Here is a 72,089-nt window from a genome sequence, read left to right on the forward strand (position 1 = left end):
GACAGGCGGCGTCCGTACAGGACCAGCCGATCTCAGGTTCCGACGTCTGGGCGGAGGAGTAATCTGCGCGGGACGCGACACGCGCAAGTAGGAGGTGGTGGGCCCTGTCTGGCTAGTGCAAACTAGCAACCGCTGTACGCCACCTGCAGTAGGATGGCTCGTGGCCTTGTTGCTCTTAACTGGAGCCATTCGAATTACAGATTCGATCCTGTCAGGGGGGGGAGACCTAAGCGGCACTCTGTCCGCAGTGCAAGAACCTGCTAGGCCCCTTTCCCACTAAGGGTGGAAGCCCAGCAGTTACGCCCGACCGGTCGCCGAAGCCTAGCCCGGTTAGCCGATCGCAACAAGCGTTGCGGAGCCCGCCGGGGACCGTCGGTTTGGTTCGCTAATTTCGTTGGCCCTGATAAGGGCCGGACGAAAATTTGCGTAGCCCTCAGAAGGGCCGGGCAATAGTAGAAGAGTGGAGGGCGGAAAGCAAATTAGCCCGAAGGCCCTGCCTTTGGGCAGTCACTCCGGCACGAAGGCACAGAGTCTCTCCCTAGCAGGAAGCCTGCCTAGGGGCCGAGGACGGCTAGGGGTCTCCTCGAGAGAGGACCCAATCCCCGACCGGGATCCGCCTGGCCTAGGGAAGTTAGTGCGCACAGCCCTCCGTAGGCTGCGCGGCTTTCTTCGCGCTGAGCGCCGGTGCGGCAATGGAACCAATAGGCTGCTCTTTAAGAAGTGCCGATTACGTAGGTGTCCGCCGCCTGGCCGACAGAAGTACGATGCTCGGCGCCTCGAGCCTCCCTGGCCGAGAGCTGCTTGGCTGCTGCGCTCGCTTGCTGCTGTAGAACTGAGGAATCTGGTTGGTTGTCCGCTGTAGCTGCTTTCGCCGGTGCGCCAATCAGAAGTTCTCAGGACACGTCTTGCTCCTTTCACGTCCAAGAAAGAATATTCTCTCCTCTCTCTCGACGGCGGGTCATTTTTTGGTTTATATACTAAAACCCGCGGACCAATCACATTACGGAAGGGGCGTGGCTTCTCAACGGGCGAAGACATAAATACCCCTCTTGGGGGCAGCGGGGGCGACTGTATTGCGTCAACTTGGGTTGCGAGGACTAAGGAGTAAGCGATGGCACGTACGAAGCAAACTGCGCGTAAGTCCACGGGAGGCAAGGCTCCACGAAAGCAGCTGGCAACGAAGGCCGCTAGGAAGAGCGCACCGGCTACTGGAGGCGTGAAGAAACCCCATCGATACCGCCCTGGTACAGTTGCTCTTCGCGAGATCCGTCGTTACCAGAAGAGCACCGAGCTCCTCATCCGCAAGCTGCCTTTCCAGCGCTTGGTGCGTGAAATCGCTCAGGATTTCAAAACCGACCTCCGTTTCCAGAGCTCAGCCGTAATGGCCTTGCAGGAGGCAAGCGAGGCATACCTCGTCGGTCTCTTCGAGGATACCAACCTTTGCGCCATCCACGCCAAGCGCGTGACCATTATGCCCAAGGATATTCAGCTGGCTAGGCGCATCCGCGGCGAGAGGGCTTGAATTAACAAAGGTACTCCTGCCCGCAAAAAGGCCCTTTTCAGGGCCACTAGTTATTTCTCGGAAGAGCCGGTTGTACCGTACTCCAGGTCTCGTTCCTACTACCCTCAGTTCAAGGTCACCTCAATAATATAAATGGTTTCTCCCTTTCCATTCCTCACCGTATCAGCATTTTCCCACAGCCTGTTTGACAAATATCGCAATGTATCCTATAGGTTAATAAACAATTTTTTAATAGAACGATGGATAACAAAGTTTCTTAGGAAAATTAAAAAAAAATTTCACAGTTCTATAATATTGCACATTATATATATTTACCAAATTAAGGGTTAACGCCGCCGGGACGAGTGATCCTCCGTCCGACCGATCACAAGCGCCAAGGCTCAAAGTGGTCCAGAAAGCAAATCTAGCTGGACTAAAAATGTGACATATTTCCATGAAACTTCGCACTATAGTCACTACTGTATAAGAGGAGAAACTACCCCTTTATAGACGATGCGTTTTGACAAAAATTAGTGACTTGTCTCATATATAATATATTGTTTTAATGAAACTTTACACAGTACTTACATGTAGCTCGTTTATACTATATTGGATACAAAATGTGATTATGATTGTATAAGAGTAGCTACTTGTCTCCTATCTAACATTTTTTACTTTCACGAAACTATAACTGTGACTCATTATTTTCGATAGTACAGACGTGGTCTGCTTAGGAAAGGACAAGCGGAAGACTGTGACCTTTGTGACCTCGGGTGGGTATTACGATAACATTTATAACCGTCACCCTGATAAGCATCCGAGCAGCTTATTTCAAAAAGGAGTTTGAATACAAACAATTCCTTCAATCTACTACGATTATTACAATAACTGATTTCATTAATCTCCTCTCTTCTTTAGCAAAATATAAATTACCTTCAATTGGTCGATTCAGCAAACTTGTTCATAAAACTTATCGCTATTGCGTCACGTTTCGCAATTTTTCTAAAGTAAAAACAAAAACACGAACAAACGCCTACTCCTTTAACCTCATCGCTCTCTTATCTCTAGAATCCCGGGGGGTTGAGAACCTGAATTCTCTGTGGTGTGAAACAAAGCAACCCGCAGGAGCAATGACACGTTCAATTGTCCTAATAATAGAAAAAAAATTACACGTCATTTAGTGTATTCAGAACATTTTTACAGGACCGTGTAGGATATTCACTCTCCTGTCGAATAGTTTCGGCGGCTGGTAGGCGATACGCATTAATTAAAATAATACTTGCGTACCTTGTTCAGGACAGTGACTGTGCTACTTTCTTTCTTTCTTTCTTTCTTTCTTTCTTTCTTTCTTTCTTTCTTTCTTTCCTTTATTTGTAGCTTATTGATGACACCAGATGCCATAACGGAAATGCCGTGATGGTATGTTTGTTTAATATTCAAAATCAAGTGACAGACGCTATTTGACTTTGCGGTGGAGGGGATAGGGACCTGATCTCGGATGTTCCGAGAGATGCCGGCGCACAGTTGTCCAGAACGCAAAACTATGTAAGAAAATCAACTTCATCATAACCGAAGTTTAAGTAATATCTAGGCTTAAACAAAAGCTAGGCATTGTGCACAACAGCATACAAAACATCAATATCAGTAAGAGGTGGGACAAAACATGAGTTTTTTTTTTAAAGTCACGCTCTTCAGTTGATTTTTGTTCGTGGGGTCAGTGGCTGTTTTATACTGTTAAACCTTCCCTTATGGAGGTCATAGGACAAGATGTGTACTTTCATTTAATACGCGAAAAGCAATCTATAATACGTTAGCATTCATTTAATTGGCACGTTTACTGAGATTTGTGCAACTAGTTTTTTTTTTTTTTTTTTTTTTTTACGACATATTTAACAGGCTGTGCATTACAAGTAAACCTGAGTTAACTTTCAATTCTTCTACCCACACATTAATCAAATATTAAACTCTATACGGCTTAAAATTTAGCTGCTACATCCTGCAAACTTAGATGTTATATTCATCTCTTGGTGGCGCTTTACGAATTCGACAGCAGCCACTTTTCAGAGTCTGGATGAAGGAGCTTAATTTCTCCAAGAAAAATTCAACACTTCTTGAACATATAATGAACAACTAAATTATGGAGTATATCCATGAATCTAGCATTTTGTTACCAACTGCGAAAAATATGGCAGGCTAGTCATCTTTTAGGAGCATAATTTCTATTAAAACATTAAAAATTATCAGAAAAACTAATTTTTCCCTAATTCCCTAATTACACGAGCATAATTCGTTTTTGCATAGATGCGTATAAAATTTCATGGAAATATGTTACATAGGGGAGAAATTATTAACTCTGTATAAATGTAGCCTCTAAACACAAGAAGTAGATTCCCATATAAAAACCATTATCTGAATTTATGCTACCTGTAACTATACTGTGTGAAATATAATGTAAATATTTCAGTTAAGATAGAAATTATTAATTTAGTCTATAAAGCACTTCCGATACAACTCTTCACACAATAATAATAATAATAATAATAATAATAATAATAATAATAATAATAATAATAATAATAATAATAATTCTGAGCTTCAGTGCAAGAACTCTTTAACCCTCACACAGCTTGTTCTGAGAAAAATCAGTATTAAAGAAATTTATACACATTAAACAAATTGTAATGCTATATGTTGTCATGTCTCTTCTATCCCTCACGTGGAAACTTAGGCTTACACAGCAGCAAGAATAAGATAACAACGTTATTATCATCTGTCCTTTTATGGCTATACAGTTTTTGCAGTGAACTACAGAATTATTAACTATTATTATTACAGACCTGTTATTTTTTTCACTTTTTTCACACACACACACACACACACACACACACACACACACACACACACACATCTATTATACTAAACATAAACCCACAAGAGAAAACAATACTTGTATTAACTGTAAACATTTTTCTTCCTTTCTTTATTTTTAGCAGAATCCTCCATTTCACCCTTTATCTCACTAGATGCGCTTCCCGCAGACATTCTTCATTATATGTTTCACACACCACTTCGTAACACTTGCAGCGGTTGACTTTTGTTTTCTTGTCTTTTTCTCTAGGGTATATTGTACATAGTGCTCGGTATCGGTGCTCGTTCACGTGATATTTTACCTTTGTTTTTCTTGCTAACTCCTGCCAATTTTTCTGATATTTCCCGTAGTTGATTGGTCAAGTACTGCGGATTGATTCCCGGTTATAACAAACACACCTACACTACATTCCAATGATTTCTGACTCGTTACTGCACATTTTAGAAACACTGTACGAAAGCACACACAGTCTCTCGTAAATCAACAGGTTACAACAGAGACTTACACTTGCAAACGCGTGGGGATTTCAGAAAATTTCTTACTATTTCAGTACCTTTAACTGTACAACAGATTTTGTTTTCTCGAAAAAGAAAGGTCAACGTTACTATTGACAAAAGACAGAAACGTACGATTACAATACCTTTATTTTAAACAATCTTAGAGGTGGTCTGGGAATTCCTAAACTCACCACGCGACTACTTAACCCTAGACAGGTAATCATCACTGTACTCATGTTAAAGGTAAGCATTCGTAATTTTTACTACTCACATTTTAATTAACTGAAATCAACTCAATATCACACATTTAACAACTTTTACACATTTCGTAGCCATTAGTGTTCATTTAATTTTAAGTTTGTCATAAAGTCTTTACGTTCATGTTATTGTCCTATTTACAATTAGTGCAAACAACAGCGCGATGTTCTCTGCAGAACCCCTTTTTGCAAAGTCCACAAAATGTTGTCATCATTCTCCTCTTCTTTGCAGGACATTTATAGCAAACAGTACGTTCACCATCTGGCTGCATTACCTGGCATTGTTGTTGCACAGCAATGTTCAGATGTTCTTCAATTGTTGCCCGCAGAGATCGGTGTAAAGTAGGACGTGCAAAGCGGTGCTGCATCCACGGTTTTGTCAGCTCTTCACACAATTGGAAAATGAATTGTTTTCTTGATATTGTTTTCTGAGTTCTTCTAACTATAAATTATCCATGAATTTATACTTGCAATATTTAGCATGTTGTAAAATATTGCTAGTGGCCAGCGCCTCGTCTTTCTATTGCAGGAAAGATTGTGGCACATTTGACATAGTGTATCTACACCACCTTTAGTCCCATTGTAAATAATAATAATAATAATAATAATAATAATAATAATAATAATAATAATAATAATAATAATAATAATAAAGGCTTTACATATAACGTGTTGCTTACTGTTGTCATTGCAGTCCACGTCGGTGGGGGTGGGGGGGTTTCTTTCTCCTCCTCCTTCCTCTAGAAAGAGCAGTTACCAGGGTCTAAGGAAGTGAATGCCCTTTTCTTTCTGGGCTCATCCCTACATTTGTCTTAGCTCCTTAGGGAAAACCACGGAAAACCCTCAGGCTTGCGAATAGACTGAATGAATGAGAGGAGAAACTTTAAAGGTACGTGAAAACACGTCCATGCAAGGGAGTTGGGACTGTGAAAAATTGAATATGTGAAATCCAAGACTGTATTTGCCAGGCGAGCAAAGAAGAAGAAGAAGAAGAAAGGCTTACGTATGACGTGTGGCTTACTGTTGTCATTGCAGTCCGCGTCGGCCAGCGGTGGGAGGGGGGGGGTCAATATACCTGCACATATCAGTTCAAATTATAAAAACCTCTTAATGCTACTGCGGTACTATTCCATTGCCGAACACAATATGAAGAAATTAGCAGATCCCTGAACTGAACTCTTATTACTCTGAAATTACCGCGCAGTACAATTATAGCTATGACGCATTGCAAGCGTTAGTCACCATATCGATTTGCTAAGCAAATTTTATCCCTTTAGAGCATGTCCCCCCCCCCCTCCTCCTCCATATCAGCCAACAACATACTGGATGAAGAAGACTCCTGCAAAAGGGACGAATTAAGATTTAATTTTATTTTAATGATAGACTAACATTGCAAAGTTCCAAAATAATTTTTTGCATTCCTTCATTACACTAGTCGTACAAAATTGCGGTCGTATCTCGTACTATCTATACTAATAATAAATCTGTAGCCGAAATTTTTCTGGTAAGTTTCGATTTTCCAAAAGTAATTGGTCCTAACATATATAATTAACCACCCTGAAACCGAAAATCGCATTTTTGAAAATTTTGTTTGTATGTCTGTCTGTATGTTTGTTACCTTTTCACGCGATAATGGCTGAACCGATTTATATGAAAACTGGAATATAAATTAAGTTTGTTGTAACTTAGATTTTAGGCTATATGGCATTCGAAATACTTTATTTAAAAGGGGGGTTATAAGGGGGCCTTAATTAAATAAATCGAAATATCTCGCTTATTATTGATATTTGAGAAAAAATGTTACATAACAGATGTTCCTTTAAAAATGATTTCCGTTAAGTTTTATTTTTTTACAACATTTTGATAGGACTGATATTTAATGAGATAAATGAGTTTTAAAATTAAAATAACGCTATCTAAGACGGTGCAATGAATTAAGAACAAATGACTTCGTCTATAAGGGGCCTTGGACAACAACAATCGAAACAGGGGCCTTGGACATCAACAAACAATCGAAAGCTATTAAACATAGCCTACAGGGAATGTTTCTGTGTTTGTATGAAGTAATATCACAAGCTCGTAAATTAACTGATTTGTATAATTAGTTATTATTTCACCATTGGAAACTGTAGTTTCTCTAGATGGACATAATGCTATAATGTTATTACAGTAACGTCTGAGTAAATCGAGGACAGGTAAGATTAAAATAGCTTCTTATGCACAGAAAATTTGATAGGCTATTTTGTACATTCGTTTTCTGTATTTCTTAAAATAATATTTATGTACACGCATTTTAATCTCAGAGAATTAACGAACAACGAGAGTGTATTGATTTAGTATGCAGTAATAGTACTTTAGCTTGGCAATCCATTATTTTAATAATTCATATTTTAACTATGCTCAATTGAATCGTGTTAAAATACATAAAATATATATGCAATAAATGCAGTGCTAAAAAAAAATTGGGTAATATGCGAAGCAGATTATCTTGCGCTGTTGTAAAAGTTGTTCCATGGATCAGTCGTCCTATTTTAATTATGTAATTACTTTATATTTATTTCTAACAGGTGGAGCGGAGCGAACGGGTACGGCTAGCTAACAATAAGTGAGAACTTACAATACAACAACGACAACAACAACAACAGCTGATAATCTGAAAGGGAACATAGTAATTTGGGGTGAATTAAAATGCAGCTTCCATTCGTTTAAAATTTCTTTAAATTTTAACTAAATATTAATGTAGATATTACCTCTAAAGGTAAATGGGGGCATGTTTCACAACGCTAACAAATTACAAATTAACAATATACAATTAACAACGGAAATATTACATATGCTTGTTAACTGTGTTTCACAATGCAATCTTATTCACTTGTATGTTTTAACGAACTTTACAAAATCGGCGAAACAAACTTACAAATACGCATAATTGGTTGAACAAAATCGCCAACGACAGTTTACAAAAATCACTAAGGATCAGAGGTAAAGTAGCTGTAATTTTAGAACTATCGATGGACATGTTTATATTTTTTTATATATATTTTATTTAGATTTTGCTACATCGGCGACAACGGAGTTTCGCGGCATGCAATTGGTCGAGCATACCAATGCATTAATTAGCCTACGACTTAACTGACGAAAGTTAGCGCGAAATTCATTCAAATAATTGATAAATAATGGATTTGACCCACGTAGTTATATGCAGTTGATAGAGCAGCTAACATGTCCATCCATTAAAATCAACTTCGCTCTCTGCTGGTCCATCAGTATATTTTATTGTTTCATCCATAACCTCGCCAACATTAGGGAACCCAGCAGGAGGAGCATAAAAATCCTTTGCCCGAGTAAGCACATTCGGTGATCAATAACCCGCCTCGAGTTTTTTCAATCTTGTAACAACATCAACTACCATGTGTGAACTTTTGCACACTGTAATCTTATAAATTCCGTTCTTATCTGCTAACGCAGGGAACTGAGAGCTACTATGCAACCAATGCAGTTCTCGCTTTGTGGTTAGGGCACCACTTTTCCCTTTCAGATGTTGCATGTGATGTCCCATATCTTGTAGGAGAGATTACAGCGAAATGGGATTCGGAACGACTTCAGAATACTGCGTAAGTAATGCCGACATTGCATTATTAAGTGATTGGTTTTCGGTGCAAAGTTTTTCTTCTTTAAGTGCGAGTATTTATTAAATACGTTCCTCGTATATAAGAACTAACGCGGTATTCTGAAGTATAGCGCGGGATTCATTCGAAACCTTTCATTAATATTCGTACAATGATACGAACGTGGCCGGAAAATTCTACGTTAGGCCTAAATGCAAAATCTTCGTCTGAGTCGCTAGAACTACTCAATAACATCACAACTGCTTCAGTGTAATTCTTAATGGTACCCTGTTACTATAAAATTGATTTTATACATATGTGTTTATTTTTTTCATTCACAATTAGAAGCTATTTCAACAGGGCTACTGTAGAAAATGTGCTAACTTCACTAGTAAAGTTTAGTTTACACGTTTGTAAAATTACTCCTTCGTTGTGAAACAAACATATCACTTGTAAAGAGCGCAAAATTTCATTCGTAAAGATTTGATTTCCTTTGTACAGTCCACCTTTACAAACAAAGATTGTGAAACAGAAGTTTACAAACAGAGTTCACAATTTCCAAAGATTGTAAACTTTGTGAAACACCCCACTGGTGAATCAGCACGCCGAGCTCGATCGAAATACAACCAGTTACTATTATTTCCCTATCGTTTTTTGACATTTGATTCCGCGTCCTACCTCTTTCATTCGTTACTAACCAACAACGCCAATAGCAGAAGGTAACGCAAAAACAGTCACCGGTTCCCCGATGCATGGCTTTCTCTCTCAATGTCAACTGAGAGTTAAAAATATTCATTATAATATGCACTTTCCACTCACTCCTCAGAATGTCTTCTTTATTTTTATTTATTTATTTTTTAAGATATGTGAGCTACGTACTGTATGTCTGATGTTTTGCCATCGTACATTCAAATATTTATATTCACTGTACAGTACAGCGAACTGTTTATACTTACTGTACATGCTATAACTACTTCTCCCAACTCCGCTATTGCTATATTTCCTAAACTAAACGCTGATATTGAAATAACGCCTGGTCTGATAATGCAGTCTGTTTAAATTTCTACCGACCAAGTTCTGCCCTTCATCATGGGAAAACAACGAGCTTCTTTAAAGGATACAACTACTAGGACAGAGATATTTTCATTATGGAATTTGTACTACCCACTGAAATGTAGTAACTAATGGGATTTTAATTAGCCATATATGTACAGTATATTACATTCTTTACCTAAAATGTCTCTAACTTCTAGGGAGAGCGCGAGGTACGTTCACAATCCCCTGAATACATATTCCCTTCTTCGAGAAAACGCAGAGAAGTGAACCGTCTCATATGAATATGCTACCAGTCATAAGTTTCAATACGGAGCTGCAAGTACTTAAGAATTATCAATTACTCTACAATTATGCAGCGGCGTCATCATCCAAGCTATAGCTGGAATAGGGAAGGGAACATAATATCCCATAAGTCTTATTAGAACACGCTGGAAATAGTGACGTAAAAAAAAAAATCGCCAACGGCACGTGGTGTTCCCAAGCGGTCACCCATCCAAGTACTGACCACGCCCAATGTTGCTTGACTTCGGTGATCGGACGAGAACCGGTATTTTCAACATGGTATGGCCGTTGCCGATGAAACTGCGTAATCTGTAGGCACTTGAGGACGATGGGATTGGGGTGCACTCGATAAAACCTGCACTCGCTCACACACACACGTAAACTGCCTGCTTAGACTCTGTACCTAAATTACCAAGCTCGTTGGATGTCATTGGGATAGATGATAAATCTATCTATCAACGGCAGTTTGGTTACGTTTCAACGTCACACACTGCTGGATTGACACGGGATTAATAAAACAGCTAGTCGGCATTCTAAGTTAAGCCACAGGTGGATTGTTGTTCAACAGCGGAGCCTCCTTTCAACCACATGGTTGTGGAACTGTAGTCGGATTTTCGACATCATTTTCATGCCATACTACGGAACTTCACACAAACTTCAATTCACTTCTTGCACCGGCGGCTACTACGAATGGACTGAAGCTCGCTACTGACTAGGGGGGGGGGGACATTTGTCTCTTGATGGATTACGTGACAGATATATAAAGTATCAGTCGTATGTTATGAACCCGAGTTTCAATAAAGATAGATTACCCGTATGTCCACAGATTCTCAGTAGTGGCCTGCGGAAGGATTATGCCCGCGGTCGACAAGTTACCTTCTAAGTTGTTTTCCCTCAACAATTAATGCTGCCAAGTGAGTAGGAATGACACCGCGCTCTCATATAAGTCGTACGAAACTATTAAGGAAACGAATTTGCCTCGTGGATCCAAGTCTCCCATGGACTGCCTATAATGTATTATCTATCCTAGAAGTGTTATCGGGGTGATTATTTAAATTTTCACTCGGTGGGAACCGCTGTTGTTCTTCATTCATCTACTCTGTTATGAATAACTTGTGGCCCTTAAAAGGGCCGGTTGCTGATTCCCTAGCAAGCACTCCCGCTTACTTGGAACTAGTGTATTTTGTGACGGCCTTGGTCCCTTCACTGACGGCGTGCTTGGCCAGCTCACCGGGTAGCAGGAGACGGACGGCTGTCTGGATCTCCCGACTGGTGATGGTCGACCGCTTGTTGTAATGCGCGAGCCGCGAAGCTTCCGCGGCGATGCGCTCGAAGATGTCGTTAACGAAGCTGTTCATGATGCTCATAGCCTTTGAACTGATTCCCGTGTCTGGGTGAACTTGTTTCAGAACCTTGTAGATGTAAATGGCGTAGCTCTCCTTCCTCTTGCGCTTCTTCTTCTTATCGCCCTTCGAAATATTCTTCTGGGCCTTGCCGGCCTTCTTGGCAGCCTTTCCGGAAGCTTTGGGGGGCATGGTGCTCGTCTGATGATGAGCCCGGAGGGAGAAAAATATTTAAGTCGCAGGGACAATGCCGTACTGCCTTCCCAGTGCGAGCCAATAGAAACAGCGCAAACGTTTGTGACTTTACGATTGGTCCGCTGTCGATTATTGACGTTGGCGTAAAAGTGAAGGTTACCGTGGGCGAGGCGTCGTTCTTGTAGTTAAACAGCTGCAAGTAGGAGTAGCATCATGTCGGGTCGTGGAAAGGGAGGCAAGGTGAAGGGAAAGTCAAAGTCTCGATCCAGCCGTGCTGGGTTGCAGTTCCCGGTAGGCCGTATCCACCGTCTTTTGCGTAAGGGCAATTACGCAGAGCGAGTTGGTGCCGGTGCGCCAGTCTACCTGGCCGCGGTGATGGAGTACCTGGCGGCCGAAGTTCTCGAGTTGGCTGGCAACGCAGCTCGTGACAACAAGAAGACTAGGATCATTCCTCGTCACTTACAGCTCGCCATTCGCAACGACGAGGAGCTGAACAAACTCCTGTCCGGCGTCACCATCGCCCAGGGTGGTGTGTTGCCCAACATCCAGGCGGTTCTCCTCCCGAAGAAAACCGAGAAGAAGGCTTAAGCCCCTTCTCCGTAAAACGGCCCTTTTAAGGGCCCCACTAACCTCACAAAAGTCAGAAATAGCCAGTATTGTTAATCCTCTCTCACGGCTTCGTAATGTAATTTCATTACGCGTGTCAACTTTCTCTCTCTCTCTATACCGGTGGGCTGATTTAATATCATCATTCTGTAATTTTGTGCTCTGAACGATGTCGTTGTCCCAGGTTCGCACTGAAGTACTTGAAACCGTTGTACATTTACTAGGCTATTGTGTGATAACACATTATACTGATGCATATAGAAAGGTTTCATTATTATTATATAATTTAACACAATACGAATTAAATTAGATGATGATGCCAAAGTACATAGTTGGCTTCGAAATTTATGTAATATATTTCTATCATATTAGAGTAATGGAGATTATCGTGAAAATAATCACAAGTCCCCTTCTTTGGTGCCCATCGTGGTTTTAGACATATACGTTTGAATATACTAGTTTACTTTACTACATACTACGAATGAAACTAATTTTGAATAAGAAATCGATAACTGGTGAACAACTTACGGCGTTATAATAGAGTTCCTAATGCGTTTGTTTGTTGGTGCACATATTGGCCGCACGCGCAGGAACCCCAATACTGAGATGATGACATGACCTTCTCGTAGGAATCGAAGGCTTTGACAATTTGCGTTCGAATTTCCCCTCTCTCTGTCGTTTCGTTCGAACCGAAATGACGCAAGCTATACGTGGAAGTTGTCTGACAGGACGAAGTCCTGTGTTCTGACATGCGATGTGTACCTCTTCTCCCCAGTGTTTACCACACTGGATTCCTATGACCTAAAAGTTGGCATTGCAAAAACGTGGTGATGTGATGTTCAGTATGTGTCAATCCCCTCGGTTCCTTGTTACGGTCTGGTGAGCATTGCCTACCTGCGTTGTCATATTACCCACCAATTCTTCGGACAGTGATTATTGACTTACAGAAGTTTACAGTAACAGGTAACATAATCCGAGGAGCAAGGCTTCACAGAGGAATCCGGTCTTTCCACTTGATATACCAAGCGTTGGGGTCAGACCCATTTGAAAAACGGAGAGGCATTTCTTACAACGTCTTTTGCTGATACTGAAGTGCCCCTACGAAATAAGTTCTGTTTTCCGCACTGGCCTGTTGAGCTAGTGGTCACACAGTAAAGGTGAATTAAATTAATCTCGACAACTACTGCCCTTTTTAGACGGATTTTATGGCCCTGAAAAGGGCCGTTTTGCCGACGGATTCGGCAGCAGACGTGTGTAGGCAGTCTAACCGCCGAACCCGTAGAGAGTCCTCCCCTGCCTCTTCAAGGCGTATACCACGTCCATGGCCGTGACTGTCTTCCGCTTCGCGTGCTCGGTGTATGTTACAGCGTCACGGATTACGTTCTCCAGAAAGACCTTGAGAACACCTCTCGTCTCCTCGTAGATGAGGCCGGAGATACGCTTTACGCCTCCACGTCGGGCGAGACGACGAATGGCCGGCTTCGTGATGCCCTGAATATTATCTCGGAGAACCTTCCTGTGGCGCTTCGCTCCACCTTTGCCAAGACCCTTGCCTCCCTTGCCGCGTCCAGTCATGTTGCTCGTGTGACGAAGGTTAAAAGTGATCTCGACGGCGGGTCATTTTTTGGTTTATATACTAAAACCCGCGGACCAATCACATTACGGAAGGGGCGTGGCTTCTCAACGGGCGAAGACATAAATACCCCTCTTGGGGGCAGCGGGGGCGACTGTATTGCGTCAACTTGGGTTGCGAGGACTAAGGAGTAAGCGATGGCACGTACGAAGCAAACTGCGCGTAAGTCCACGGGAGGCAAGGCTCCACGAAAGCAGCTGGCAACGAAGGCCGCTAGGAAGAGCGCACCGGCTACTGGAGGCGTGAAGAAACCCCATCGATACCGCCCTGGTACAGTTGCTCTTCGCGAGATCCGTCGTTACCAGAAGAGCACCGAGCTCCTCATCCGCAAGCTGCCTTTCCAGCGCTTGGTGCGTGAAATCGCTCAGGATTTCAAAACCGACCTCCGTTTCCAGAGCTCAGCCGTAATGGCCTTGCAGGAGGCAAGCGAGGCATACCTCGTCGGTCTCTTCGAGGATACCAACCTTTGCGCCATCCACGCCAAGCGCGTGACCATTATGCCCAAGGATATTCAGCTGGCTAGGCGCATCCGCGGCGAGAGGGCTTGAATTAACAAAGGTACTCCTGCCCGCAAAAAGGCCCTTTTCAGGGCCACTAGTTATTTCTCGGAAGAGCCGGTTGTACCGTACTCCAGGTCTCGTTCCTACTACCCTCAGTTCAAGGTCACCTCAATAATATAAATGGTTTCTCCCTTTCCATTCCTCACCGTATCAGCATTTTCCCACAGCCTGTTTGACAAATATCGCAATGTATCCTATAGGTTAATAAACAATTTTTTAATAGAACGATGGATAACAAAGTTTCTTAGGAAAATTAAAAAAAAATTTCACAGTTCTATAATATTGCACATTATATATATTTACCAAATTAAGGGTTAACGCCGCCGGGACGAGTGATCCTCCGTCCGACCGATCACAAGCGCCAAGGCTCAAAGTGGTCCAGAAAGCAAATCTAGCTGGACTAAAAATGTGACATATTTCCATGAAACTTCGCACTATAGTCACTACTGTATAAGAGGAGAAACTACCCCTTTATAGACGATGCGTTTTGACAAAAATTAGTGACTTGTCTCATATATAATATATTGTTTTAATGAAACTTTACACAGTACTTACATGTAGCTCGTTTATACTATATTGGATACAAAATGTGATTATGATTGTATAAGAGTAGCTACTTGTCTCCTATCTAACATTTTTTACTTTCACGAAACTATAACTGTGACTCATTATTTTCGATAGTACAGACGTGGTCTGCTTAGGAAAGGACAAGCGGAAGACTGTGACCTTTGTGACCTCGGGTGGGTATTACGATAACATTTATAACCGTCACCCTGATAAGCATCCGAGCAGCTTATTTCAAAAAGGAGTTTGAATACAAACAATTCCTTCAATCTACTACGATTATTACAATAACTGATTTCATTAATCTCCTCTCTTCTTTAGCAAAATATAAATTACCTTCAATTGGTCGATTCAGCAAACTTGTTCATAAAACTTATCGCTATTGCGTCACGTTTCGCAATTTTTCTAAAGTAAAAACAAAAACACGAACAAACGCCTACTCCTTTAACCTCATCGCTCTCTTATCTCTAGAATCCCGGGGGGTTGAGAACCTGAATTCTCTGTGGTGTGAAACAAAGCAACCCGCAGGAGCAATGACACGTTCAATTGTCCTAATAATAGAAAAAAAATTACACGTCATTTAGTGTATTCAGAACATTTTTACAGGACCGTGTAGGATATTCACTCTCCTGTCGAATAGTTTCGGCGGCTGGTAGGCGATACGCATTAATTAAAATAATACTTGCGTACCTTGTTCAGGACAGTGACTGTGCTACTTTCTTTCTTTCTTTCTTTCTTTCTTTCTTTCTTTCTTTCTTTCTTTCCTTTATTTGTAGCTTATTGATGACACCAGATGCCATAACGGAAATGCCGTGATGGTATGTTTGTTTAATATTCAAAATCAAGTGACAGACGCTATTTGACTTTGCGGTGGAGGGGATAGGGACCTGATCTCGGATGTTCCGAGAGATGCCGGCGCACAGTTGTCCAGAACGCAAAACTATGTAAGAAAATCAACTTCATCATAACCGAAGTTTAAGTAATATCTAGGCTTAAACAAAAGCTAGGCATTGTGCACAACAGCATACAAAACATCAATATCAGTAAGAGGTGGGACAAAACATGAGTTTTTTTTTTAAAGTCACGCTCTTCAGTTGATTTTTGTTCGTGGGGTCAGTGGCTGTTTTATACTGTTAAACCTTCCCTTATGGAGGTCATAGGACAAGATGTGTACTTTCATTTAATACGCGAAAAGCAATCTATAATACGTTAGCATTCATTTAATTGGCACGTTTACTGAGATTTGTGCAACTAGTTTTTTTTTTTTTTTTTTTTTTTTACGACATATTTAACAGGCTGTGCATTACAAGTAAACCTGAGTTAACTTTCAATTCTTCTACCCACACATTAATCAAATATTAAACTCTATACGGCTTAAAATTTAGCTGCTACATCCTGCAAACTTAGATGTTATATTCATCTCTTGGTGGCGCTTTACGAATTCGACAGCAGCCACTTTTCAGAGTCTGGATGAAGGAGCTTAATTTCTCCAAGAAAAATTCAACACTTCTTGAACATATAATGAACAACTAAATTATGGAGTATATCCATGAATCTAGCATTTTGTTACCAACTGCGAAAAATATGGCAGGCTAGTCATCTTTTAGGAGCATAATTTCTATTAAAACATTAAAAATTATCAGAAAAACGAATTTTTCCCTAATTCCCTAATTACACGAGCATAATTCGTTTTTGCATAGATGCGTATAAAATTTCATGGAAATATGTTACATAGGGGAGAAATTATTAACTCTGTATAAATGTAGCCTCTAAACACAAGAAGTAGATTCCCATATAAAAACCATTATCTGAATTTATGCTACCTGTAACTATACTGTGTGAAATATAATGTAAATATTTCAGTTAAGATAGAAATTATTAATTTAGTCTATAAAGCACTTCCGATACAACTCTTCACACAATAATAATAATAATAATAATAATAATAATAATAATAATAATAATAATAATAATAATAATAATAATAATAAATAATTCTGAGCTTCAGTGCAAGAACTCTTTAACCCTCACACAGCTTGTTCTGAGAAAAATCAGTATTAAAGAAATTTATACACATTAAACAAATTGTAATGCTATATGTTGTCATGTCTCTTCTATCCCTCACGTGGAAACTTAGGCTTACACAGCAGCAAGAATAAGATAACAACGTTATTATCATCTGTCCTTTTATGGCTATACAGTTTTTGCAGTGAACTACAGAATTATTAACTATTATTATTACAGACCTGTTATTTTTTTCACTTTTTTCACACACACACACACACACACACACACACACACACACATCTATTATACTAAACATAAACCCACAAGAGAAAACAATACTTGTATTAACTGTAAACATTTTTCTTCCTTTCTTTATTTTTAGCAGAATCCTCCATTTCACCCTTTATCTCACTAGATGCGCTTCCCGCAGACATTCTTCATTATATGTTTCACACACCACTTCGTAACACTTGCAGCGGTTGACTTTTGTTTTCTTGTCTTTTTCTCTAGGGTATATTGTACATAGTGCTCGGTATCGGTGCTCGTTCACGTGATATTTTACCTTTGTTTTTCTTGCTAACTCCTGCCAATTTTTCTGATATTTCCCGTAGTTGATTGGTCAAGTACTGCGGATTGATTCCCGGTTATAACAAACACACCTACACTACATTCCAATGATTTCTGACTCGTTACTGCACATTTTAGAAACACTGTACGAAAGCACACACAGTCTCTCGTAAATCAACAGGTTACAACAGAGACTTACACTTGCAAACGCGTGGGGATTTCAGAAAATTTCTTACTATTTCAGTACCTTTAACTGTACAACAGATTTTGTTTTCTCGAAAAAGAAAGGTCAACGTTACTATTGACAAAAGACAGAAACGTACGATTACAATACCTTTATTTTAAACAATCTTAGAGGTGGTCTGGGAATTCCTAAACTCACCACGCGACTACTTAACCCTAGACAGGTAATCATCACTGTACTCATGTTAAAGGTAAGCATTCGTAATTTTTACTACTCACATTTTAATTAACTGAAATCAACTCAATATCACACATTTAACAACTTTTACACATTTCGTAGCCATTAGTGTTCATTTAATTTTAAGTTTGTCATAAAGTCTTTACGTTCATGTTATTGTCCTATTTACAATTAGTGCAAACAACAGCGCGATGTTCTCTGCAGAACCCCTTTTTGCAAAGTCCACAAAATGTTGTCATCATTCTCCTCTTCTTTGCAGGACATTTATAGCAAACAGTACGTTCACCATCTGGCTGCATTACCTGGCATTGTTGTTGCACAGCAATGTTCAGATGTTCTTCAATTGTTGCCCGCAGAGATCGGTGTAAAGTAGGACGTGCAAAGCGGTGCTGCATCCACGGTTTTGTCAGCTCTTCACACAATTGGAAAATGAATTGTTTTCTTGATATTGTTTTCTGAGTTCTTCTAACTATAAATTATCCATGAATTTATACTTGCAATATTTAGCATGTTGTAAAATATTGCTAGTGGCCAGCGCCTCGTCTTTCTATTGCAGGAAAGATTGTGGCACATTTGACATAGTGTATCTACACCACCTTTAGTCCCATTGTAAATAATAATAATAATAATAATAATAATAATAATAATAATAATAATAATAATAATAATAATAATAATAATAAAGGCTTTACATATAACGTGTTGCTTACTGTTGTCATTGCAGTCCACGTCGGTGGGGGTGGGGGGGTTTCTTTCTCCTCCTCCTTCCTCTAGAAAGAGCAGTTACCAGGGTCTAAGGAAGTGAATGCCCTTTTCTTTCTGGGCTCATCCCTACATTTGTCTTAGCTCCTTAGGGAAAACCACGGAAAACCCTCAGGCTTGCGAATAGACTGAATGAATGAGAGGAGAAACTTTAAAGGTACGTGAAAACACGTCCATGCAAGGGAGTTGGGACTGTGAAAAATTGAATATGTGAAATCCAAGACTGTATTTGCCAGGCGAGCAAAGAAGAAGAAGAAGAAGAAAGGCTTACGTATGACGTGTGGCTTACTGTTGTCATTGCAGTCCGCGTCGGCCAGCGGTGGGAGGGGGGGGGTCAATATACCTGCACATATCAGTTCAAATTATAAAAACCTCTTAATGCTACTGCGGTACTATTCCATTGCCGAACACAATATGAAGAAATTAGCAGATCCCTGAACTGAACTCTTATTACTCTGAAATTACCGCGCAGTACAATTATAGCTATGACGCATTGCAAGCGTTAGTCACCATATCGATTTGCTAAGCAAATTTTATCCCTTTAGAGCATGTCCCCCCCCCCTCCTCCTCCATATCAGCCAACAACATACTGGATGAAGAAGACTCCTGCAAAAGGGACGAATTAAGATTTAATTTTATTTTAATGATAGACTAACATTGCAAAGTTCCAAAATAATTTTTTGCATTCCTTCATTACACTAGTCGTACAAAATTGCGGTCGTATCTCGTACTATCTATACTAATAATAAATCTGTAGCCGAAATTTTTCTGGTAAGTTTCGATTTTCCAAAAGTAATTGGTCCTAACATATATAATTAACCACCCTGAAACCGAAAATCGCATTTTTGAAAATTTTGTTTGTATGTCTGTCTGTATGTTTGTTACCTTTTCACGCGATAATGGCTGAACCGATTTATATGAAAACTGGAATATAAATTAAGTTTGTTGTAACTTAGATTTTAGGCTATATGGCATTCGAAATACTTTATTTAAAAGGGGGGTTATAAGGGGGCCTTAATTAAATAAATCGAAATATCTCGCTTATTATTGATATTTGAGAAAAAATGTTACATAACAGATGTTCCTTTAAAAATGATTTCCGTTAAGTTTTATTTTTTTACAACATTTTGATAGGACTGATATTTAATGAGATAAATGAGTTTTAAAATTAAAATAACGCTATCTAAGACGGTGCAATGAATTAAGAACAAATGACTTCGTCTATAAGGGGCCTTGGACAACAACAATCGAAACAGGGGCCTTGGACATCAACAAACAATCGAAAGCTATTAAACATAGCCTACAGGGAATGTTTCTGTGTTTGTATGAAGTAATATCACAAGCTCGTAAATTAACTGATTTGTATAATTAGTTATTATTTCACCATTGGAAACTGTAGTTTCTCTAGATGGACATAATGCTATAATGTTATTACAGTAACGTCTGAGTAAATCGAGGACAGGTAAGATTAAAATAGCTTCTTATGCACAGAAAATTTGATAGGCTATTTTGTACATTCGTTTTCTGTATTTCTTAAAATAATATTTATGTACACGCATTTTAATCTCAGAGAATTAACGAACAACGAGAGTGTATTGATTTAGTATGCAGTAATAGTACTTTAGCTTGGCAATCCATTATTTTAATAATTCATATTTTAACTATGCTCAATTGAATCGTGTTAAAATACATAAAATATATATGCAATAAATGCAGTGCTAAAAAAAAATTGGGTAATATGCGAAGCAGATTATCTTGCGCTGTTGTAAAAGTTGTTCCATGGATCAGTCGTCCTATTTTAATTATGTAATTACTTTATATTTATTTCTAACAGGTGGAGCGGAGCGAACGGGTACGGCTAGCTAACAATAAGTGAGAACTTACAATACAACAACGACAACAACAACAACAGCTGATAATCTGAAAGGGAACATAGTAATTTGGGGTGAATTAAAATGCAGCTTCCATTCGTTTAAAATTTCTTTAAATTTTAACTAAATATTAATGTAGATATTACCTCTAAAGGTAAATGGGGGCATGTTTCACAACGCTAACAAATTACAAATTAACAATATACAATTAACAACGGAAATATTACATATGCTTGTTAACTGTGTTTCACAATGCAATCTTATTCACTTGTATGTTTTAACGAACTTTACAAAATCGGCGAAACAAACTTACAAATACGCATAATTGGTTGAACAAAATCGCCAACGACAGTTTACAAAAATCACTAAGGATCAGAGGTAAAGTAGCTGTAATTTTAGAACTATCGATGGACATGTTTATATTTTTTTATATATATTTTATTTAGATTTTGCTACATCGGCGACAACGGAGTTTCGCGGCATGCAATTGGTCGAGCATACCAATGCATTAATTAGCCTACGACTTAACTGACGAAAGTTAGCGCGAAATTCATTCAAATAATTGATAAATAATGGATTTGACCCACGTAGTTATATGCAGTTGATAGAGCAGCTAACATGTCCATCCATTAAAATCAACTTCGCTCTCTGCTGGTCCATCAGTATATTTTATTGTTTCATCCATAACCTCGCCAACATTAGGGAACCCAGCAGGAGGAGCATAAAAATCCTTTGCCCGAGTAAGCACATTCGGTGATCAATAACCCGCCTCGAGTTTTTTCAATCTTGTAACAACATCAACTACCATGTGTGAACTTTTGCACACTGTAATCTTATAAATTCCGTTCTTATCTGCTAACGCAGGGAACTGAGAGCTACTATGCAACCAATGCAGTTCTCGCTTTGTGGTTAGGGCACCACTTTTCCCTTTCAGATGTTGCATGTGATGTCCCATATCTTGTAGGAGAGATTACAGCGAAATGGGATTCGGAACGACTTCAGAATACTGCGTAAGTAATGCCGACATTGCATTATTAAGTGATTGGTTTTCGGTGCAAAGTTTTTCTTCTTTAAGTGCGAGTATTTATTAAATACGTTCCTCGTATATAAGAACTAACGCGGTATTCTGAAGTATAGCGCGGGATTCATTCGAAACCTTTCATTAATATTCGTACAATGATACGAACGTGGCCGGAAAATTCTACGTTAGGCCTAAATGCAAAATCTTCGTCTGAGTCGCTAGAACTACTCAATAACATCACAACTGCTTCAGTGTAATTCTTAATGGTACCCTGTTACTATAAAATTGATTTTATACATATGTGTTTATTTTTTTCATTCACAATTAGAAGCTATTTCAACAGGGCTACTGTAGAAAATGTGCTAACTTCACTAGTAAAGTTTAGTTTACACGTTTGTAAAATTACTCCTTCGTTGTGAAACAAACATATCACTTGTAAAGAGCGCAAAATTTCATTCGTAAAGATTTGATTTCCTTTGTACAGTCCACCTTTACAAACAAAGATTGTGAAACAGAAGTTTACAAACAGAGTTCACAATTTCCAAAGATTGTAAACTTTGTGAAACACCCCACTGGTGAATCAGCACGCCGAGCTCGATCGAAATACAACCAGTTACTATTATTTCCCTATCGTTTTTTGACATTTGATTCCGCGTCCTACCTCTTTCATTCGTTACTAACCAACAACGCCAATAGCAGAAGGTAACGCAAAAACAGTCACCGGTTCCCCGATGCATGGCTTTCTCTCTCAATGTCAACTGAGAGTTAAAAATATTCATTATAATATGCACTTTCCACTCACTCCTCAGAATGTCTTCTTTATTTTTATTTATTTATTTTTTAAGATATGTGAGCTACGTACTGTATGTCTGATGTTTTGCCATCGTACATTCAAATATTTATATTCACTGTACAGTACAGCGAACTGTTTATACTTACTGTACATGCTATAACTACTTCTCCCAACTCCGCTATTGCTATATTTCCTAAACTAAACGCTGATATTGAAATAACGCCTGGTCTGATAATGCAGTCTGTTTAAATTTCTACCGACCAAGTTCTGCCCTTCATCATGGGAAAACAACGAGCTTCTTTAAAGGATACAACTACTAGGACAGAGATATTTTCATTATGGAATTTGTACTACCCACTGAAATGTAGTAACTAATGGGATTTTAATTAGCCATATATGTACAGTATATTACATTCTTTACCTAAAATGTCTCTAACTTCTAGGGAGAGCGCGAGGTACGTTCACAATCCCCTGAATACATATTCCCTTCTTCGAGAAAACGCAGAGAAGTGAACCGTCTCATATGAATATGCTACCAGTCATAAGTTTCAATACGGAGCTGCAAGTACTTAAGAATTATCAATTACTCTACAATTATGCAGCGGCGTCATCATCCAAGCTATAGCTGGAATAGGGAAGGGAACATAATATCCCATAAGTCTTATTAGAACACGCTGGAAATAGTGACGTAAAAAAAAAAATCGCCAACGGCACGTGGTGTTCCCAAGCGGTCACCCATCCAAGTACTGACCACGCCCAATGTTGCTTGACTTCGGTGATCGGACGAGAACCGGTATTTTCAACATGGTATGGCCGTTGCCGATGAAACTGCGTAATCTGTAGGCACTTGAGGACGATGGGATTGGGGTGCACTCGATAAAACCTGCACTCGCTCACACACACACGTAAACTGCCTGCTTAGACTCTGTACCTAAATTACCAAGCTCGTTGGATGTCATTGGGATAGATGATAAATCTATCTATCAACGGCAGTTTGGTTACGTTTCAACGTCACACACTGCTGGATTGACACGGGATTAATAAAACAGCTAGTCGGCATTCTAAGTTAAGCCACAGGTGGATTGTTGTTCAACAGCGGAGCCTCCTTTCAACCACATGGTTGTGGAACTGTAGTCGGATTTTCGACATCATTTTCATGCCATACTACGGAACTTCACACAAACTTCAATTCACTTCTTGCACCGGCGGCTACTACGAATGGACTGAAGCTCGCTACTGACTAGGGGGGGGGGGGACATTTGTCTCTTGATGGATTACGTGACAGATATATAAAGTATCAGTCGTATGTTATGAACCCGAGTTTCAATAAAGATAGATTACCCGTATGTCCACAGATTCTCAGTAGTGGCCTGCGGAAGGATTATGCCCGCGGTCGACAAGTTACCTTCTAAGTTGTTTTCCCTCAACAATTAATGCTGCCAAGTGAGTAGGAATGACACCGCGCTCTCATATAAGTCGTACGAAACTATTAAGGAAACGAATTTGCCTCGTGGATCCAAGTCTCCCATGGACTGCCTATAATGTATTATCTATCCTAGAAGTGTTATCGGGGTGATTATTTAAATTTTCACTCGGTGGGAACCGCTGTTGTTCTTCATTCATCTACTCTGTTATGAATAACTTGTGGCCCTTAAAAGGGCCGGTTGCTGATTCCCTAGCAAGCACTCCCGCTTACTTGGAACTAGTGTATTTTGTGACGGCCTTGGTCCCTTCACTGACGGCGTGCTTGGCCAGCTCACCGGGTAGCAGGAGACGGACGGCTGTCTGGATCTCCCGACTGGTGATGGTCGACCGCTTGTTGTAATGCGCGAGCCGCGAAGCTTCCGCGGCGATGCGCTCGAAGATGTCGTTAACGAAGCTGTTCATGATGCTCATAGCCTTTGAACTGATTCCCGTGTCTGGGTGAACTTGTTTCAGAACCTTGTAGATGTAAATGGCGTAGCTCTCCTTCCTCTTGCGCTTCTTCTTCTTATCGCCCTTCGAAATATTCTTCTGGGCCTTGCCGGCCTTCTTGGCAGCCTTTCCGGAAGCTTTGGGGGGCATGGTGCTCGTCTGATGATGAGCCCGGAGGGAGAAAAATATTTAAGTCGCAGGGACAATGCCGTACTGCCTTCCCAGTGCGAGCCAATAGAAACAGCGCAAACGTTTGTGACTTTACGATTGGTCCGCTGTCGATTATTGACGTTGGCGTAAAAGTGAAGGTTACCGTGGGCAGCCACTATAAATGCCACAGCCAAAAAGACCATAAATAGGAAAGTCAGCGTTGCACCTTATGGAAACAATATAGATGTAATAATCACGCCCATAGTCCAGAAAGTCCAAACTATGATAGGTGGCGCAATAGAACGAGCCCTGGCGGATTACCAATCCCTACCCTGCCCCTCAGGAAATTCACGGCACCTTGACACCACAAACAGCCTCTCACCAACAACCTAATACCACTATAATGGCGTCCATCCTACTTCGACATGACATCACGATAATTCATTGCAATATTAGACACCTGTATAACAACAGAACGGAACTCACTCACCTCATCCAAGAGCAAAAACCCGAAATCATATGTTTAAATGAAACCCACCTTCGAGACAAAGACCGCTTTACTATGAGAGACTTCACTATATATCGACGCGACAGACCTACGATAGGAGGAGGAGTTATGATTATGACTAACAAAAACTTGACAACAACTCAAATTCCCCTACCCCTCCACCTCGACGACCAAGAATGTGTAATAATTCAAATCCACATAGGTAATTCTCGCATGCATGTGGCTTCTTTCTACTCTCCGCCAGCCAATCCACTCCCATCCACACTCCTGCGTTACCTTCACACCCTTCCAAATGTCATAATCACCACAGATATCAACGCCCACCACCCCTTCCTCCATGATAACAATCGGAACACCAAAGGCAACCACCTAGTGACGCTCTTACCCAGTCTCAACCTAGTACAAGTTCCACTCCCTGCCCCCACACGCCTACCAACTCCTACTCAACAATTTACAACTCCTGATAAAATATTCATCTCTCCCAGATTACATAACCGACTCATCAATACTCTAGTCCTTCCCCCTCTAAATTCAGATCACGCACCCATACTAATAAAACTTGCCTGCCCCTTTTACCGCTCTCAACCCGTGAACGAAGCTATATACATGCGAGATTATCGTAACGCTGATTGGCAGAAATTCAAAGATTACATTTCTAAATCACTCCCTCATTTTCCAATCACGAAACACGAAGACTTAGACACCGCAGAGACTTTGTTTGTACAGGTGCTTAATGAAGCTATTCAAGACTCAATACCACAAAAACGATATACCACTGACCGTCGCCGTGCATTACCTCCAGACATCTTAAAAATCATAAAGACAAAAAGAGCAGCACACAGACTCTACATGCGCACCCATGAAGATGAAGACAGACGCCTCTACCGCTCACTGCAAGAAGATGTCAAAGACGCTATACAGAGATACGAGACGCGACGATGGGACAAATTCATTCAGAAAGTCGACAAAGACAGACTAAACGCTCCCAAGCGATTTTGGGAAACCATAAAGCGTATTAGGGGCAAGTACCAATATACTTCCCACCCATTACGCAACAGACAACAAACGATTATTGACACACCAGGCAAACTGGAAGTCTTCCGACAGTTTCTATCCAACACGCACACAACACCTATACATCCAGATTTCGACCAAGATCATTACCATTTCATCACAGATCATATCAATAACCATCATATCCTCTATAATCCACTCCCAGCACCAGCACCACGATCAACCGACGACCCCATCATTGATGACATCACCATACTAGACATCTCACTTGCCCTCCAAACATGCAAGAACTCAGCACCAGGACCTGATGGTATCACATACCAAACACTTAAACAACTCCCGCCGACAGCCCTTAATTTTCTTGCTGGTCTTTTCACCCTCTCTTTGAAACTTGGACACGCTCCGACACGCTGGAGACATTCACACATACTTCTATTTCCAAAACCTGGTAAAGACGCCTCAGACCCCGCCAACTACCGACCCATAAGCCTCACCCCGACTATTGCCAAGTTAATGGAGAAAGTACTCGTTTCACGCTTGCAGGTTTACCTGCGCGACCGAAATATGATTCCCGATTCTCAGGCGGGCTTCAGACCGGGAGTCCAGCCGACTGATCAGCTGATACGGGTACTTACCCCCATTGAGGAGGCCTACTCTAAACGACATTACTCAATCTTGGTAGCGCTCGACGCCAGACGAGCCTTTGACACAGTATGGCTGGACGCCTTGCGATATAAATTAACAAACATGCAATTTCCGCACGAAATAACACGCTGGATCTCCAGCTTCCTGAATAACCGATCTGGCCAGGTCCGTCTTGGCAGACAAGATCTGTCCCGCACCTTCCAAATCGAAGCAGGAGTTCCCCAGGGCAGCGTGATTTCCCCCCTGCTCTATAACATATATGTATCTGACATCCCTCAACCCAACAACAATCAAGTGGGCCTGGCACAGTTTGCTGACGATGTTGCTTTCTGGGCCACCCATCCCCGCTTACGATCCGCCAGGGTACTAATAGACAACGCCCTGAGACAGTACACTGAGTGGGCCAACACCTGGAGAATTACCATCAACACCGAAAAAACCCAAACCTGTGTCTTCCGCCCCTCTTTAAAATCACGAATCACAAACAGACAACACATTACAATCGGACAAGCATTAATACCACTCCAACACAAAGTAACATATCTAGGCATTCCACTCACATCAAAACTCTCTTGGACTACAATAGCGCAAACAATATGGGACAAATACAACAAAGCCACTAAAGCAGTAAGCTACCTAAGCGGCATTAGACGACAAGGCTGCCACGCCAACACATTACTACACCTATATAAAGCACTGGTTCGATCCCAGTGCACCTACTCCTCCTACTTTCTATTGCAATCTTCACCCTCAACACAAAAGAAATTTGAGTCCCGTGAAAGGAAATTATTGCGCCAGATATTTCGACTACCCAAACATACCAGAAACGACACAGTATACATCCACACCAAAACGAAACCACTCTCCACACACCTAATCCGAACAGTCACTAAATACACACACTTCGCACTACGTCGCTCATACACACAACATATGTTTAACAATCCTCCACACACCAACAAGAACACAACCATTGAAAAACTCCTACAAGCCTATCAAGATCACTTCAATCCACAAAATAACCATTAAACTCTCCCCCTCTCTCTCCCTCGTCTCCCGGAGTCGGCTCATTCGCGGTCTGTCTCCCATAAATACCCCAAAAGAATGCCATCGTTGAGGAATGCACATACATGTCATAGACCAGAACCCGACACATACAATTAATAATCCACTTTCATCTACAACGAGAGGAAATCGAAATCAAATACCCCACCCACAACATAACGTACCAGCGAACATCTCTCCGACTGCTGGATAGCTGAAGTCAAAATGCCAACGCACAAACACAAGGATAACAACAATATAAACAAATTGTGACTGCCCTCACCACTGCTTAGTGATGCATGATAGCTATCGTTGAATAACTAAACAATAAATAAATACATTCAAAATTCACGCAAGCCCAGTAAATAATTTACATCACAAACAGTTCATGGTCACTCCTCAAATAACAACAAATCAAAACTTAAAATCTGCTTCTTAAATCTTCTTTCTTACTTTCTACCCACCTGTCTTCTTTCCACGTCTCAATCTCAATCTCATAAAAGCCCTAAATATCCAACATTCTATTAACACTGCACTCACAAGCACTCACGGTCGAAGAGGGCATTGTAATGTAAGACCCTAAAACGACCGCTGGCCCTGCCAGCAATCAACTCTGACACCGGCGAGGCGTCGTTCTTGTAGTTAAACAGCTGCAAGTAGGAGTAGCATCATGTCGGGTCGTGGAAAGGGAGGCAAGGTGAAGGGAAAGTCAAAGTCTCGATCCAGCCGTGCTGGGTTGCAGTTCCCGGTAGGCCGTATCCACCGTCTTTTGCGTAAGGGCAATTACGCAGAGCGAGTTGGTGCCGGTGCGCCAGTCTACCTGGCCGCGGTGATGGAGTACCTGGCGGCCGAAGTTCTCGAGTTGGCTGGCAACGCAGCTCGTGACAACAAGAAGACTAGGATCATTCCTCGTCACTTACAGCTCGCCATTCGCAACGACGAGGAGCTGAACAAACTCCTGTCCGGCGTCACCATCGCCCAGGGTGGTGTGTTGCCCAACATCCAGGCGGTTCTCCTCCCGAAGAAAACCGAGAAGAAGGCTTAAGCCCCTTCTCCGTAAAACGGCCCTTTTAAGGGCCCCACTAACCTCACAAAAGTCAGAAATAGCCAGTATTGTTAATCCTCTCTCACGGCTTCGTAATGTAATTTCATTACGCGTGTCAACTTTCTCTCTCTCTCTATACCGGTGGGCTGATTTAATATCATCATTCTGTAATTTTGTGCTCTGAACGATGTCGTTGTCCCAGGTTCGCACTGAAGTACTTGAAACCGTTGTACATTTACTAGGCTATTGTGTGATAACACATTATACTGATGCATATAGAAAGGTTTCATTATTATTATATAATTTAACACAATACGAATTAAATTAGATGATGATGCCAAAGTACATAGTTGGCTTCGAAATTTATGTAATATATTTCTATCATATTAGAGTAATGGAGATTATCGTGAAAATAATCACAAGTCCCCTTCTTTGGTGCCCATCGTGGTTTTAGACATATACGTTTGAATATACTAGTTTACTTTACTACATACTACGAATGAAACTAATTTTGAATAAGAAATCGATAACTGGTGAACAACTTACGGCGTTATAATAGAGTTCCTAATGCGTTTGTTTGTTGGTGCACATATTGGCCGCACGCGCAGGAACCCCAATACTGAGATGATGACATGACCTTCTCGTAGGAATCGAAGGCTTTGACAATTTGCGTTCGAATTTCCCCTCTCTCTGTCGTTTCGTTCGAACCGAAATGACGCAAGCTATACGTGGAAGTTGTCTGACAGGACGAAGTCCTGTGTTCTGACATGCGATGTGTACCTCTTCTCCCCAGTGTTTACCACACTGGATTCCTATGACCTAAAAGTTGGCATTGCAAAAACGTGGTGATGTGATGTTCAGTATGTGTCAATCCCCTCGGTTCCTTGTTACGGTCTGGTGAGCATTGCCTACCTGCGTTGTCATATTACCCACCAATTCTTCGGACAGTGATTATTGACTTACAGAAGTTTACAGTAACAGGTAACATAATCCGAGGAGCAAGGCTTCACAGAGGAATCCGGTCTTTCCACTTGATATACCAAGCGTTGGGGTCAGACCCATTTGAAAAACGGAGAGGCATTTCTTACAACGTCTTTTGCTGATACTGAAGTGCCCCTACGAAATAAGTTCTGTTTTCCGCACTGGCCTGTTGAGCTAGTGGTCACACAGTAAAGGTGAATTAAATTAATCTCGACAACTACTGCCCTTTTTAGACGGATTTTATGGCCCTGAAAAGGGCCGTTTTGCCGACGGATTCGGCAGCAGACGTGTGTAGGCAGTCTAACCGCCGAACCCGTAGAGAGTCCTCCCCTGCCTCTTCAAGGCGTATACCACGTCCATGGCCGTGACTGTCTTCCGCTTCGCGTGCTCGGTGTATGTTACAGCGTCACGGATTACGTTCTCCAGAAAGACCTTGAGAACACCTCTCGTCTCCTCGTAGATGAGGCCGGAGATACGCTTTACGCCTCCACGTCGGGCGAGACGACGAATGGCCGGCTTCGTGATGCCCTGAATATTATCTCGGAGAACCTTCCTGTGGCGCTTCGCTCCACCTTTGCCAAGACCCTTGCCTCCCTTGCCGCGTCCAGTCATGTTGCTCGTGTGACGAAGGTTAAAAGTGATCTCGACGGCTCTCAAGCTCAAAGTTGTTTGCCCAAAGGGCAACCTGTTTTAGGGTCTTACATATGCCCTCTTCAGGTTACGATGTTTTTTCTGTAGCGACAGTTGAGGCGTGGTCCCGGCTAGGCTTCGCTCGTTGGACTCTCTACGGGTCAGCGTCTTCTCCGCTCACACCAGGCTGCTGCGTAGGCCTTGGATGCTGTTATCTTGCAGATTTATGTGGCTGGATGAAGCTGTTGTCTGTGTTGGTTGTGGTTTACTTTTGTCGCGCGGCCCTATGAAGGGCCGCTGTTGGTTGCTTGTCTGTGGTTGGTCGTGTCACGTTTCAGTGGTGCTAGTGATAGTTGTAGTTTGTTACCCACAAAGTGGTGAGCAACTTGTCTGCGTAAGAGCCGTCTTGCTGTCTGGTTAGCTGTTGCTAAAGTCGTTCGTCTTGTCTTGGGTTGGGCGTCTGTCGTGAGGAGTGAAATTGTGAACATCACAATTTCATCTCGCAGTCTGTTGATCTGTTGGTCGATGTAGCTTTCTATTTTCTGCATTGCAGAATTTAGAGCTGCTGCTACGATTTGTTCGGTGTTAGTCTGTGTAGGTTCCGTTGTTGGTTCTGTCGTTGTCGGGTTTACCGCACTGGCGTACGATATTCCAGGTCTTGGTTCGGGAAGTTGGATTGGACTGGATTGTGAGGGTTTAGGAATTGGTGGAGGGATCTGTTGGGGTGTTTGAACCGGGATGTGGGTTGGAGTTTGTTGGGTTGGGTTATGTCGGGGGTAGTTTGGACAGCGTGCTTGGCCCGTATAGTGGGTATCGCTCTTGGGTCATTTTTTGGTTTATATACTAAAACCCGCGGACCAATCACATTACGGAAGGGGCGTGGCTTCTCAACGGGCGAAGACATAAATACCCCTCTTGGGGGCAGCGGGGGCGACTGTATTGCGTCAACTTGGGTTGCGAGGACTAAGGAGTAAGCGATGGCACGTACGAAGCAAACTGCGCGTAAGTCCACGGGAGGCAAGGCTCCACGAAAGCAGCTGGCAACGAAGGCCGCTAGGAAGAGCGCACCGGCTACTGGAGGCGTGAAGAAACCCCATCGATACCGCCCTGGTACAGTTGCTCTTCGCGAGATCCGTCGTTACCAGAAGAGCACCGAGCTCCTCATCCGCAAGCTGCCTTTCCAGCGCTTGGTGCGTGAAATCGCTCAGGATTTCAAAACCGACCTCCGTTTCCAGAGCTCAGCCGTAATGGCCTTGCAGGAGGCAAGCGAGGCATACCTCGTCGGTCTCTTCGAGGATACCAACCTTTGCGCCATCCACGCCAAGCGCGTGACCATTATGCCCAAGGATATTCAGCTGGCTAGGCGCATCCGCGGCGAGAGGGCTTGAATTAACAAAGGTACTCCTGCCCGCAAAAAGGCCCTTTTCAGGGCCACTAGTTATTTCTCGGAAGAGCCGGTTGTACCGTACTCCAGGTCTCGTTCCTACTACCCTCAGTTCAAGGTCACCTCAATAATATAAATGGTTTCTCCCTTTCCATTCCTCACCGTATCAGCATTTTCCCACAGCCTGTTTGACAAATATCGCAATGTATCCTATAGGTTAATAAACAATTTTTTAATAGAACGATGGATAACAAAGTTTCTTAGGAAAATTAAAAAAAAATTTCACAGTTCTATAATATTGCACATTATATATATTTACCAAATTAAGGGTTAACGCCGCCGGGACGAGTGATCCTCCGTCCGACCGATCACAAGCGCCAAGGCTCAAAGTGGTCCAGAAAGCAAATCTAGCTGGACTAAAAATGTGACATATTTCCATGAAACTTCGCACTATAGTCACTACTGTATAAGAGGAGAAACTACCCCTTTATAGACGATGCGTTTTGACAAAAATTAGTGACTTGTCTCATATATAATATATTGTTTTAATGAAACTTTACACAGTACTTACATGTAGCTCGTTTATACTATATTGGATACAAAATGTGATTATGATTGTATAAGAGTAGCTACTTGTCTCCTATCTAACATTTTTTACTTTCACGAAACTATAACTGTGACTCATTATTTTCGATAGTACAGACGTGGTCTGCTTAGGAAAGGACAAGCGGAAGACTGTGACCTTTGTGACCTCGGGTGGGTATTACGATAACATTTATAACCGTCACCCTGATAAGCATCCGAGCAGCTTATTTCAAAAAGGAGTTTGAATACAAACAATTCCTTCAATCTACTACGATTATTACAATAACTGATTTCATTAATCTCCTCTCTTCTTTAGCAAAATATAAATTACCTTCAATTGGTCGATTCAGCAAACTTGTTCATAAAACTTATCGCTATTGCGTCACGTTTCGCAATTTTTCTAAAGTAAAAACAAAAACACGAACAAACGCCTACTCCTTTAACCTCATCGCTCTCTTATCTCTAGAATCCCGGGGGGTTGAGAACCTGAATTCTCTGTGGTGTGAAACAAAGCAACCCGCAGGAGCAATGACACGTTCAATTGTCCTAATAATAGAAAAAAAATTACACGTCATTTAGTGTATTCAGAACATTTTTACAGGACCGTGTAGGATATTCACTCTCCTGTCGAATAGTTTCGGCGGCTGGTAGGCGATACGCATTAATTAAAATAATACTTGCGTACCTTGTTCAGGACAGTGACTGTGCTACTTTCTTTCTTTCTTTCTTTCTTTCTTTCTTTCTTTCTTTCTTTCTTTCCTTTATTTGTAGCTTATTGATGACACCAGATGCCATAACGGAAATGCCGTGATGGTATGTTTGTTTAATATTCAAAATCAAGTGACAGACGCTATTTGACTTTGCGGTGGAGGGGATAGGGACCTGATCTCGGATGTTCCGAGAGATGCCGGCGCACAGTTGTCCAGAACGCAAAACTATGTAAGAAAATCAACTTCATCATAACCGAAGTTTAAGTAATATCTAGGCTTAAACAAAAGCTAGGCATTGTGCACAACAGCATACAAAACATCAATATCAGTAAGAGGTGGGACAAAACATGAGTTTTTTTTTTAAAGTCACGCTCTTCAGTTGATTTTTGTTCGTGGGGTCAGTGGCTGTTTTATACTGTTAAACCTTCCCTTATGGAGGTCATAGGACAAGATGTGTACTTTCATTTAATACGCGAAAAGCAATCTATAATACGTTAGCATTCATTTAATTGGCACGTTTACTGAGATTTGTGCAACTAGTTTTTTTTTTTTTTTTTTTTTTTTACGACATATTTAACAGGCTGTGCATTACAAGTAAACCTGAGTTAACTTTCAATTCTTCTACCCACACATTAATCAAATATTAAACTCTATACGGCTTAAAATTTAGCTGCTACATCCTGCAAACTTAGATGTTATATTCATCTCTTGGTGGCGCTTTACGAATTCGACAGCAGCCACTTTTCAGAGTCTGGATGAAGGAGCTTAATTTCTCCAAGAAAAATTCAACACTTCTTGAACATATAATGAACAACTAAATTATGGAGTATATCCATGAATCTAGCATTTTGTTACCAACTGCGAAAAATATGGCAGGCTAGTCATCTTTTAGGAGCATAATTTCTATTAAAACATTAAAAATTATCAGAAAAACTAATTTTTCCCTAATTCCCTAATTACACGAGCATAATTCGTTTTTGCATAGATGCGTATAAAATTTCATGGAAATATGTTACATAGGGGAGAAATTATTAACTCTGTATAAATGTAGCCTCTAAACACAAGAAGTAGATTCCCATATAAAAACCATTATCTGAATTTATGCTACCTGTAACTATACTGTGTGAAATATAATGTAAATATTTCAGTTAAGATAGAAATTATTAATTTAGTCTATAAAGCACTTCCGATACAACTCTTCACACAATAATAATAATAATAATAATAATAATAATAATAATAATAATAATAATAATAATAAATAATTCTGAGCTTCAGTGCAAGAACTCTTTAACCCTCACACAGCTTGTTCTGAGAAAAATCAGTATTAAAGAAATTTATACACATTAAACAAATTGTAATGCTATATGTTGTCATGTCTCTTCTATCCCTCACGTGGAAACTTAGGCTTACACAGCAGCAAGAATAAGATAACAACGTTATTATCATCTGTCCTTTTATGGCTATACAGTTTTTGCAGTGAACTACAGAATTATTAACTATTATTATTACAGACCTGTTATTTTTTTCACTTTTTTCACACACACACACACACACACACACACACACACACACACACACACACACACACATCTATTATACTAAACATAAACCCACAAGAGAAAACAATACTTGTATTAACTGTAAACATTTTTCTTCCTTTCTTTATTTTTAGCAGAATCCTCCATTTCACCCTTTATCTCACTAGATGCGCTTCCCGCAGACATTCTTCATTATATGTTTCACACACCACTTCGTAACACTTGCAGCGGTTGACTTTTGTTTTCTTGTCTTTTTCTCTAGGGTATATTGTACATAGTGCTCGGTATCGGTGCTCGTTCACGTGATATTTTACCTTTGTTTTTCTTGCTAACTCCTGCCAATTTTTCTGATATTTCCCGTAGTTGATTGGTCAAGTACTGCGGATTGATTCCCGGTTATAACAAACACACCTACACTACATTCCAATGATTTCTGACTCGTTACTGCACATTTTAGAAACACTGTACGAAAGCACACACAGTCTCTCGTAAATCAACAGGTTACAACAGAGACTTACACTTGCAAACGCGTGGGGATTTCAGAAAATTTCTTACTATTTCAGTACCTTTAACTGTACAACAGATTTTGTTTTCTCGAAAAAGAAAGGTCAACGTTACTATTGACAAAAGACAGAAACGTACGATTACAATACCTTTATTTTAAACAATCTTAGAGGTGGTCTGGGAATTCCTAAACTCACCACGCGACTACTTAACCCTAGACAGGTAATCATCACTGTACTCATGTTAAAGGTAAGCATTCGTAATTTTTACTACTCACATTTTAATTAACTGAAATCAACTCAATATCACACATTTAACAACTTTTACACATTTCGTAGCCATTAGTGTTCATTTAATTTTAAGTTTGTCATAAAGTCTTTACGTTCATGTTATTGTCCTATTTACAATTAGTGCAAACAACAGCGCGATGTTCTCTGCAGAACCCCTTTTTGCAAAGTCCACAAAATGTTGTCATCATTCTCCTCTTCTTTGCAGGACATTTATAGCAAACAGTACGTTCACCATCTGGCTGCATTACCTGGCATTGTTGTTGCACAGCAATGTTCAGATGTTCTTCAATTGTTGCCCGCAGAGATCGGTGTAAAGTAGGACGTGCAAAGCGGTGCTGCATCCACGGTTTTGTCAGCTCTTCACACAATTGGAAAATGAATTGTTTTCTTGATATTGTTTTCTGAGTTCTTCTAACTATAAATTATCCATGAATTTATACTTGCAATATTTAGCATGTTGTAAAATATTGCTAGTGGCCAGCGCCTCGTCTTTCTATTGCAGGAAAGATTGTGGCACATTTGACATAGTGTATCTACACCACCTTTAGTCCCATTGTAAATAATAATAATAATAATAATAATAATAATAATAATAATAATAATAATAATAATAATAATAATAATAATAAAGGCTTTACATATAACGTGTTGCTTACTGTTGTCATTGCAGTCCACGTCGGTGGGGGTGGGGGGGTTTCTTTCTCCTCCTCCTTCCTCTAGAAAGAGCAGTTACCAGGGTCTAAGGAAGTGAATGCCCTTTTCTTTCTGGGCTCATCCCTACATTTGTCTTAGCTCCTTAGGGAAAACCACGGAAAACCCTCAGGCTTGCGAATAGACTGAATGAATGAGAGGAGAAACTTTAAAGGTACGTGAAAACACGTCCATGCAAGGGAGTTGGGACTGTGAAAAATTGAATATGTGAAATCCAAGACTGTATTTGCCAGGCGAGCAAAGAAGAAGAAGAAGAAGAAAGGCTTACGTATGACGTGTGGCTTACTGTTGTCATTGCAGTCCGCGTCGGCCAGCGGTGGGAGGGGGGGGGTCAATATACCTGCACATATCAGTTCAAATTATAAAAACCTCTTAATGCTACTGCGGTACTATTCCATTGCCGAACACAATATGAAGAAATTAGCAGATCCCTGAACTGAACTCTTATTACTCTGAAATTACCGCGCAGTACAATTATAGCTATGACGCATTGCAAGCGTTAGTCACCATATCGATTTGCTAAGCAAATTTTATCCCTTTAGAGCATGTCCCCCCCCCCCTCCTCCTCCATATCAGCCAACAACATACTGGATGAAGAAGACTCCTGCAAAAGGGACGAATTAAGATTTAATTTTATTTTAATGATAGACTAACATTGCAAAGTTCCAAAATAATTTTTTGCATTCCTTCATTACACTAGTCGTACAAAATTGCGGTCGTATCTCGTACTATCTATACTAATAATAAATCTGTAGCCGAAATTTTTCTGGTAAGTTTCGATTTTCCAAAAGTAATTGGTCCTAACATATATAATTAACCACCCTGAAACCGAAAATCGCATTTTTGAAAATTTTGTTTGTATGTCTGTCTGTATGTTTGTTACCTTTTCACGCGATAATGGCTGAACCGATTTATATGAAAACTGGAATATAAATTAAGTTTGTTGTAACTTAGATTTTAGGCTATATGGCATTCGAAATACTTTATTTAAAAGGGGGGTTATAAGGGGGCCTTAATTAAATAAATCGAAATATCTCGCTTATTATTGATATTTGAGAAAAAATGTTACATAACAGATGTTCCTTTAAAAATGATTTCCGTTAAGTTTTATTTTTTTACAACATTTTGATAGGACTGATATTTAATGAGATAAATGAGTTTTAAAATTAAAATAACGCTATCTAAGACGGTGCAATGAATTAAGAACAAATGACTTCGTCTATAAGGGGCCTTGGACAACAACAATCGAAACAGGGGCCTTGGACATCAACAAACAATCGAAAGCTATTAAACATAGCCTACAGGGAATGTTTCTGTGTTTGTATGAAGTAATATCACAAGCTCGTAAATTAACTGATTTGTATAATTAGTTATTATTTCACCATTGGAAACTGTAGTTTCTCTAGATGGACATAATGCTATAATGTTATTACAGTAACGTCTGAGTAAATCGAGGACAGGTAAGATTAAAATAGCTTCTTATGCACAGAAAATTTGATAGGCTATTTTGTACATTCGTTTTCTGTATTTCTTAAAATAATATTTATGTACACGCATTTTAATCTCAGAGAATTAACGAACAACGAGAGTGTATTGATTTAGTATGCAGTAATAGTACTTTAGCTTGGCAATCCATTATTTTAATAATTCATATTTTAACTATGCTCAATTGAATCGTGTTAAAATACATAAAATATATATGCAATAAATGCAGTGCTAAAAAAAAATTGGGTAATATGCGAAGCAGATTATCTTGCGCTGTTGTAAAAGTTGTTCCATGGATCAGTCGTCCTATTTTAATTATGTAATTACTTTATATTTATTTCTAACAGGTGGAGCGGAGCGAACGGGTACGGCTAGCTAACAATAAGTGAGAACTTACAATACAACAACGACAACAACAACAACAGCTGATAATCTGAAAGGGAACATAGTAATTTGGGGTGAATTAAAATGCAGCTTCCATTCGTTTAAAATTTCTTTAAATTTTAACTAAATATTAATGTAGATATTACCTCTAAAGGTAAATGGGGGCATGTTTCACAACGCTAACAAATTACAAATTAACAATATACAATTAACAACGGAAATATTACATATGCTTGTTAACTGTGTTTCACAATGCAATCTTATTCACTTGTATGTTTTAACGAACTTTACAAAATCGGCGAAACAAACTTACAAATACGCATAATTGGTTGAACAAAATCGCCAACGACAGTTTACAAAAATCACTAAGGATCAGAGGTAAAGTAGCTGTAATTTTAGAACTATCGATGGACATGTTTATATTTTTTTATATATATTTTATTTAGATTTTGCTACATCGGCGACAACGGAGTTTCGCGGCATGCAATTGGTCGAGCATACCAATGCATTAATTAGCCTACGACTTAACTGACGAAAGTTAGCGCGAAATTCATTCAAATAATTGATAAATAATGGATTTGACCCACGTAGTTATATGCAGTTGATAGAGCAGCTAACATGTCCATCCATTAAAATCAACTTCGCTCTCTGCTGGTCCATCAGTATATTTTATTGTTTCATCCATAACCTCGCCAACATTAGGGAACCCAGCAGGAGGAGCATAAAAATCCTTTGCCCGAGTAAGCACATTCGGTGATCAATAACCCGCCTCGAGTTTTTTCAATCTTGTAACAACATCAACTACCATGTGTGAACTTTTGCACACTGTAATCTTATAAATTCCGTTCTTATCTGCTAACGCAGGGAACTGAGAGCTACTATGCAACCAATGCAGTTCTCGCTTTGTGGTTAGGGCACCACTTTTCCCTTTCAGATGTTGCATGTGATGTCCCATATCTTGTAGGAGAGATTACAGCGAAATGGGATTCGGAACGACTTCAGAATACTGCGTAAGTAATGCCGACATTGCATTATTAAGTGATTGGTTTTCGGTGCAAAGTTTTTCTTCTTTAAGTGCGAGTATTTATTAAATACGTTCCTCGTATATAAGAACTAACGCGGTATTCTGAAGTATAGCGCGGGATTCATTCGAAACCTTTCATTAATATTCGTACAATGATACGAACGTGGCCGGAAAATTCTACGTTAGGCCTAAATGCAAAATCTTCGTCTGAGTCGCTAGAACTACTCAATAACATCACAACTGCTTCAGTGTAATTCTTAATGGTACCCTGTTACTATAAAATTGATTTTATACATATGTGTTTATTTTTTTCATTCACAATTAGAAGCTATTTCAACAGGGCTACTGTAGAAAATGTGCTAACTTCACTAGTAAAGTTTAGTTTACACGTTTGTAAAATTACTCCTTCGTTGTGAAACAAACATATCACTTGTAAAGAGCGCAAAATTTCATTCGTAAAGATTTGATTTCCTTTGTACAGTCCACCTTTACAAACAAAGATTGTGAAACAGAAGTTTACAAACAGAGTTCACAATTTCCAAAGATTGTAAACTTTGTGAAACACCCCACTGGTGAATCAGCACGCCGAGCTCGATCGAAATACAACCAGTTACTATTATTTCCCTATCGTTTTTTGACATTTGATTCCGCGTCCTACCTCTTTCATTCGTTACTAACCAACAACGCCAATAGCAGAAGGTAACGCAAAAACAGTCACCGGTTCCCCGATGCATGGCTTTCTCTCTCAATGTCAACTGAGAGTTAAAAATATTCATTATAATATGCACTTTCCACTCACTCCTCAGAATGTCTTCTTTATTTTTATTTATTTATTTTTTAAGATATGTGAGCTACGTACTGTATGTCTGATGTTTTGCCATCGTACATTCAAATATTTATATTCACTGTACAGTACAGCGAACTGTTTATACTTACTGTACATGCTATAACTACTTCTCCCAACTCCGCTATTGCTATATTTCCTAAACTAAACGCTGATATTGAAATAACGCCTGGTCTGATAATGCAGTCTGTTTAAATTTCTACCGACCAAGTTCTGCCCTTCATCATGGGAAAACAACGAGCTTCTTTAAAGGATACAACTACTAGGACAGAGATATTTTCATTATGGAATTTGTACTACCCACTGAAATGTAGTAACTAATGGGATTTTAATTAGCCATATATGTACAGTATATTACATTCTTTACCTAAAATGTCTCTAACTTCTAGGGAGAGCGCGAGGTACGTTCACAATCCCCTGAATACATATTCCCTTCTTCGAGAAAACGCAGAGAAGTGAACCGTCTCATATGAATATGCTACCAGTCATAAGTTTCAATACGGAGCTGCAAGTACTTAAGAATTATCAATTACTCTACAATTATGCAGCGGCGTCATCATCCAAGCTATAGCTGGAATAGGGAAGGGAACATAATATCCCATAAGTCTTATTAGAACACGCTGGAAATAGTGACGTAAAAAAAAAAATCGCCAACGGCACGTGGTGTTCCCAAGCGGTCACCCATCCAAGTACTGACCACGCCCAATGTTGCTTGACTTCGGTGATCGGACGAGAACCGGTATTTTCAACATGGTATGGCCGTTGCCGATGAAACTGCGTAATCTGTAGGCACTTGAGGACGATGGGATTGGGGTGCACTCGATAAAACCTGCACTCGCTCACACACACACGTAAACTGCCTGCTTAGACTCTGTACCTAAATTACCAAGCTCGTTGGATGTCATTGGGATAGATGATAAATCTATCTATCAACGGCAGTTTGGTTACGTTTCAACGTCACACACTGCTGGATTGACACGGGATTAATAAAACAGCTAGTCGGCATTCTAAGTTAAGCCACAGGTGGATTGTTGTTCAACAGCGGAGCCTCCTTTCAACCACATGGTTGTGGAACTGTAGTCGGATTTTCGACATCATTTTCATGCCATACTACGGAACTTCACACAAACTTCAATTCACTTCTTGCACCGGCGGCTACTACGAATGGACTGAAGCTCGCTACTGACTAGGGGGGGGGGGACATTTGTCTCTTGATGGATTACGTGACAGATATATAAAGTATCAGTCGTATGTTATGAACCCGAGTTTCAATAAAGATAGATTACCCGTATGTCCACAGATTCTCAGTAGTGGCCTGCGGAAGGATTATGCCCGCGGTCGACAAGTTACCTTCTAAGTTGTTTTCCCTCAACAATTAATGCTGCCAAGTGAGTAGGAATGACACCGCGCTCTCATATAAGTCGTACGAAACTATTAAGGAAACGAATTTGCCTCGTGGATCCAAGTCTCCCATGGACTGCCTATAATGTATTATCTATCCTAGAAGTGTTATCGGGGTGATTATTTAAATTTTCACTCGGTGGGAACCGCTGTTGTTCTTCATTCATCTACTCTGTTATGAATAACTTGTGGCCCTTAAAAGGGCCGGTTGCTGATTCCCTAGCAAGCACTCCCGCTTACTTGGAACTAGTGTATTTTGTGACGGCCTTGGTCCCTTCACTGACGGCGTGCTTGGCCAGCTCACCGGGTAGCAGGAGACGGACGGCTGTCTGGATCTCCCGACTGGTGATGGTCGACCGCTTGTTGTAATGCGCGAGCCGCGAAGCTTCCGCGGCGATGCGCTCGAAGATGTCGTTAACGAAGCTGTTCATGATGCTCATAGCCTTTGAACTGATTCCCGTGTCTGGGTGAACTTGTTTCAGAACCTTGTAGATGTAAATGGCGTAGCTCTCCTTCCTCTTGCGCTTCTTCTTCTTATCGCCCTTCGAAATATTCTTCTGGGCCTTGCCGGCCTTCTTGGCAGCCTTTCCGGAAGCTTTGGGGGGCATGGTGCTCGTCTGATGATGAGCCCGGAGGGAGAAAAATATTTAAGTCGCAGGGACAATGCCGTACTGCCTTCCCAGTGCGAGCCAATAGAAACAGCGCAAACGTTTGTGACTTTACGATTGGTCCGCTGTCGATTATTGACGTTGGCGTAAAAGTGAAGGTTACCGTGGGCCAAAATAACTATTAAACTCTCCCCCCCCTCTCTCCCTCTCTACAACACCCCTCGTCTCCCGGAATCGGCAAATTCGCGGCCTGTTTCCCATAAATACTCCACAAGAATGCCATCGTTGAGGAATGCACATATATGTCATGGACCAGAACCCGACACATACAATTAATAATCCACCTTCATCTACAACGAGAGGAAATGGAAATCAAACACCCCACCCACAACATAACGTACCAGCGAACATCACTCCGACTGCTGGATAGCTGAAGTCAAAATGCCAACGCCCAAACACAAGGATAACAACAATATAAACAAATTGTGACTGCCCTCACCACTGCTTAGTGATGCATGATAGCTACCGTTGAATAACTAAACAATAAATAAATACATTCAAAATTCACGCAAGCCCAGTAAATAATTTACATCACAAATAGTTCATGGTTACTCCTCAAATAACAACAAATCAGAACTTAAAATCTGCTTCTTAAACCTTCTTTCTCACTTTCTACCCACCTGTCTTCTTTCCACGTCTCAACCTCAATCTCATAAAAGCCCTAAATATCCAACATTCTAATAACACTGCACTCACAAGCACTCACGGTCGAAGAGGGCATTGTAATGTAAGACCCTAAAACGACCGCTGGCTCTGCCAGCAATCAACTCTGACACCGGCGAGGCGTCGTTCTTGTAGTTAAACAGCTGCAAGTAGGAGTAGCATCATGTCGGGTCGTGGAAAGGGAGGCAAGGTGAAGGGAAAGTCAAATTCTCGATCCAGCCGTGCTGGGTTGCAGTTCCCGGTAGGCCGTATCCACCGTCTTTTGCGTAAGGGCAATTACGCAGAGCGAGTTGGTGCCGGTGCGCCAGTCTACCTGGCCGCGGTGATGGAGTACCTGGCGGCCGAAGTTCTCGAGTTGGCTGGCAACGCAGCTCGTGACAACAAGAAGACTAGGATCATTCCTCGTCACTTACAGCTCGCCATTCGCAACGACGAGGAGCTGAACAAACTCCTGTCCGGCGTCACCATCGCCCAGGGTGGTGTGTTGCCCAACATCCAGGCGGTTCTCCTCCCGAAGAAAACCGAGAAGAAGGCTTAAGCCCCTTCTCCGTAAAACGGCCCTTTTAAGGGCCCCACTAACCTCACAAAAGTCAGAAATAGCCAGTATTGTTAATCCTCTCTCACGGCTTCGTAATGTAATTTCATTACGCGTGTCAACTTTCTCTCTCTCTCTATACCGGTGGGCTGATTTAATATCATCATTCTGTAATTTTGTGCTCTGAACGATGTCGTTGTCCCAGGTTCGCACTGAAGTACTTGAAACCGTTGTACATTTACTAGGCTATTGTGTGATAACACATTATACTGATGCATATAGAAAGGTTTCATTATTATTATATAATTTAACACAATACGAATTAAATTAGATGATGATGCCAAAGTACATAGTTGGCTTCGAAATTTATGTAATATATTTCTATCATATTAGAGTAATGGAGATTATCGTGAAAATAATCACAAGTCCCCTTCTTTGGTGCCCATCGTGGTTTTAGACATATACGTTTGAATATACTAGTTTACTTTACTACATACTACGAATGAAACTAATTTTGAATAAGAAATCGATAACTGGTGAACAACTTACGGCGTTATAATAGAGTTCCTAATGCGTTTGTTTGTTGGTGCACATATTGGCCGCACGCGCAGGAACCCCAATACTGAGATGATGACATGACCTTCTCGTAGGAATCGAAGGCTTTGACAATTTGCGTTCGAATTTCCCCTCTCTCTGTCGTTTCGTTCGAACCGAAATGACGCAAGCTATACGTGGAAGTTGTCTGACAGGACGAAGTCCTGTGTTCTGACATGCGATGTGTACCTCTTCTCCCCAGTGTTTACCACACTGGATTCCTATGACCTAAAAGTTGGCATTGCAAAAACGTGGTGATGTGATGTTCAGTATGTGTCAATCCCCTCGGTTCCTTGTTACGGTCTGGTGAGCATTGCCTACCTGCGTTGTCATATTACCCACCAATTCTTCGGACAGTGATTATTGACTTACAGAAGTTTACAGTAACAGGTAACATAATCCGAGGAGCAAGGCTTCACAGAGGAATCCGGTCTTTCCACTTGATATACCAAGCGTTGGGGTCAGACCCATTTGAAAAACGGAGAGGCATTTCTTACAACGTCTTTTGCTGATACTGAAGTGCCCCTACGAAATAAGTTCTGTTTTCCGCACTGGCCTGTTGAGCTAGTGGTCACACAGTAAAGGTGAATTAAATTAATCTCGACAACTACTGCCCTTTTTAGACGGATTTTATGGCCCTGAAAAGGGCCGTTTTGCCGACGGATTCGGCAGCAGACGTGTGTAGGCAGTCTAACCGCCGAACCCGTAGAGAGTCCTCCCCTGCCTCTTCAAGGCGTATACCACGTCCATGGCCGTGACTGTCTTCCGCTTCGCGTGCTCGGTGTATGTTACAGCGTCACGGATTACGTTCTCCAGAAAGACCTTGAGAACACCTCTCGTCTCCTCGTAGATGAGGCCGGAGATACGCTTTACGCCTCCACGTCGGGCGAGACGACGAATGGCCGGCTTCGTGATGCCCTGAATATTATCTCGGAGAACCTTCCTGTGGCGCTTCGCTCCACCTTTGCCAAGACCCTTGCCTCCCTTGCCGCGTCCAGTCATGTTGCTCGTGTGACGAAGGTTAAAAGTGATCTCGACGGCTCTCAAGCTCAAAGTTGTTTGCCCAAAGGGCAACCTGTTTTAGGGTCTTACATATGCCCTCTTCAGGTTACGATGTTTTTTCTGTAGCGACAGTTGAGGCGTGGTCCCGGCTAGGCTTCGCTCGTTGGACTCTCTACGGGTCAGCGTCTTCTCCGCTCACACCAGGCTGCTGCGTAGGCCTTGGATGCTGTTATCTTGCAGATTTATGTGGCTGGATGAAGCTGTTGTCTGTGTTGGTTGTGGTTTACTTTTGTCGCGCGGCCCTATGAAGGGCCGCTGTTGGTTGCTTGTCTGTGGTTGGTCGTGTCACGTTTCAGTGGTGCTAGTGATAGTTGTAGTTTGTTACCCACAAAGTGGTGAGCAACTTGTCTGCGTAAGAGCCGTCTTGCTGTCTGGTTAGCTGTTGCTAAAGTCGTTCGTCTTGTCTTGGGTTGGGCGTCTGTCGTGAGGAGTGAAATTGTGAACATCACAATTTCATCTCGCAGTCTGTTGATCTGTTGGTCGATGTAGCTTTCTATTTTCTGCATTGCAGAATTTAGAGCTGCTGCTACGATTTGTTCGGTGTTAGTCTGTGTAGGTTCCGTTGTTGGTTCTGTCGTTGTCGGGTTTACCGCACTGGCGTACGATATTCCAGGTCTTGGTTCGGGAAGTTGGATTGGACTGGATTGTGAGGGTTTAGGAATTGGTGGAGGGATCTGTTGGGGTGTTTGAACCGGGATGTGGGTTGGAGTTTGTTGGGTTGGGTTATGTCGGGGGTAGTTTGGACAGCGTGCTTGGCCCGTATAGTGGGTATCGCTCTTGGGTCATTTTTTGGTTTATATACTAAAACCCGCGGACCAATCACATTACGGAAGGGGCGTGGCTTCTCAACGGGCGAAGACATAAATACCCCTCTTGGGGGCAGCGGGGGCGACTGTATTGCGTCAACTTGGGTTGCGAGGACTAAGGAGTAAGCGATGGCACGTACGAAGCAAACTGCGCGTAAGTCCACGGGAGGCAAGGCTCCACGAAAGCAGCTGGCAACGAAGGCCGCTAGGAAGAGCGCACCGGCTACTGGAGGCGTGAAGAAACCCCATCGATACCGCCCTGGTACAGTTGCTCTTCGCGAGATCCGTCGTTACCAGAAGAGCACCGAGCTCCTCATCCGCAAGCTGCCTTTCCAGCGCTTGGTGCGTGAAATCGCTCAGGATTTCAAAACCGACCTCCGTTTCCAGAGCTCAGCCGTAATGGCCTTGCAGGAGGCAAGCGAGGCATACCTCGTCGGTCTCTTCGAGGATACCAACCTTTGCGCCATCCACGCCAAGCGCGTGACCATTATGCCCAAGGATATTCAGCTGGCTAGGCGCATCCGCGGCGAGAGGGCTTGAATTAACAAAGGTACTCCTGCCCGCAAAAAGGCCCTTTTCAGGGCCACTAGTTATTTCTCGGAAGAGCCGGTTGTACCGTACTCCAGGTCTCGTTCCTACTACCCTCAGTTCAAGGTCACCTCAATAATATAAATGGTTTCTCCCTTTCCATTCCTCACCGTATCAGCATTTTCCCACAGCCTGTTTGACAAATATCGCAATGTATCCTATAGGTTAATAAACAATTTTTTAATAGAACGATGGATAACAAAGTTTCTTAGGAAAATTAAAAAAAAATTTCACAGTTCTATAATATTGCACATTATATATATTTACCAAATTAAGGGTTAACGCCGCCGGGACGAGTGATCCTCCGTCCGACCGATCACAAGCGCCAAGGCTCAAAGTGGTCCAGAAAGCAAATCTAGCTGGACTAAAAATGTGACATATTTCCATGAAACTTCGCACTATAGTCACTACTGTATAAGAGGAGAAACTACCCCTTTATAGACGATGCGTTTTGACAAAAATTAGTGACTTGTCTCATATATAATATATTGTTTTAATGAAACTTTACACAGTACTTACATGTAGCTCGTTTATACTATATTGGATACAAAATGTGATTATGATTGTATAAGAGTAGCTACTTGTCTCCTATCTAACATTTTTTACTTTCACGAAACTATAACTGTGACTCATTATTTTCGATAGTACAGACGTGGTCTGCTTAGGAAAGGACAAGCGGAAGACTGTGACCTTTGTGACCTCGGGTGGGTATTACGATAACATTTATAACCGTCACCCTGATAAGCATCCGAGCAGCTTATTTCAAAAAGGAGTTTGAATACAAACAATTCCTTCAATCTACTACGATTATTACAATAACTGATTTCATTAATCTCCTCTCTTCTTTAGCAAAATATAAATTACCTTCAATTGGTCGATTCAGCAAACTTGTTCATAAAACTTATCGCTATTGCGTCACGTTTCGCAATTTTTCTAAAGTAAAAACAAAAACACGAACAAACGCCTACTCCTTTAACCTCATCGCTCTCTTATCTCTAGAATCCCGGGGGGTTGAGAACCTGAATTCTCTGTGGTGTGAAACAAAGCAACCCGCAGGAGCAATGACACGTTCAATTGTCCTAATAATAGAAAAAAAATTACACGTCATTTAGTGTATTCAGAACATTTTTACAGGACCGTGTAGGATATTCACTCTCCTGTCGAATAGTTTCGGCGGCTGGTAGGCGATACGCATTAATTAAAATAATACTTGCGTACCTTGTTCAGGACAGTGACTGTGCTACTTTCTTTCTTTCTTTCTTTCTTTCTTTCTTTCTTTCTTTCTTTCTTTCCTTTATTTGTAGCTTATTGATGACACCAGATGCCATAACGGAAATGCCGTGATGGTATGTTTGTTTAATATTCAAAATCAAGTGACAGACGCTATTTGACTTTGCGGTGGAGGGGATAGGGACCTGATCTCGGATGTTCCGAGAGATGCCGGCGCACAGTTGTCCAGAACGCAAAACTATGTAAGAAAATCAACTTCATCATAACCGAAGTTTAAGTAATATCTAGGCTTAAACAAAAGCTAGGCATTGTGCACAACAGCATACAAAACATCAATATCAGTAAGAGGTGGGACAAAACATGAGTTTTTTTTTTAAAGTCACGCTCTTCAGTTGATTTTTGTTCGTGGGGTCAGTGGCTGTTTTATACTGTTAAACCTTCCCTTATGGAGGTCATAGGACAAGATGTGTACTTTCATTTAATACGCGAAAAGCAATCTATAATACGTTAGCATTCATTTAATTGGCACGTTTACTGAGATTTGTGCAACTAGTTTTTTTTTTTTTTTTTTTTTTTTACGACATATTTAACAGGCTGTGCATTACAAGTAAACCTGAGTTAACTTTCAATTCTTCTACCCACACATTAATCAAATATTAAACTCTATACGGCTTAAAATTTAGCTGCTACATCCTGCAAACTTAGATGTTATATTCATCTCTTGGTGGCGCTTTACGAATTCGACAGCAGCCACTTTTCAGAGTCTGGATGAAGGAGCTTAATTTCTCCAAGAAAAATTCAACACTTCTTGAACATATAATGAACAACTAAATTATGGAGTATATCCATGAATCTAGCATTTTGTTACCAACTGCGAAAAATATGGCAGGCTAGTCATCTTTTAGGAGCATAATTTCTATTAAAACATTAAAAATTATCAGAAAAACTAATTTTTCCCTAATTCCCTAATTACACGAGCATAATTCGTTTTTGCATAGATGCGTATAAAATTTCATGGAAATATGTTACATAGGGGAGAAATTATTAACTCTGTATAAATGTAGCCTCTAAACACAAGAAGTAGATTCCCATATAAAAACCATTATCTGAATTTATGCTACCTGTAACTATACTGTGTGAAATATAATGTAAATATTTCAGTTAAGATAGAAATTATTAATTTAGTCTATAAAGCACTTCCGATACAACTCTTCACACAATAATAATAATAATAATAATAATAATAATAATAATAATAATAATAATAATAATAATAATAATAATAAATAATTCTGAGCTTCAGTGCAAGAACTCTTTAACCCTCACACAGCTTGTTCTGAGAAAAATCAGTATTAAAGAAATTTATACACATTAAACAAATTGTAATGCTATATGTTGTCATGTCTCTTCTATCCCTCACGTGGAAACTTAGGCTTACACAGCAGCAAGAATAAGATAACAACGTTATTATCATCTGTCCTTTTATGGCTATACAGTTTTTGCAGTGAACTACAGAATTATTAACTATTATTATTACAGACCTGTTATTTTTTTCACTTTTTTCACACACACACACACACACACACACACACACACACACACACACACACATCTATTATACTAAACATAAACCCACAAGAGAAAACAATACTTGTATTAACTGTAAACATTTTTCTTCCTTTCTTTATTTTTAGCAGAATCCTCCATTTCACCCTTTATCTCACTAGATGCGCTTCCCGCAGACATTCTTCATTATATGTTTCACACACCACTTCGTAACACTTGCAGCGGTTGACTTTTGTTTTCTTGTCTTTTTCTCTAGGGTATATTGTACATAGTGCTCGGTATCGGTGCTCGTTCACGTGATATTTTACCTTTGTTTTTCTTGCTAACTCCTGCCAATTTTTCTGATATTTCCCGTAGTTGATTGGTCAAGTACTGCGGATTGATTCCCGGTTATAACAAACACACCTACACTACATTCCAATGATTTCTGACTCGTTACTGCACATTTTAGAAACACTGTACGAAAGCACACACAGTCTCTCGTAAATCAACAGGTTACAACAGAGACTTACACTTGCAAACGCGTGGGGATTTCAGAAAATTTCTTACTATTTCAGTACCTTTAACTGTACAACAGATTTTGTTTTCTCGAAAAAGAAAGGTCAACGTTACTATTGACAAAAGACAGAAACGTACGATTACAATACCTTTATTTTAAACAATCTTAGAGGTGGTCTGGGAATTCCTAAACTCACCACGCGACTACTTAACCCTAGACAGGTAATCATCACTGTACTCATGTTAAAGGTAAGCATTCGTAATTTTTACTACTCACATTTTAATTAACTGAAATCAACTCAATATCACACATTTAACAACTTTTACACATTTCGTAGCCATTAGTGTTCATTTAATTTTAAGTTTGTCATAAAGTCTTTACGTTCATGTTATTGTCCTATTTACAATTAGTGCAAACAACAGCGCGATGTTCTCTGCAGAACCCCTTTTTGCAAAGTCCACAAAATGTTGTCATCATTCTCCTCTTCTTTGCAGGACATTTATAGCAAACAGTACGTTCACCATCTGGCTGCATTACCTGGCATTGTTGTTGCACAGCAATGTTCAGATGTTCTTCAATTGTTGCCCGCAGAGATCGGTGTAAAGTAGGACGTGCAAAGCGGTGCTGCATCCACGGTTTTGTCAGCTCTTCACACAATTGGAAAATGAATTGTTTTCTTGATATTGTTTTCTGAGTTCTTCTAACTATAAATTATCCATGAATTTATACTTGCAATATTTAGCATGTTGTAAAATATTGCTAGTGGCCAGCGCCTCGTCTTTCTATTGCAGGAAAGATTGTGGCACATTTGACATAGTGTATCTACACCACCTTTAGTCCCATTGTAATAATAATAATAATAATAATAATAATAATAATAATAATAATAATAATAATAATAATAATAATAATAGGCTTTACATATAACGTGTTGCTTACTGTTGTCATTGCAGTCCACGTCGGTGGGGGTGGGGGGGTTTCTTTCTCCTCCTCCTTCCTCTAGAAAGAGCAGTTACCAGGGTCTAAGGAAGTGAATGCCCTTTTCTTTCTGGGCTCATCCCTACATTTGTCTTAGCTCCTTAGGGAAAACCACGGAAAACCCTCAGGCTTGCGAATAGACTGAATGAATGAGAGGAGAAACTTTAAAGGTACGTGAAAACACGTCCATGCAAGGGAGTTGGGACTGTGAAAAATTGAATATGTGAAATCCAAGACTGTATTTGCCAGGCGAGCAAAGAAGAAGAAGAAGAAGAAAGGCTTACGTATGACGTGTGGCTTACTGTTGTCATTGCAGTCCGCGTCGGCCAGCGGTGGGAGGGGGGGGGTCAATATACCTGCACATATCAGTTCAAATTATAAAAACCTCTTAATGCTACTGCGGTACTATTCCATTGCCGAACACAATATGAAGAAATTAGCAGATCCCTGAACTGAACTCTTATTACTCTGAAATTACCGCGCAGTACAATTATAGCTATGACGCATTGCAAGCGTTAGTCACCATATCGATTTGCTAAGCAAATTTTATCCCTTTAGAGCATGTCCCCCCCCCCCTCCTCCTCCATATCAGCCAACAACATACTGGATGAAGAAGACTCCTGCAAAAGGGACGAATTAAGATTTAATTTTATTTTAATGATAGACTAACATTGCAAAGTTCCAAAATAATTTTTTGCATTCCTTCATTACACTAGTCGTACAAAATTGCGGTCGTATCTCGTACTATCTATACTAATAATAAATCTGTAGCCGAAATTTTTCTGGTAAGTTTCGATTTTCCAAAAGTAATTGGTCCTAACATATATAATTAACCACCCTGAAACCGAAAATCGCATTTTTGAAAATTTTGTTTGTATGTCTGTCTGTATGTTTGTTACCTTTTCACGCGATAATGGCTGAACCGATTTATATGAAAACTGGAATATAAATTAAGTTTGTTGTAACTTAGATTTTAGGCTATATGGCATTCGAAATACTTTATTTAAAAGGGGGGTTATAAGGGGGCCTTAATTAAATAAATCGAAATATCTCGCTTATTATTGATATTTGAGAAAAAATGTTACATAACAGATGTTCCTTTAAAAATGATTTCCGTTAAGTTTTATTTTTTTACAACATTTTGATAGGACTGATATTTAATGAGATAAATGAGTTTTAAAATTAAAATAACGCTATCTAAGACGGTGCAATGAATTAAGAACAAATGACTTCGTCTATAAGGGGCCTTGGACAACAACAATCGAAACAGGGGCCTTGGACATCAACAAACAATCGAAAGCTATTAAACATAGCCTACAGGGAATGTTTCTGTGTTTGTATGAAGTAATATCACAAGCTCGTAAATTAACTGATTTGTATAATTAGTTATTATTTCACCATTGGAAACTGTAGTTTCTCTAGATGGACATAATGCTATAATGTTATTACAGTAACGTCTGAGTAAATCGAGGACAGGTAAGATTAAAATAGCTTCTTATGCACAGAAAATTTGATAGGCTATTTTGTACATTCGTTTTCTGTATTTCTTAAAATAATATTTATGTACACGCATTTTAATCTCAGAGAATTAACGAACAACGAGAGTGTATTGATTTAGTATGCAGTAATAGTACTTTAGCTTGGCAATCCATTATTTTAATAATTCATATTTTAACTATGCTCAATTGAATCGTGTTAAAATACATAAAATATATATGCAATAAATGCAGTGCTAAAAAAAAATTGGGTAATATGCGAAGCAGATTATCTTGCGCTGTTGTAAAAGTTGTTCCATGGATCAGTCGTCCTATTTTAATTATGTAATTACTTTATATTTATTTCTAACAGGTGGAGCGGAGCGAACGGGTACGGCTAGCTAACAATAAGTGAGAACTTACAATACAACAACGACAACAACAACAACAGCTGATAATCTGAAAGGGAACATAGTAATTTGGGGTGAATTAAAATGCAGCTTCCATTCGTTTAAAATTTCTTTAAATTTTAACTAAATATTAATGTAGATATTACCTCTAAAGGTAAATGGGGGCATGTTTCACAACGCTAACAAATTACAAATTAACAATATACAATTAACAACGGAAATATTACATATGCTTGTTAACTGTGTTTCACAATGCAATCTTATTCACTTGTATGTTTTAACGAACTTTACAAAATCGGCGAAACAAACTTACAAATACGCATAATTGGTTGAACAAAATCGCCAACGACAGTTTACAAAAATCACTAAGGATCAGAGGTAAAGTAGCTGTAATTTTAGAACTATCGATGGACATGTTTATATTTTTTTATATATATTTTATTTAGATTTTGCTACATCGGCGACAACGGAGTTTCGCGGCATGCAATTGGTCGAGCATACCAATGCATTAATTAGCCTACGACTTAACTGACGAAAGTTAGCGCGAAATTCATTCAAATAATTGATAAATAATGGATTTGACCCACGTAGTTATATGCAGTTGATAGAGCAGCTAACATGTCCATCCATTAAAATCAACTTCGCTCTCTGCTGGTCCATCAGTATATTTTATTGTTTCATCCATAACCTCGCCAACATTAGGGAACCCAGCAGGAGGAGCATAAAAATCCTTTGCCCGAGTAAGCACATTCGGTGATCAATAACCCGCCTCGAGTTTTTTCAATCTTGTAACAACATCAACTACCATGTGTGAACTTTTGCACACTGTAATCTTATAAATTCCGTTCTTATCTGCTAACGCAGGGAACTGAGAGCTACTATGCAACCAATGCAGTTCTCGCTTTGTGGTTAGGGCACCACTTTTCCCTTTCAGATGTTGCATGTGATGTCCCATATCTTGTAGGAGAGATTACAGCGAAATGGGATTCGGAACGACTTCAGAATACTGCGTAAGTAATGCCGACATTGCATTATTAAGTGATTGGTTTTCGGTGCAAAGTTTTTCTTCTTTAAGTGCGAGTATTTATTAAATACGTTCCTCGTATATAAGAACTAACGCGGTATTCTGAAGTATAGCGCGGGATTCATTCGAAACCTTTCATTAATATTCGTACAATGATACGAACGTGGCCGGAAAATTCTACGTTAGGCCTAAATGCAAAATCTTCGTCTGAGTCGCTAGAACTACTCAATAACATCACAACTGCTTCAGTGTAATTCTTAATGGTACCCTGTTACTATAAAATTGATTTTATACATATGTGTTTATTTTTTTCATTCACAATTAGAAGCTATTTCAACAGGGCTACTGTAGAAAATGTGCTAACTTCACTAGTAAAGTTTAGTTTACACGTTTGTAAAATTACTCCTTCGTTGTGAAACAAACATATCACTTGTAAAGAGCGCAAAATTTCATTCGTAAAGATTTGATTTCCTTTGTACAGTCCACCTTTACAAACAAAGATTGTGAAACAGAAGTTTACAAACAGAGTTCACAATTTCCAAAGATTGTAAACTTTGTGAAACACCCCACTGGTGAATCAGCACGCCGAGCTCGATCGAAATACAACCAGTTACTATTATTTCCCTATCGTTTTTTGACATTTGATTCCGCGTCCTACCTCTTTCATTCGTTACTAACCAACAACGCCAATAGCAGAAGGTAACGCAAAAACAGTCACCGGTTCCCCGATGCATGGCTTTCTCTCTCAATGTCAACTGAGAGTTAAAAATATTCATTATAATATGCACTTTCCACTCACTCCTCAGAATGTCTTCTTTATTTTTATTTATTTATTTTTTAAGATATGTGAGCTACGTACTGTATGTCTGATGTTTTGCCATCGTACATTCAAATATTTATATTCACTGTACAGTACAGCGAACTGTTTATACTTACTGTACATGCTATAACTACTTCTCCCAACTCCGCTATTGCTATATTTCCTAAACTAAACGCTGATATTGAAATAACGCCTGGTCTGATAATGCAGTCTGTTTAAATTTCTACCGACCAAGTTCTGCCCTTCATCATGGGAAAACAACGAGCTTCTTTAAAGGATACAACTACTAGGACAGAGATATTTTCATTATGGAATTTGTACTACCCACTGAAATGTAGTAACTAATGGGATTTTAATTAGCCATATATGTACAGTATATTACATTCTTTACCTAAAATGTCTCTAACTTCTAGGGAGAGCGCGAGGTACGTTCACAATCCCCTGAATACATATTCCCTTCTTCGAGAAAACGCAGAGAAGTGAACCGTCTCATATGAATATGCTACCAGTCATAAGTTTCAATACGGAGCTGCAAGTACTTAAGAATTATCAATTACTCTACAATTATGCAGCGGCGTCATCATCCAAGCTATAGCTGGAATAGGGAAGGGAACATAATATCCCATAAGTCTTATTAGAACACGCTGGAAATAGTGACGTAAAAAAAAAAATCGCCAACGGCACGTGGTGTTCCCAAGCGGTCACCCATCCAAGTACTGACCACGCCCAATGTTGCTTGACTTCGGTGATCGGACGAGAACCGGTATTTTCAACATGGTATGGCCGTTGCCGATGAAACTGCGTAATCTGTAGGCACTTGAGGACGATGGGATTGGGGTGCACTCGATAAAACCTGCACTCGCTCACACACACACGTAAACTGCCTGCTTAGACTCTGTACCTAAATTACCAAGCTCGTTGGATGTCATTGGGATAGATGATAAATCTATCTATCAACGGCAGTTTGGTTACGTTTCAACGTCACACACTGCTGGATTGACACGGGATTAATAAAACAGCTAGTCGGCATTCTAAGTTAAGCCACAGGTGGATTGTTGTTCAACAGCGGAGCCTCCTTTCAACCACATGGTTGTGGAACTGTAGTCGGATTTTCGACATCATTTTCATGCCATACTACGGAACTTCACACAAACTTCAATTCACTTCTTGCACCGGCGGCTACTACGAATGGACTGAAGCTCGCTACTGACTAGGGGGGGGGGACATTTGTCTCTTGATGGATTACGTGACAGATATATAAAGTATCAGTCGTATGTTATGAACCCGAGTTTCAATAAAGATAGATTACCCGTATGTCCACAGATTCTCAGTAGTGGCCTGCGGAAGGATTATGCCCGCGGTCGACAAGTTACCTTCTAAGTTGTTTTCCCTCAACAATTAATGCTGCCAAGTGAGTAGGAATGACACCGCGCTCTCATATAAGTCGTACGAAACTATTAAGGAAACGAATTTGCCTCGTGGATCCAAGTCTCCCATGGACTGCCTATAATGTATTATCTATCCTAGAAGTGTTATCGGGGTGATTATTTAAATTTTCACTCGGTGGGAACCGCTGTTGTTCTTCATTCATCTACTCTGTTATGAATAACTTGTGGCCCTTAAAAGGGCCGGTTGCTGATTCCCTAGCAAGCACTCCCGCTTACTTGGAACTAGTGTATTTTGTGACGGCCTTGGTCCCTTCACTGACGGCGTGCTTGGCCAGCTCACCGGGTAGCAGGAGACGGACGGCTGTCTGGATCTCCCGACTGGTGATGGTCGACCGCTTGTTGTAATGCGCGAGCCGCGAAGCTTCCGCGGCGATGCGCTCGAAGATGTCGTTAACGAAGCTGTTCATGATGCTCATAGCCTTTGAACTGATTCCCGTGTCTGGGTGAACTTGTTTCAGAACCTTGTAGATGTAAATGGCGTAGCTCTCCTTCCTCTTGCGCTTCTTCTTCTTATCGCCCTTCGAAATATTCTTCTGGGCCTTGCCGGCCTTCTTGGCAGCCTTTCCGGAAGCTTTGGGGGGCATGGTGCTCGTCTGATGATGAGCCCGGAGGGAGAAAAATATTTAAGTCGCAGGGACAATGCCGTACTGCCTTCCCAGTGCGAGCCAATAGAAACAGCGCAAACGTTTGTGACTTTACGATTGGTCCGCTGTCGATTATTGACGTTGGCGTAAAAGTGAAGGTTACCGTGGGCGAGGCGTTGGCAGGAGATGGGAGAGACCGTCGGGCCCTGCATGGCAGAGGATTGATCAGTCGCGCTCCGCATCGTACTGTGCATCGAGTGCGGACCGTACGGGAACACGCCCGAGGCGAAAAGTGAAGGCCACCGTTTTGCTTATAATACCGGGCGCGGACCGTACGAGAACACGCCTGAGGCGTATTTGTATACTTCAGAGAGAAACCCTTTAGTTGCGTGTTTTCTTTCCAGTGAGAACCGAAACAGTGGGTAGGTCTATTCAGTGTTCGTGTGTGTGTACTCTTCCGTAAAGATGTAGCTACGAAGGAGGAACCTCTACAGTGTGGCCACTGAGTAGTGATCATTAGTGCTAGAGAAGCCGTACGCAAGTGACTAAACCCTCAAGACTGTGTGTTTTTGTGCCATTGCCTCGAGTGAACTCTTCAATTGTTAACATCTCTAGTGTGGTGCTAGTGTACGGACCACTAGTTAACCGATCCAGATATACAGTTCTCTCCGCTTAACGATAGGACGTTACTGCGGAAATTTCCATCTAGTTGTAGCGCACCTTTACTACAAATATTGTTCCAGTTAGAGAGAAGCCAACACAGTGTAGCATACCGAGTGACTGACAATTTGGGCGTGTATTAAATCTTATATCACGTCAAGTGTATTCGAGTGCAAGACATTTACTATGCGTGCAGTCATGTTTCACTCTCTCTGCTAGTGAAAACTAAACAGTGCTCTGTGTGCTCATAGTACAAAACAATCTAACGTGCAGTGAGTGAACCAACTAAATAGTGTCAACGAAACTTTACACTCCAAATATTCTCCTTTGTCTTTTCATTTCTGGACTTAGTTTAACCTTTCTTATCTCTTTCTCCAATATATACCTCAAATGCCGCAGTGTCAATTACAGTGTTTAGTGCTACGTATTACATCTTCAACCAAATAGTGCATCATAACTCCAACACAAATCAAAAGGAGGAGCCACCATGAATAACAACAACCCTGAAAGCAGAGCAACACAACCAGCAGACAGAGGTAAGGGCAGTCACAACTCCTCAAAAAACCGCTCTCACTCCGCTGAGGATTTGTCAGTAAACACTCCATCCACTGACAATCCCTTTCCAGGTCTACTACACCAGCAGTCACCGCCTGACGCTTTCACAGAATCAGAGGCAAACACAACCCTAATAATATATAATTATAGTGCCTCAGAGCTCAAAAAAGTTCTAAACCAAATTCGTGTGCATGTTCGCTGGTATAAACACCATGAACACCTACTTATTATAAATTTCCATACCCGAGCTCACCTCTCAAAATTTACACAGTACATTCCACCCTCAATTCTTGGGCCTAGTGATAAAACTCAGTACATGATTCCGGAGCAAGCTAAATTGCAAGCTCCTTGGCTCTCACAACCCGCTCAAAGACAATACAAACCAAATGCAGCTACCAAAGAAATATCTGCCCCTACCGCAAAAACTCCACTCAAAACAAATAACAGAGAACTACGATACAGACTAGAAAATCTGATATCGTCTCTGCCACTTCCCTCTCAAAGCACCACAGTACACCAAGACCTACAATCCCCCGTGTCACCAATCCAAACGAATCCTAATTTTGCCCCCAATCAAATCACGCCACAACCTTCCACATCAAATGCAAATAATCAAACCACTCCTAGCAAAGACATTCGAATATCACAAACGCAACCACCGCCTGCTGCAACTCAAATTGACTCACGCGTAGCTATGCGTATCAATAACCAAGATCTACACAAAAACAACCCCACCATCATATATCAAGATTGCCTAAAAATTCAAATCACACCACCTAGACAAACCTGGTCGCAAAAATTCAGTTCAACAACTCTTATTTTCGAAAACCAAGAGCACTTAGATAAATTCATCTCCTCCTACCCACCCAACACTTTCGGACCCAACGCAGAATATGCAATTAAAATTAACAGACAGAACAGAAATACGGAGAGTGCTCAATCTTACGCCAAAGAAACCAATCTAGTTGCTACTGGAATCTCCCCGGAAATAGATATAGAAACAGTATCAGCTGCTATGACAAACATCAACTTAGAACACACTAGGATCACAAGAATAAGAAATAGCTACGGACCAACGCCCCTTGTTCGCATTTTCACAAAAAACCCGAACACCATATCGACACTTCTCAGCGATGGCCTCCGACTGTGGGGCAGAACATATCATTGTGAACCACCCAAACTAGGAAAACGCCATATTCCATGCAGGAACTGTCATCAGTATCTGCATGAGAAGAAAAACTGCACAAACCCCGCAGTTTGTTTTCACTGTGGGAACATTGGCACTTCCTGTGCACATAAAGATCGACCACATCATTGCGCCACCTGTAATAGAGACGGACATTATACAGGACAGATGCACTGTCCACTATATCCACGCGAAATCCAACTCCCCGATGAACCTACCTACAGACCATTCATTAGGAAACAAAATATTGATTCGCCACTTAAACCCAGCCAAATGACACCCCCAAACCAGCCCCCGTCTCTTAACACAATCAATTTCCCAACCCTCAACTCCGTCGACAGCGACATATCCAACATACCAAACGAAACCACCAACAGTCCCAAACCCCACACATTTGCTCAGATCTTGGCAACACCACAAAAAACCGACAGAAATGATCTACCCACCCCCCAACAAATCGCCAACTTTATAGATGAACGTATCGCCATCCACATAACCCGCATTGAAAAATACATTGACGAAAAAATCAATCAAGCCATCAACAATTTAACACAATTTATCACAGCCACAACAATAAACACGACCCCACCCTCACGACTCGAAAATACCACAGCCACTATAAATGCCACAGCCAAAAAGACCATAAATAGAAAAGTCAGCGTTGCACCTTATGGAAACAATATAGATGTAATAATCACGCCCATAGTCCAGAAAGTCCAAACTATGATAGGTGGCGCAATAGAACGAGCCCTGGCGGATTACCAATCCCTACCCTGCCCCTCAGGAAATTCACGGCACCTAGACACCACAAACAGCCTCTCACCAACAACCTAATACCACTATAATGGCGTCCATCCTACTTCGACATGACATCACGATAATTCATTGCAATATTAGGCACCTGTATAACAACAGAACGGAACTCACTCACCTCATCAAAGAGCAAAAACCCGAAATCATATGTTTAAATGAAACCCACCTTCGAGACAAAGACCGCTTTACTATGAGAGACTTCACTATATATCGACGCGACAGACCTACGATAGGAGGAGGAGTTATGATTATGACTAACAAAAACTTGACAACAACTCAAATTCCCCTACCCCTTCACCTCGACGACCAAGAATGTGTAATAATTCAAATCCACATAGGAAATTCTCGCATGCATGTGGCTTCTTTCTACTCTCCGCCAGCTAATCCACTCCCATCCACACTCCTGCGTTACCTTCACACCCTTCCAAATGTCATAATCACCACAGATATCAACGCCCACCACCCCTTCCTCCATGATAACAATCGGAACACCAAAGGCAACCACCTAGTGACGCTCTTACCCAGTCTCAACCTAGTACAAGTTCCACTCCCTGCCCCCACACGCCTACCAACTCCTACTCAACAATTTACAACTCCTGATAAAATATTCATCTCTCCCAGATTACATAACCGACTCATCAATACTCTAGTCCTTCCCCCTCTAAATTCAGATCACGCACCCATACAAATTAAACTTGCCTGCCCCTTTTACCGCTCTCAACCCGTAAACGAAGCTATATACATGCGAGATTATCGTAACGCTGATTGGCAGAAATTCAAAGACTACATATCTAAATCACTCCCTCATTTTCCAATCACGAAACACGAAGACTTAGACACCGCAGAGACTTTGTTTGTACAGGTGCTTAATGAAGCTATTCAAGACTCAATACCACAAAAACGATATACCACTGACCGTCGCCGTGCACTACCTCCAGACATCTTAAAAATCATAAAGACAAAAAGAGCAGCACACAGACTCTACATGCGCACCCATGAAGATGAAGACAGACGCCTCTACCGCTCACTACAAGAAGATGTCAAAGACGCTATACAGAGATACGAGACGCGACGATGGGACAAATTCATTCAGAAAGTCGACAAAGACAGACTAAACGCTCCCAAGCGATTTTGGGAAACCATAAAGCGTATTAGGGGCAAGTACCAATATACTTCCCACCCATTACGCAACAGACAACAAACGATTATTGACACACCAGGCAAACTGGAAGCCTTCCGACAGTTTCTATCCAACACGCACACAACACCTATACATCCAGATTTCGACCAAGATCATTACCATTTCATCACAGATCATATCAATAACCATCATATCCTCTATAATCCACTCCCAGCACCAGCACCACGATCAACCGACGACCCCATCATTGATGACATCACCATACTAGACATCTCACTTGCCCTCCAAACATGCAAGAACTCAGCACCAGGACCTGATGGTATCACATACCAAACACTTAAACAACTCCCGCCGACAGCCCTTAATTTTCTTGCTGGTCTTTTCACCCTCTCTTTGAAACTTGGACACGCTCCGACACGCTGGAGACATTCACACATACTTCTATTTCCAAAACCTGGTAAAGACGCCTCAGACCCCGCAAACTACCGACCCATAAGCCTCACCCCGACTATTGCCAAGTTAATGGAGAAAGTACTCGTTTCACGCTTGCAGGTTTACCTGCGCGACCGAAATATGATTCCCGATTCTCAGGCGGGCTTCAGACCGGGAGTCCAGCCGACTGATCAGCTGATACGGGTACTTACCCCCATTGAGGAGGCCTACTCTAAACGACATTACTCAATCTTGGTAGCGCTCGACGCCAGACGAGCCTTTGACACAGTATGGCTGGACGCCTTGCGATATAAATTAACAAACATGCAATTTCCGCACGAAATAACACGCTGGATCTCCAGCTTCCTGAATAACCGATCTGGCCAGGTTCGTCTTGGCAGACAAGATCTGTCCCGCACCTTCCAAATCGAAGCAGGAGTTCCCCAGGGCAGCGTGATTTCCCCCCTGCTCTATAACATATATGTATCTGACATCCCTCAACCCAACAACAATCAAGTGGGCCTGGCACAGTTTGCTGACGATGTTGCTTTCTGGGCCACCCATCCCCGCTTACGATCCGCCAGGGTACTAATAGACAACGCCCTGAGACAGTACACTGAGTGGGCCAACACCTGGAGAATTACCATCAACACCGAAAAAACCCAAACCTGTGTCTTCCGCCCCTCTTTAAAATCACGAATCACAAACAGACAACACATTACAATCGGACAAGCATTAATACCACTCCAACACAAAGTAACATATCTAGGCATTCCACTCACATCAAAACTCTCTTGGACTACAATAGCGCAAACAATATGGGACAAATACAACAAAGCCACTAAAGCAGTAAGCTACCTAAGCGGCATTAGACGACAAGGCTGCCACGCCAACACATTACTACACCTATATAAAGCACTGGTTCGATCCCAGTGCACCTACTCCTCCTACTTTCTATTGCAATCTTCACCCTCAACACAAAAGAAATTTGAGTCCCGTGAAAGGAAATTATTGCGCCAGATATTTCGACTACCCAAACATACCAGAAACGACACAGTATACATCCACACCAAAACGAAACCACTCTCCACACACCTAATCCGAACAGTCACTAAATACACACACTTCGCACTACGTCGCTCATACACACAACATATGTTTAACAATCCTCCACACACCAACAAGAACACAACCATTGAAAAACTCCTACAAGCCTATCAAGATCACTTCAATCCACAAAATAACCATTAAACTCTCCCCCCCTCTCTCCCTCTCTACAACACCCCTCGTCTCCCGGAATCGGCAAATTCGCGGCCTGTTTCCCATAAATACTCCACAAGAATGCCATCGTTGAGGAATGCACATATATGTCATGGACCAGAACCCGACACATACAATTAATAATCCACCTTCATCTACAACGAGAGGAAATCGAAATCAAACACCCCACCCACAACATAACGTACCAGCGAACATCACTCCGACTGCTGGATAGCAGAAGTCAAAATTCCAACGCCCAAACACAAGGATAACAACAATATAAACAAATTGTGACTGCCCTCACCACTGCTTAGTGATGCATGATAGCTACCGTTGAATAACTAAACAATAAATAAATACATTCAAAATTCACGCAAGCCCAGTAAATAATTTACATCACAAATAGTTCATGGTTACTCCTCAAATAACAACAAATCAGAACTTAAAATCTGCTTCTTAAATCTTCTTTCTTACTTTCTACCCACCTGTCTTCTTTCCACGTCTCAACCTCAATCTCATAAAAGCCCTAAATATCCAACATTCTAATAACACTGCACTCACAAGCACTCACGGTCGAAGAGGGCATTGTAATGTAAGACCCTAAAACGACCGCTGGCTCTGCCAGCAATCAACTCTGACACCGGCGAGGCGTCGTTCTTGTAGTTAAACAGCTGCAAGTAGGAGTAGCATCATGTCGGGTCGTGGAAAGGGAGGCAAGGTGAAGGGAAAGTCAAAGTCTCGATCCAGCCGTGCTGGGTTGCAGTTCCCGGTAGGCCGTATCCACCGTCTTTTGCGTAAGGGCAATTACGCAGAGCGAGTTGGTGCCGGTGCGCCAGTCTACCTGGCCGCGGTGATGGAGTACCTGGCGGCCGAAGTTCTCGAGTTGGCTGGCAACGCAGCTCGTGACAACAAGAAGACTAGGATCATTCCTCGTCACTTACAGCTCGCCATTCGCAACGACGAGGAGCTGAACAAACTCCTGTCCGGCGTCACCATCGCCCAGGGTGGTGTGTTGCCCAACATCCAGGCGGTTCTCCTCCCGAAGAAAACCGAGAAGAAGGCTTAAGCCCCTTCTCCGTAAAACGGCCCTTTTAAGGGCCCCACTAACCTCACAAAAGTCAGAAATAGCCAGTATTGTTAATCCTCTCTCACGGCTTCGTAATGTAATTTCATTACGCGTGTCAACTTTCTCTCTCTCTCTATACCGGTGGGCTGATTTAATATCATCATTCTGTAATTTTGTGCTCTGAACGATGTCGTTGTCCCAGGTTCGCACTGAAGTACTTGAAACCGTTGTACATTTACTAGGCTATTGTGTGATAACACATTATACTGATGCATATAGAAAGGTTTCATTATTATTATATAATTTAACACAATACGAATTAAATTAGATGATGATGCCAAAGTACATAGTTGGCTTCGAAATTTATGTAATATATTTCTATCATATTAGAGTAATGGAGATTATCGTGAAAATAATCACAAGTCCCCTTCTTTGGTGCCCATCGTGGTTTTAGACATATACGTTTGAATATACTAGTTTACTTTACTACATACTACGAATGAAACTAATTTTGAATAAGAAATCGATAACTGGTGAACAACTTACGGCGTTATAATAGAGTTCCTAATGCGTTTGTTTGTTGGTGCACATATTGGCCGCACGCGCAGGAACCCCAATACTGAGATGATGACATGACCTTCTCGTAGGAATCGAAGGCTTTGACAATTTGCGTTCGAATTTCCCCTCTCTCTGTCGTTTCGTTCGAACCGAAATGACGCAAGCTATACGTGGAAGTTGTCTGACAGGACGAAGTCCTGTGTTCTGACATGCGATGTGTACCTCTTCTCCCCAGTGTTTACCACACTGGATTCCTATGACCTAAAAGTTGGCATTGCAAAAACGTGGTGATGTGATGTTCAGTATGTGTCAATCCCCTCGGTTCCTTGTTACGGTCTGGTGAGCATTGCCTACCTGCGTTGTCATATTACCCACCAATTCTTCGGACAGTGATTATTGACTTACAGAAGTTTACAGTAACAGGTAACATAATCCGAGGAGCAAGGCTTCACAGAGGAATCCGGTCTTTCCACTTGATATACCAAGCGTTGGGGTCAGACCCATTTGAAAAACGGAGAGGCATTTCTTACAACGTCTTTTGCTGATACTGAAGTGCCCCTACGAAATAAGTTCTGTTTTCCGCACTGGCCTGTTGAGCTAGTGGTCACACAGTAAAGGTGAATTAAATTAATCTCGACAACTACTGCCCTTTTTAGACGGATTTTATGGCCCTGAAAAGGGCCGTTTTGCCGACGGATTCGGCAGCAGACGTGTGTAGGCAGTCTAACCGCCGAACCCGTAGAGAGTCCTCCCCTGCCTCTTCAAGGCGTATACCACGTCCATGGCCGTGACTGTCTTCCGCTTCGCGTGCTCGGTGTATGTTACAGCGTCACGGATTACGTTCTCCAGAAAGACCTTGAGAACACCTCTCGTCTCCTCGTAGATGAGGCCGGAGATACGCTTTACGCCTCCACGTCGGGCGAGACGACGAATGGCCGGCTTCGTGATGCCCTGAATATTATCTCGGAGAACCTTCCTGTGGCGCTTCGCTCCACCTTTGCCAAGACCCTTGCCTCCCTTGCCGCGTCCAGTCATGTTGCTCGTGTGACGAAGGTTAAAAGTGATCTCGACGGCTCAAGCTCAAAGTTGTTTGCCCAAAGGGCAACCTGTTTTAGGGTCTTACATATGCCCTCTTCAGGTTACGATGTTTTTTCTGTAGCGACAGTTGAGGCGTGGTCCCGGCTAGGCTTCGCTCGTTGGACTCTCTACGGGTCAGCGTCTTCTCCGCTCACACCAGGCTGCTGCGTAGGCCTTGGATGCTGTTATCTTGCAGATTTATGTGGCTGGATGAAGCTGTTGTCTGTGTTGGTTGTGGTTTACTTTTGTCGCGCGGCCCTATGAAGGGCCGCTGTTGGTTGCTTGTCTGTGGTTGGTCGTGTCACGTTTCAGTGGTGCTAGTGATAGTTGTAGTTTGTTACCCACAAAGTGGTGAGCAACTTGTCTGCGTAAGAGCCGTCTTGCTGTCTGGTTAGCTGTTGCTAAAGTCGTTCGTCTTGTCTTGGGTTGGGCGTCTGTCGTGAGGAGTGAAATTGTGAACATCACAATTTCATCTCGCAGTCTGTTGATCTGTTGGTCGATGTAGCTTTCTATTTTCTGCATTGCAGAATTTAGAGCTGCTGCTACGATTTGTTCGGTGTTAGTCTGTGTAGGTTCCGTTGTTGGTTCTGTCGTTGTCGGGTTTACCGCACTGGCGTACGATATTCCAGGTCTTGGTTCGGGAAGTTGGATTGGACTGGATTGTGAGGGTTTAGGAATTGGTGGAGGGATCTGTTGGGGTGTTTGAACCGGGATGTGGGTTGGAGTTTGTTGGGTTGGGTTATGTCGGGGGTAGTTTGGACAGCGTGCTTGGCCCGTATAGTGGGTATCGCTCTTGCAGCTGGCGCAGAACTTGACTTGGTTGTCTGGTGGGTGTTTGCAGTGGACGGGATTTTTTCCGCAAGTGAAACACGTCTTGTCGTTTCGGCAGTCGGTTTTGTCATGTCCATACTGGGCGCAGTTCTGACACGGTCTGTGGAATACTGTCTCGTGGGCTGGCTCGACTTTGTAATTACGTCCGGCTATGTTGATTCCACATAGAAGTTGGTCGGCTGTGGTCACGTCTTGTACTATAAGTCGAACCATCTGCGTCGGCTGGTTAGTCTGGGCGGAGGTTATTCTAGAGATGCGCTTGATTCCAGGGAACTTTTCCCGTAGAATCTGCAACAATTCGTCCTCCGGGATCTGGGTGCCGACATTCTTCATGACGACACTGATCTCTCGGTTTCGTGGAAGTCTTTGTCCTTGGTGAGATGGTGTATGGACGATGAAAAGTTGTGCGGACGGTCCAAAAGTTCTGGCCGGTATGGCTTTAACAAATCGTTCCGCCTCGTCAATCGTCGGGAAGGTAAGTGTCGTCGTTCCTGTAGAGTAGGCCCAGTATTGTCTCGGAGTTTCCATGTTTAAGTTGTTCTGTCTTATAAGCTTCTGGATGAACAGTGGGTTATTGTTGTCAGTCGTGTGTCTAGTGATTTTCACAGTCGTTCTGCTCTTGAGTCGTTCACTTGCGGCTGTGGTGTCTCGGTCTGGTGGTGGTGTGGGTGCAAGGGAATTCTGGGGAGCAGGTTGTGGACTGGGCGTGACCTTCTCGGCTGCCGTGGTCGAAACGGCGCTCGCGGTTGGTCGAGTCTTCTTCTTGCGCCGTGACTTGGCGTTCTGCCAGTCTTGGTCTACCTCTCCTTCGGATTCATTTGAACCTTCAGAAGAGGCAGATTCACTCGTGGTGTAAAAGTACGAGTCCTGGATGTGTTGCAGTGGAGGGGTTTCGGGTCTGGTGGGTTCAGAGGAAGGACCTTCTGAGGGCCGGTCGGGTTTCACGGATCGGGATGGTGCAGGAGGATCAGTCGGTAGCGTCCAAGGTCCTTGTAGAGTTGCGGTCGGTGGCGCAATGTAGCGGGCTTTCTTCCCGAATTGCTTTGGGTCGGGTCTCGTAGCTTTCTGTAGTTTGAGTCGTCGCTAATTTTAACTTGAGCCGTTCGGTCACGTACGAAATCCGAGAGCCACCTAACAAATATGCGCGGCATCCCTGTGTTTGTCAGTTTGTAGCGGAGCCCGTCTAACCAAACTGAGTCGAAGGCCCGCTGCATGTCTAGAGCCACCATTATTGAAGTGTGTCCCCTCGTCCAGCCCTGTTCTATGGGTGTCAGTACTTTCAGTATTTGATCTATTATGTCAATTCCTTGTCTGAACCCGGCTTGTGTGTCAGGGAGTGTGTCGTGCGTCTCCATGTAGTGGTGTAGTCGTCTTTTAATTATTCGCTCCATAATCTTGCAGACCGTGGCCGTCAAGCTTATAGGTCGATAATTAGTGGCGTTGGTTAGGTCTTTACCAGGTTTCGGAAACAGCAGCACGTGCGCATGCTTCCATCTAGGAGGTAAGGCCCCCAGGCGGAAGCTGGCGTTGTATATAGCTGTGAGAAACTCAACGGCTGTGTCTGGGTAGTTACGTATTAGTACGTTGTGTATGTTGTCAGGTCCAGCAGCTTTGTTGTTCGTTTGTTGTATTGCGTTTGCTACTTCATGGGTCGTAAACGCTGCTGTGAGTGGGTTGTCGTTCTCGTATGCCTCCGGTTCCTGTAGGGGGAAGTAAATGTTGCGTTGCGTTTGTATTGTATGTGTGATGCGTTCGTAGTGGGCGTGGTCAAAGTCCCTATGTTGTTGTTTGTTGTGTATTTGTTGTAGAGTGTCACGGAACGTTTCCAGTTTGTCGTCTACTGTGAAAATGTATCTATTGTTCACTTTAAGAGGGTATGTCGGTTGCTGGTAGCCGTTGAGTTTTTTAAGTGTTTTCCAGAAGGTCCCTGGTTTGTCTCTTACGTTGGTGTCAAGGTTAGTGGCAAGTCTAAGTCGTCGTCTATTTTCAAAGTCATTAATTGCGTTTTTCACATCCTGTTGTAGTTGTCGGTAGAGGCGTCGGTTGCCGTCTGTGTGGGTTCTCATAAAGAGTCGGTGTGCTCGTCTTTTAGTTTTAATTAGTCTTATTATGTCTGGCGGTAATTCACGTTTGATGTTTGGTCGTCTTAGTTTGTGTGGTACCGCTCGTAGTCGTGCGTCGTACGTCACTTGTTTGAGCTGCTCGTCCGCCCTAATGAGGGCTTCGACATTGTTAATGATGGGTGGGGGTGGTAGATTTTGATTAATATAGGTTTGATACTGTTCCCAGTCAGCATTGTGGTACTTGTATATGATGGTAGGTCGGAATGGGGTGGTGGGTAACCATAGCGATGTGCCTATTCTGAAAAGTATGGGGCTGTGATCGGAGTTAGTGAGTGGCTCCAGGACTTCTACATTATGTACTTTGTTAATAAGGATTGTTCGTACTAATATCTTGTCCGGTTTGGTTAGATTATACTGATTATCCTGTGCTGGGAATCTAGTTGGTCCTGTCGGTATGTGAACATAGGTCCTGTTGTCTAGGAAATTTTTTAGTCGGATACCAGCCGGATTGTTCCTTATGTCACCGAGGTCGCGATGATGTGCGTTAATATCACCTACGATGACGGACTTGTTATAAGAGTTTAGGTGATTGAATAATCCTAGCGGAAAAACAGAATTAGGTGGGAGATAGATTGCTGTTATGTAAAGGGGGAAGTTTCTGATATGGAGTTTTATGGTGACATATTCGTGAATAGAAAATTGTGGTGGGAGTTTGACTTCGGAGACTGGCAGCGTGTCTTTATATACTAAAACCCGCGGACCAATCACATTACGGAAGGGGCGTGGCTTCTCAACGGGCGAAGACATAAATACCCCTCTTGGGGGCAGCGGGGGCGACTGTATTGCGTCAACTTGGGTTGCGAGGACTAAGGAGTAAGCGATGGCACGTACGAAGCAAACTGCGCGTAAGTCCACGGGAGGCAAGGCTCCACGAAAGCAGCTGGCAACGAAGGCCGCTAGGAAGAGCGCACCGGCTACTGGAGGCGTGAAGAAACCCCATCGATACCGCCCTGGTACAGTTGCTCTTCGCGAGATCCGTCGTTACCAGAAGAGCACCGAGCTCCTCATCCGCAAGCTGCCTTTCCAGCGCTTGGTGCGTGAAATCGCTCAGGATTTCAAAACCGACCTCCGTTTCCAGAGCTCAGCCGTAATGGCCTTGCAGGAGGCAAGCGAGGCATACCTCGTCGGTCTCTTCGAGGATACCAACCTTTGCGCCATCCACGCCAAGCGCGTGACCATTATGCCCAAGGATATTCAGCTGGCTAGGCGCATCCGCGGCGAGAGGGCTTGAATTAACAAAGGTACTCCTGCCCGCAAAAAGGCCCTTTTCAGGGCCACTAGTTATTTCTCGGAAGAGCCGGTTGTACCGTACTCCAGGTCTCGTTCCTACTACCCTCAGTTCAAGGTCACCTCAATAATATAAATGGTTTCTCCCTTTCCATTCCTCACCGTATCAGCATTTTCCCACAGCCTGTTTGACAAATATCGCAATGTATCCTATAGGTTAATAAACAATTTTTTAATAGAACGATGGATAACAAAGTTTCTTAGGAAAATTAAAAAAAAATTTCACAGTTCTATAATATTGCACATTATATATATTTACCAAATTAAGGGTTAACGCCGCCGGGACGAGTGATCCTCCGTCCGACCGATCACAAGCGCCAAGGCTCAAAGTGGTCCAGAAAGCAAATCTAGCTGGACTAAAAATGTGACATATTTCCATGAAACTTCGCACTATAGTCACTACTGTATAAGAGGAGAAACTACCCCTTTATAGACGATGCGTTTTGACAAAAATTAGTGACTTGTCTCATATATAATATATTGTTTTAATGAAACTTTACACAGTACTTACATGTAGCTCGTTTATACTATATTGGATACAAAATGTGATTATGATTGTATAAGAGTAGCTACTTGTCTCCTATCTAACATTTTTTACTTTCACGAAACTATAACTGTGACTCATTATTTTCGATAGTACAGACGTGGTCTGCTTAGGAAAGGACAAGCGGAAGACTGTGACCTTTGTGACCTCGGGTGGGTATTACGATAACATTTATAACCGTCACCCTGATAAGCATCCGAGCAGCTTATTTCAAAAAGGAGTTTGAATACAAACAATTCCTTCAATCTACTACGATTATTACAATAACTGATTTCATTAATCTCCTCTCTTCTTTAGCAAAATATAAATTACCTTCAATTGGTCGATTCAGCAAACTTGTTCATAAAACTTATCGCTATTGCGTCACGTTTCGCAATTTTTCTAAAGTAAAAACAAAAACACGAACAAACGCCTACTCCTTTAACCTCATCGCTCTCTTATCTCTAGAATCCCGGGGGGTTGAGAACCTGAATTCTCTGTGGTGTGAAACAAAGCAACCCGCAGGAGCAATGACACGTTCAATTGTCCTAATAATAGAAAAAAAATTACACGTCATTTAGTGTATTCAGAACATTTTTACAGGACCGTGTAGGATATTCACTCTCCTGTCGAATAGTTTCGGCGGCTGGTAGGCGATACGCATTAATTAAAATAATACTTGCGTACCTTGTTCAGGACAGTGACTGTGCTACTTTCTTTCTTTCTTTCTTTCTTTCTTTCTTTCTTTCTTTCTTTCTTTCCTTTATTTGTAGCTTATTGATGACACCAGATGCCATAACGGAAATGCCGTGATGGTATGTTTGTTTAATATTCAAAATCAAGTGACAGACGCTATTTGACTTTGCGGTGGAGGGGATAGGGACCTGATCTCGGATGTTCCGAGAGATGCCGGCGCACAGTTGTCCAGAACGCAAAACTATGTAAGAAAATCAACTTCATCATAACCGAAGTTTAAGTAATATCTAGGCTTAAACAAAAGCTAGGCATTGTGCACAACAGCATACAAAACATCAATATCAGTAAGAGGTGGGACAAAACATGAGTTTTTTTTTTAAAGTCACGCTCTTCAGTTGATTTTTGTTCGTGGGGTCAGTGGCTGTTTTATACTGTTAAACCTTCCCTTATGGAGGTCATAGGACAAGATGTGTACTTTCATTTAATACGCGAAAAGCAATCTATAATACGTTAGCATTCATTTAATTGGCACGTTTACTGAGATTTGTGCAACTAGTTTTTTTTTTTTTTTTTTTTTTTTACGACATATTTAACAGGCTGTGCATTACAAGTAAACCTGAGTTAACTTTCAATTCTTCTACCCACACATTAATCAAATATTAAACTCTATACGGCTTAAAATTTAGCTGCTACATCCTGCAAACTTAGATGTTATATTCATCTCTTGGTGGCGCTTTACGAATTCGACAGCAGCCACTTTTCAGAGTCTGGATGAAGGAGCTTAATTTCTCCAAGAAAAATTCAACACTTCTTGAACATATAATGAACAACTAAATTATGGAGTATATCCATGAATCTAGCATTTTGTTACCAACTGCGAAAAATATGGCAGGCTAGTCATCTTTTAGGAGCATAATTTCTATTAAAACATTAAAAATTATCAGAAAAACTAATTTTTCCCTAATTCCCTAATTACACGAGCATAATTCGTTTTTGCATAGATGCGTATAAAATTTCATGGAAATATGTTACATAGGGGAGAAATTATTAACTCTGTATAAATGTAGCCTCTAAACACAAGAAGTAGATTCCCATATAAAAACCATTATCTGAATTTATGCTACCTGTAACTATACTGTGTGAAATATAATGTAAATATTTCAGTTAAGATAGAAATTATTAATTTAGTCTATAAAGCACTTCCGATACAACTCTTCACACAATAATAATAATAATAATAATAATAATAATAATAATAATAATAATAATAATAATAATAATAAATAATTCTGAGCTTCAGTGCAAGAACTCTTTAACCCTCACACAGCTTGTTCTGAGAAAAATCAGTATTAAAGAAATTTATACACATTAAACAAATTGTAATGCTATATGTTGTCATGTCTCTTCTATCCCTCACGTGGAAACTTAGGCTTACACAGCAGCAAGAATAAGATAACAACGTTATTATCATCTGTCCTTTTATGGCTATACAGTTTTTGCAGTGAACTACAGAATTATTAACTATTATTATTACAGACCTGTTATTTTTTTCACTTTTTTCACACACACACACACACACACACACACACACACACACACACACACACACATCTATTATACTAAACATAAACCCACAAGAGAAAACAATACTTGTATTAACTGTAAACATTTTTCTTCCTTTCTTTATTTTTAGCAGAATCCTCCATTTCACCCTTTATCTCACT

General features: G+C 41.4%; 4 non-coding genes across 4 annotated transcripts; all 4 read right to left on the bottom strand.

The window, feature by feature from the left end:
* Positions 1–10,244: 10,244 nt before the first annotated feature.
* Positions 10,245–10,363, bottom strand: LOC138693910 (5S ribosomal RNA). The gene has a single exon (XR_011330595.1). It is a non-coding gene; the product is annotated as a 5S ribosomal RNA (ribosomal RNA).
* Positions 10,364–23,115: 12,752 nt separating this feature from the next.
* On the bottom strand, positions 23,116–23,234 carry LOC138693911 (5S ribosomal RNA). The gene has a single exon (XR_011330596.1). It is a non-coding gene; the product is annotated as a 5S ribosomal RNA (ribosomal RNA).
* A 17,220-nt stretch (positions 23,235–40,454) lies between these two features.
* On the bottom strand, positions 40,455–40,573 carry LOC138693912 (5S ribosomal RNA). The gene has a single exon (XR_011330597.1). It is a non-coding gene; the product is annotated as a 5S ribosomal RNA (ribosomal RNA).
* Positions 40,574–54,797: 14,224 nt separating this feature from the next.
* On the bottom strand, positions 54,798–54,916 carry LOC138693913 (5S ribosomal RNA). The gene has a single exon (XR_011330598.1). It is a non-coding gene; the product is annotated as a 5S ribosomal RNA (ribosomal RNA).
* Between the last annotated feature and the right edge of the window lie 17,173 nt (positions 54,917–72,089).

This window comes from Periplaneta americana, unplaced genomic scaffold, assembly GCF_040183065.1.
Source record: "Periplaneta americana isolate PAMFEO1 unplaced genomic scaffold, P.americana_PAMFEO1_priV1 scaffold_24, whole genome shotgun sequence".
NCBI classification, from domain to species: domain Eukaryota; kingdom Metazoa; phylum Arthropoda; class Insecta; order Blattodea; family Blattidae; genus Periplaneta; species Periplaneta americana.